This window comes from Macaca mulatta, chromosome 17 (assembly GCF_049350105.2).
Source record: "Macaca mulatta isolate MMU2019108-1 chromosome 17, T2T-MMU8v2.0, whole genome shotgun sequence".
Classification (NCBI taxonomy): domain Eukaryota; kingdom Metazoa; phylum Chordata; class Mammalia; order Primates; family Cercopithecidae; genus Macaca; species Macaca mulatta.
The window spans coordinates 68,999,676-69,071,764 of NC_133422.1; the positions used below are offsets into that span (position 1 = coordinate 68,999,676).

Consider the following 72,089-nt stretch of genomic DNA (forward strand, 5'->3'; position numbering starts at 1 on the left):
AGTAAGTTCTCATGAGATCATGTGGTTTTACAAGGAGATTCCCCCTTCACTTGACTTGCATTCTTCTCCTTCCTGCTGCCACGTGAAGAAGGACATGTTTGCTTCTTCCCCTTCTGCCATGATTGTAAGTTTCCTGAGGCCTCCCCAGCTCTGCAGAACTGTGAGTCAGTTAAACCTCTTTCCTTTATAAACTACCCAACCTTGGGCAGTCCTTTATAGCAGCATGAGAATAGTCCATTCTAATGTGTATTAGTCAATACACATATCTTTAAATTTTCTGTGGTGAAGATTAAGTATGGCAGACACAGAGTATGTACCCAATAAATAATAGGTATAATTGTGCTCATCCCCACTCTCATCAATTACTTGGCAAAAATTCTATTCAAGGGCTAGGACTCTGCTACTCTACTCCAATCCTCTTCAGTTCCACTATGTTTATTTCAGTTCCCTAACCAAATGGGTAACAGCTGGTTTTGCATGAAAGTGAGCAACCATGGAGGCAGAAGATTGTCTCCTCACATACTTGGGATGAATTCTACCCTGAGGCACCACACCCTTGTTGGGCCAACCGCACAGAATTCTGTGCATGCATGACTGTCAAGTGTTTATCTATTGCCCCAGAAGCAAACTTCTCTATACCTGGTGCATGTTTCTCTCCTATTCTTCCATCTCCTGTTGACCTGCCTTCCAATTCTTTCCAATATGCCTCATGGAATTTTCATTCTCTTATGAGTAACCCTCTGTTGATCTCCTAGCTTTCATTAAACTTTGTCTGTGCTGCAAGCACATCGAATATCTTTTTGCTATGTTAAATCCAAAACCTAGTTATCAGTCCTCATCTTAGTTGAATTATCAGTACTTCCACTACTACCACCCGTATACAAGCCACTACATTTTTTTTTTTGCCTGAAATGATACAGTAGTGTATAAACCAAGTATCTCTGCTTGCATCTTCATCTGCCTGTCATGTATGCTCAACATAGTAACCACAGTGATCCTTATAAAACCAAAGTCAGATAATGTCACTTCTTGACTACTTCAGGTCAGGGACCATGTCATTTTATTCCCCCTCTGTATCTCCAGGGCTTATCACTGAAACTTAGCAGGCACTCACTAAATATTTTGCTGAGCAGTTAAAACCAAGAGAAGAAAGAGGAGGGAGGTATATGGCAATCATTTACCACATCCTCTTTTAACCTCTTGAATATCTTACCAATGTCTTCTTTTGTCCTTACCTTCACATCATTTTATTTGACAAACAAACTGTTTTCGAGAAAGGTAAGGCAGACGTGTGAACTGGACCCATAGAAGTTAAGTGATGACCCTGTTTGCAATGTCAAAGAGATTGAGGGCTTGGACTTGAACTCAACCTTCTCCCTCCAAATAGCCTGCTCTTTCTGTTATGTCATGTTTCATATACAAGTTTGGGAGCCTCCAGCCCTGACTATCCCAAGGTATGGTTTTAATGTATATGTTGTCTTTGGAAATGTCTTCTGTGAAGGCCAAACATTTAATATTACAGGAAACTTTGAAGTGGATATGGAAGCTTGGCAGCCAGCTTGGATCTTCCGAAGAGCCTCTTTCCTTCATACTGTCTTCAGAGTACATATCATTCAATAGAGACTCTCTTGCACAGGAATTATTATTATATGCTTGCAAATAGTTTCAACCAAAATCTTTAACTTGGAAATGAAGATGGGCTACTGTCTAGGAAGCCTCTGATTTTGTTATTGGTTTTCATTATCACATTAGGTTTGCATTACAGAGAAAAATTGGCAGAAAGCATCTAACCTATTAAAATTAGATATTCAAAGAAATTTAATTTTGGGGGGTCTGAATTGATAATATAACAAATGGAAGTTAAAATTCTAGAAGCTATGTTTATTATATGAATTCATGGTGTAACAAGATCTGGGAGTAACATAAACTAATTTACCTTCCCTTGTAAACAATCATCTTCCTTCTGAGTCTTGCTGGAGGAGGAAGAGGTTATGGGACAGTGTGGGAAGAAGGAGGGAGTCAGAGTTAATTTCATTATGTGCTTCCTAGAGAATGGGTTATTCAACAAAAACACTAGTTACAACAGCAACAATGAAACTCCACCTCTCCAAAGTGTATGGAAGATTAATATGATGTATAAGTACATTTTAAATAGATTTTCTGTTTCCAAATTGATAACTATGATCATGTAGACTTTTGTGATCCTTTGTGGCTGACTCTCTTATATATTCATTTGGCAGTCTCAGTTTCTGCTACATTAAATTGACCTTGATAATTTATTCGTTCATATATGTTTGTACTATTTCTTGAATTAGATTATTATAAGAAAGTGTCTTGTTCATGTCATATCTTTATTCATGCTCTCACACTTCTAAATAATTACCTAAATCTAAAAGAGGATAAGTACTTTTTAGAAATTTACTTTGCATTCAAAGTAAAGTGTCTTGTCTAGGTTTGACAGTTTTTACACTGAGACATGAACCTCTATCAACAAAAGTAATTTTACACACTGTCCCAAGCTTTTAAAAAAGTGATAAATATACACTGTATGTGATATTGAAGTACATTTTGGATAGCTTTTCTATTTCCATGTTGATAATTGTGTGGTCCCATGTACGTCAACAACAACAAAAAAGTGTTGGGCCATCCCATGTAGGTCGACAACAAAAAAGTGATAGTTATACAGTGATCTTCGTACCTGTCATATTTTGTTGATCTTATTTATTTATTATTATTATTTTTTGAGATGGAGTCTCGCTCTGTTGCCCAGACTGGAGTGAAGTGGCATGATCTCAGCTCACTGCAACTTCTGCCTCCCGGGTTCAAGTGATTCTCCTGCCCCAGCCTCCCAAGTAGCTGGGACTACAGGCATGGCCACCATGCCTGGCTAATTTTTTGTATTTTTAATAGAGACAGGATTTCACCATGTTAGCCAGGATGGTCTCAATCTCCTTATCTAGTGATCCGCACGCCTCGGCCTCCCAAGGTGTTGGGATTACAGGCGTGAGCCACTGCGCCCAGCCTGATCTTATTTTATAAAGATACACTGTATACCTATCACTTTTTTGTTGTTGTCAACCTACACGGGATGGCACAAGAAGTTTTTACTTTTTCACGACTTGTTCAGGGCCCTTCTGATCATACTGGTCCCATGGTCCAGCAGCCCTGACCTGCTGCATCCACTGTGTGCCCTGAAATGCATTCCTGTGGTGGGAAACCGTCCCAACAGGAGCTTATGTCACATATATGTGGCCAGAAAAACACGAGAGTGCCTCGGGACATATATTTTGTGAGCAATGGAAAAAAGCATTTTTGTTACCAGTTCTTCCAGAAGCATATTCACCCATGCAGATTCATAATCTGTAATACTTAAATACAATTTCTTTGTTTCTAATTACACACTGTAGTTTGGAAAAGCATAATAATGTTCAATTAAAAGTAACTTATGAATTCTTCATAGATATCCCCCAGATGACTAAATATTCTATATGAAGACAGATGAATGAAATAATTTTAATCTCAAATCTAGAATACACTTTTTAGAATTAAAGAGCAGAGGGTCTTTTATAATAAGGCAACTTGTCACCTTATGGGCATTTTGAGATCATCATATAAGAATGTTTAATAATATTAAAAAGTGGCATTCCAATAAATAACATGGTGATATTGCAGGATACAAGCTTAATATACAAAAATCATTTGCTTTCTATATACCAGAAATGAACATTGGAATTTGAACTAAAAAACACAATGCCATTTACATTACCAACAACAACAAAATGACATACTTTGATATAAATCTAACAAAATATCTACAAGTTCTATATGAAGAAAACCACAAAACTTTGATGAAAGTATCAGTATTGGCTCATTAATTGTAACCAATATACCACAGTAATGCAAGATGTTGATGATAGGAGGATAACAGGTAGGGAGGGGATAGATGGGAACTCTCAGTACTTCCTGTTCAATTTTTTGGTAAACATAAAACAGCTTAAAAAATAAAGCCTATTAAAAATAAGTGCCATCCATGGAATACATATGGAAAAATGCTGCTACATTAAATATTACCTATAGATAAAAATGCATCCCAAGACACAGTACAGCATATTCAGATGAATCTCTGTGAAGCAGTGTAACACAATGGGTAGAATTCAAATTTTAGAATCAGAAAGACCTGGATTCAAATCTGAACTCTAACTGTGTGAATCTAAGCAAGTGGCTTAATTTTTTTCTGAACCATATTTTCATCATCTGTAAAGCTTGAAAAAGAAGGACTACCTTACTTAAATGAGATTGTGTTTGCAAATCACATAAAACATTGTATGGCACACCATACCTGTCCAACAACTGATAATATCCAATCTTTAATGTATAAAGCTACACTTAAAAGCTGTCCACATTTTTCAAACCAACAGAATGAAGTCAGAAATAAGAAAGGTATTGGAGCAAAAGAAAAGTCATTATGCAAGGAAGGACAAGTTATTCATTCCTTTGGCTATACATACATTTGGAGACCATTCAGTAGATTTACTTACCTACATTTTGTAGGTTTTGACACTCTTACCTCTAATTCTGGAGAAAAAAAAAAAAGGCTTCAGAAACCTCTTTCCAAATCTCTTTTGCCTGCTGAAGACCATTATATGTCATATTTTGGAATTTATGGAAAGATCTTTTTCTTTTATTTAAAATTTGTAAAATGGTATACATTTACTCTACATAATGATAGAATCTTAGAGACAGTTCTAAAGTCTTCTTCTGAGTACTCACTCTATCTATCTATCTGTCTGTCTTTCTGTCTATTCTGTCTATCTATCTATCTATCTATCTATCTATCTATCTATCTATCTATCATCTATCTATCTATCTATCATGTATCTATGTACATATATTTTTATCTTAAAATGTGACATAACACAGTCTGGATGCAAGGAACCAACATGGACTCAATGGTCACTTGCTTTCTGTTTTTTGATGAGACAGTTTCTGGGAGTGTTGGTCAACTCATGAAGGCAGATATATCTCAGAGGTTTGAGGGTCATAGATGATGTTTGTAACCTCGTTGATGTAAGCAAAAATCGGGCTTTGACTCCCCTTGTTTTGATACTTGATATAAATTGCCAAGGCATTAAATTCACATTAACAAGTACATGCAGGTGCTATTTGTATTAGGTGCCAGTAAGAAAAACCAGAAAATATTTTAAATATTAAATCAGATAGCATGTGTCAATAGTTTATCTCAGTTATTCTGTATAGCAAGGATTCAATAAATGCTATAATTTATTTTCCACACTTCCCTATGTTTATTTTAAAAGTTTAGTTTTTATGACTCAGCTTTATGCCATGAAGTGATTCAATATCTCAACTTCCTCATTATAATAGACAGGGGAGAAATCAAAGAAGAAGATAGTTACAGAATATCTTTGACTAACGTATGTACATCTGCTATTGTGGATGACCTCCCCTTCACTCTAAATATAAAAATAAAATACTACAGGAAGATGAGATAAGGTCTTTATATGTTAATAGCAATTTATTTCTATTTACATTTGCTTTTTATAATTATCAAAAACTATCCTTTTATGAGAAGTATTTCTCTCCTTTGAAGTATGTAAGGCATATCCAGAAAGTAGATTTAAAAAGCCATGCAGACTTATCTTCATCTCCTTAAATATTATTACCCTGGCATTTTGTTTTAAATTAAAATTCATAATAACATATATAACAGCATCTTAATAGAGGATCAGCAGTGGAATCTGGATATCCACACATTCACTTTCATTCTCAGCTACCAAATTTTTAAAGTAGGAATATTAAAAGCTCTTCTGCCCACTCTATGGAGTGTTATTGGAGAGTCAAATTTTAAAGCTTGTGTATTTGCATGATCATTACTTAATTCCCCTCAAACATAAGATGTTTGTTAATGATGTTACTACTTACAGGAAGTATAGATCAGTTGAATAGTCAAATTTTATAGAAGGTAGATTTAATCTTGTAAGATGGACTTTTATTTTTGAAATGAGTTTACATGTCCCTGAATTTTTTTTGACATGTGTATTAGTCTGTCTTCATGCTGCTGATAAAGACATACCTGTGACTGGGTAATTCATAAAGAAAAAGAGGTTTAATGGACTCACAGTTCCATGGGCTGGGGAGGCCTCACAATCACGGTGGAAGGCAAAAGGCATGTCTTACATGGCGGCAGGAGAGAGAGAATGAGAACCAAGTGAAAGAGAAACCCCTTATAAAACCATCAGATCTCATTAGACTAACTCACTACCACAAGAACAGTATGTGGGAAACTGCTCCCATGATTCAATTATCTCCCACCGGGTCCCTCCTACAACACATGGGAATTATAGGAGCTACAATTCAAGATGAGATTTGGGTGGGGACACAGCCAAATCATATCAACACATGTGTGTGTATATGAGATGTAGCAAAGTCATGAGGCTAGTTTCTTTGTGAGTTTTAATTCTTTAATATGCTCATCCAATAAACTCTCAATTGTTTAGTAGGTATAGGGCTTGAGCATCCTGCCCAAGGATACTGGGGATAAAAGGGGACAGAAGGCATGGGCCTATTTTTAAGAAGCTCACAGTCTAAAGTGAGCTGAACATGCAGAAACATAATTATATTACAGCAAGGTGAGGCTATCAGAGCCACGTGTACACAGAACTTCTCGGGGAAGTTGCCTCTCACTGCCACCCACTGCAGAGCCCTGATACAACTTCATTTGGTGGCAGTGAGAGGACATTTCTTTTCTTTTACTTTAAGTTCTGGGATACATATGCAGAACGTGCAGGTTTGTTACATCGGTATACATGTGCCATGTTGGGTTGCTGCACTATCAACCTATCATCTAGGTTTTAAGCCCTGTAGTCATTAGATATTTGTCCTAATGCTCTCCCTCCCCTTGTCCCCACCCCTGACAGGCCCCAGTGTGTGATATTCCCCTCCCTGTGTCCACGTGTTCTCATTGTTCAACTCCCACTTATGAGTGAGAACATACGGTGTTTGGTTTTCTGTTCCTTTGTTAGTTTGCTGAGAATGATGGCTTCCAGCTTTATCCACGTCCCTGCAAAGGACATGAACTCATTCTTTTTTATGGCTGCATAGTATTCCATGGTGTATATATACCACATTTTCTTTATCCAGTCGATCATTGATGGGCATTTGAGTTGGTTCCAAGTCTTTGCTATTGTGAATAGTGCTACAGTAAACATATGTGTGCATGTGTCTTTATAGTAGAATGATTTATAATCCTTTGGGTATATACCCAGTAGTGGAATTGCTGGGTCAAATGGTGTTTCTGGTTCTAGATCCTTGAGGAATTGCCACACTGTCTTCCACAATGGTTGAACTAATTTACACTCCCACCAACAATGTAAAAGCATTTCTATTTCTCCACATCCTCGCCAGCATCTGTTGTTTCCTGACTGTTTAATGATCGCCACTTTAACTGGCGTGAGATGGTGTCTCATTGTGGTTTTGATTTGCATTTCTCTAATGACCAATGATGATGAACATTTTTTTCATACGTTTGTTGGCCATGAGAGGACATTCTTTAAGGAGGTATCATTTGTCCTGGGTTTTGAAATGCGGTTAAGGGTTCCACAATTGGAATAGGGTCCGTACTAAGAAGGGCATTCTAAGCAATGGGAACAGAGTGTACAGGCAATGTGGAGGAGACCTGACACTAGCACACAATTTTGAAATTGTGGACTCGATATGTGCAAAAGACAATTGTGATCTGTCTCTCTGGTTTTAATGAACATATGTTGGGGTTAGAAAAGCTGAATTTGCTTGCTTTTACTAATATGAGTATCGGAAACATCTACTACAGGATGTTTACCAAATGAATCATTATCACAGTTCCTGCTGTGGTTGAATTTTTTGTTTTTAACCTCAAGCCTTTAGAGTGAAAAGTGTCACTTATATTCCCACGGTCAACTCTTCAGTAATTGTTAAGAATATCATCTTTGGTAATTGTTAAGAACATCATCTTTGGTAATTGTTAAGGATTTCATCTTTGGCAATTGTTAAGAATTTCATCTTTGGCAATTGTTAAGAATTTCATCTTTGGTAATTGTTAAGAATTTCATCTTTGGCAATTGTTAAGAATATCATCTCTGGTAATTGTTAAGAATTTCATCTTTGGCAATTGTTAAGAATCTCATCTTTGGCAACTGTTAAGAATCTCATCTTTGGTAATTGTTAAGAATATCATCTCTGGTAATTGTTAAGAATTTCATCTTTGGCAATTGTTAAGAATTTCATCTTTGGTAATTGTTAAGAATATCATCTTTGGTAATTGTTAAGAATGTCATCTTTGGTAATTGTTAAGAATGTCATCTTTGGTAATTGTTAAGAATTTCATTTTTCACCTGGACTTCACTCTAGTCTTTGATCCATATGTCACTTTATTACCAGAGGTATCATGATGTAGCTTAGTCTTTTATTTATAAAATACAGATGATCCTGCCATTCCACTACCTAAAACATTCAGTGGCTCCCCATTGTCTACTGAAGTAAGTCTTATTGTGGCATGAAGAACATGAGCTGGCTCCAATCATTCCTTTGAACTTCCTCCCAAACTTCTCACTTTCTACTTTCAAGCAGGTCCACCAAGCTTACACACCATCACAAGTTACTCATTGCCCACCATGCTCCATGGTCCCTCCCCACCTCATATTCTATACTTTCTTCAAACTCATGCCTTTGTACATGAAATAACACAGCATGTTGAGATGTAGGCACCTCGTGATGGTTGGAGTCCTGGGTGGGACAGGGGCAGAGGGAAGAGGATGAGACAGTTGAGGCAATTAGGTATGAATCAGATGATAGAGAAATGCAAATGTTGTACTAAGAAGTCTTGGTTTTATTCTGCATTCGTGATACTTCTCAAACATTTCATCTAAAGTATTCCAAAGGGGTAAGAAGAATATCTGCCCTCCACTGTGGGTTTTGGGGGCATAGCCTGAAGTGGGCCATCACAAGTGAAAAATGTATTTATGATATCCCTTCATGTTTTTTGGATTCTAACGTGTCTTCTCCTACTCGTTTTAATGTTAGGACAATTTTTCAACTTACTGCTACCAAGTAAAATTGAATTTCAAAACCAAGATGTTATCCTGGGTTTTAAATTCCCCCAGCACATTACCAGGCCTCCTGAGCAATGTGTATTCCAAATTGAGAAGTACATCTTGGTGATAGGGAACCACAGGTGGATTTTAAGATGGTGACAGCAGCAACAAACTTGTGGCTAAATGATTCAAACTTACAAAAAGATAGATTCATATATTTGGGATTTGGAAAAGTCACTCTGATGACTCTGATGATAGCCCAGGAACATGGATTAGAGGTATGAGAATGGAAGAGGAAGAATCAGCAGGTCAGAGAACCAGTTGGATGGCTAGAGAAGCTATCGTGGAAAATTTACAGTTTTTTGTTTTGGTATTTGGGTTGACAGTATTATTATTTACCGAGACAGATACAAGAAAAGAAGAAGGTTTTCAATTTTGAATGTGAACGTTTGTGATCAATTTGGGACATACAGGTGAGAAATTTGATAGGAAGCTGTATATCAGGTTTGAAGAGTGAGACATAAGTCTATCTATCTATCTATCTATCTATCTATCTATCTATCTATCATCTACAACATTTTGGGATTAAAAGTCTGAAAGTGGAAACTAAAGCTATGGGAGTAGATGAAATTGCTAGGAAAGTAATATAGGATCAGAGAGAGAAATTGTTGCATGGAAAAATAAGAGAGGTTTTAAAACAAAGCTGATCTAGTAGGAGGAAAATAAAGACCCATGAAGGAATGTTAACATTGTAAAGGAATTTAGAAACCTCCTAACACATTTTCTCATTTGATAGATTAAAAAGTTAAGGCTTAAAAACAGGAAATGATTGCTCTGAGAACCTTGTTTTATTTTCTCATTTCTGGCTGAGAGTTCTTACCATATTTTATTGATCTTATTTTATAAATAAAATTTGTTGTTTTATGAACCTTGTATCCACTGTGGCACATAGCAAAGTGTTTCACTAAGAATAGTCACCTAATACAGTTTTTCAAAGAAAGACCTGAATTACTTACCCACTTACCTCTTGTAAGTAAGAGGGGACAACTTAGTTTTGAACAGATGAAGTTAACATGGAAGACTAATAGTAGAATTTTAAAAAAATCTTTGTAACTATATGTTTAATTATCAATGAAAAACTAAATGGATCACATGGCAAAGCTGAGTTTCAGTAATTTTTCCCCAGACACTAGTATAAGGGTTATTGTCAGTAATCAAAACTTCTTTCCTTGCACCTAAAGGTCTTTTTCTCAAGCTGTCTTCAATGTCAGTGTTCCAATTCTCTGGCTTTGACACGACACCCAAGTCTGCCTTCCCCAAATACCTATGCTTCAACATCATTCCTAGAACTCTAGTTATATATATCAGAAGAGACAGTCAACAATTTTAGATCAGCTTCTGTTATAAGTGGATACATGCTGTTTTAAATGGATGACGCACTCATGACAGGGCCACCTGGTACTAGGGTTTGATCAAATTCTGTTTGGGAGTTCCAGGACGAACTAGGAATAGCACATTCTGGTACTCAGAGTGTCAGAAGGTGGGCGGCTCCCCTTGAAGACAGCCCATTTTCTACACTACTTTTCTGTCTTTTAGGAAGGAAAAGCTGAAGTATTTAGAATGCTGCCTTGGCTTACTCCTCAGGCAGTGAGGTTCAGTTCTTAAAATGCAGTGGGTTCAGTTCTTTACTCTCATTTTTTAAGGAATGATTAGGTTGAACAAGGCAGCATTTGCCTTTTTAAAATACAGGGGAACCACTCTGTGCTTCTGAGAAAATAGAAAGTGGCCCCCTGCCAGCTTACTGGCTTGGTGGGTGGAAAAAATAACACAGATCAACGTTAGGAGCACATAAACTCTCTCTCCTCCAACATGCGCCCATGATGCCTCCCCAGAAACACTGGACAGATGGCAAAGATCACCTCAGTGGCGTTTCCATCAGAAATCCAAGTCTTTGTGCAGGAAGCCTCCAAGGAGAGAGGATCTCAGCACACTTATGCATGTGTGCATTTAGAAGTCAGAGGGCTGTGGCTGTGACTTGCCTCTGTGTGCGGCAAGGATGAGAAAGCACATCTGACTCGATGCTAATGACACTGGTTCATGGTGTTAAAAAAGATGAGGGAGGGTCAGAGGAGTTAATTACTTACACTAAAAAATCTGAATGCTCAGAGGAATTAACTGGTATTCTGTAATTAATTTAAAAAGAGACTTTTAGTTGAAAAATATGATCATAATATAGATGTCGGTAGTTTGAATTCCATCCATAGTTATTACATTCTGTGAAAACTACCTTATTGTACTAATAATGAGTTTTGAAGCAGTAAGCTTCTTTTTTTTTTCTGACCAGATTTCAAAGAAAATAAATTTAAGGTGCAGAAAAGACAAAACAGAGAAAACAAACTCTTGGATATCTTGCTTCTTACATTGCAGTTAAATGAATACCTGCATCACAGACTCTCTTGATGATGAAGATGGGTTTAGATTGTTTTCAGCCAAAAAGATAATACAAGATGAAATAATTTCCTTGTTTTTACAGATTTGATGGTGTGCAGGGGTGACATGGACTAAACAGCAGCGTTTTGCTGTAATAACTCTTTGAAAAAAATACCAGCCACACATGGGCAATTTGGGGGAATCTTTGCTACTGCTAATTGAATTTTCCTCTTGAATCAGTTTTCTGGCACATATCCAGATGTACCAGCCCTGTGCATAGGTGAAAAAGAAAGATGAAGTGCCCTAAGTATCCTACCTGATTTTCTTATCTCCCACAGTGTACCTCATAGCACTTTCTCCTGTAATTCAACTCTGATAATTTACCTATGAAACCAAGGTATAAGAAATTAGAGTTATGTCAAGTTATCTTGTTTTTAGTTATTTGTTATTATTATTATTTTGTAGAGGCTGGGGTCTCGCTATTTTGCGTGGACTGGTCTTGAATTCCTGGCTTCAAGCTATCCTCCCACCTTGACCTCCCAAAGTGCTGGAATTACAGGCATGAGCCACTGCTTCCAGCCAGTCAAATTACCATAAACAGATAGAGTGGTTTTCATGTCTGTGAGATGTAATAGTGACCAAACTGAATGAATTAATGTTGCTAAAGAAAGATATTTTGAATATTATGGAGGGAAGGGGAGAGGATCACAGAAGCTAATAAGTGATCTCTCAAGCACTGTGCAAAGGAATGGGGGCCAAGGGACTATCAGAATTCCAGTCCCATTGTGGCACTGGATGCCTTAAGCTATCTTAGACTAATTCTATTATGAACTTAATTGAGGTAACTTCTTTTCCTCTCATGCCAAGCTCCTCAATCAACTTGCTTTTGATGCGGCTTTTTATATTGGGGAGGAGAGCTGGTTATGCTGCTTCAAATATTGGGGACTTTGCAACAGGCCTTATATGTAGTTGCATTCTGGTTTTGTACATCCATTTATCAGTTTGATTCTTGTGAGTTTACACTGAGAGCTTGTGTTCACTCTCAGTACTCTGGAAACATTCAGCTTTTGAGCCTGAAATGGTGAGGGAGAAGATGCTATTGCTATGAGGAAACATGCAGGCGGCCAGCCAGTCTTTTTCTGCTGATGCTTGGATGCATTGCTGTTGGCCAAGCTAAAGACTATTTGCACTTTTATTATAGCGACTTAGGTTTCTCTGTTGTTTGGCAAAGGTGGAGATGTTGGTTCTAAAAGTAAGCTTCATATGCTTCTAGGAAGAATAAGGAGAGCTTAAAGAAATTAGGAGAAATAGCCTCCATCAACTAACACAATTTCAGCCAATGCTTAATCGTATGTGTATATGCTAGATTTCACCTTGGGACACATTTGGGGAGTTATAGAACTTATCCAGTTTTGCATAGTCAGCTGTTTAAACATGTGGTACAACAATCATAAAAGTGCCCACCATTAAGGGCTAATCTGATGTTTGTGGTTCACCCGAGACCAGTCCTGCTGGCTGGATGTTTCTCTTCAGCTCTGAGCCATGGGAAGGAAGCAGACACAAGGAAGTGGAGTATTGGGTTTAACTGGGATTGGAGTTTTACCAAATGAGCATGCAAAGAGAGCAAACCACCGCAGAACCAAAGGTGTGAGCCAAGGAGCGCTTCTGAAGATCAACCATGGATTTGAAGTGGGGAACGAGGGAAGGAGGGACATGAGAAGGGTGGGGTACGGTGAAAATGTGTAGAAACAATGGACAGTCAATCTTGGGAGGCTGAAGGATTGATAGAGGCGTGGTGATAGAGGAGTGAATTGGAAAGATGAGAAGTAAGGGTGGGAAAGTAGGTTGGTTGAAATTGAGAAAATTGATGGACCCTGGAGCCAGACACACGTGAGTCCAAAACCACCCTCTGACACTTGCTGTGTGATGATGCTAGTTGCTTCTTTTTCTCTGCCTCAAGATTTTTTTTTAAATTTCTAAAATGGCAATAGTAATATCTACTTTATAAAAAAAAAGCTACAAAGATCAAGTGTTGTGATGGATGTAAAGAACCTAGCATAGTGAATGGCAAATATTTGATACTTTTAGTAAATGCCAACTCTTGCATTTCTACTACACAGTAAAGGCCTTGAAAGCAGGAGCATCACACCCACACCCACACCCATAACCACACACACACCCCCTCACTCAATGCCATAAATGTCTGCTGAAAAAGAATACAGAGTCGGGCCCTGGTGCTTTGGGGGTATGCAAGTCCAGATCATGAGTTTGGATCACAAGCTTCTCAGGGATTCTCACAAACATCTTGGGTTAAGGATGGATTGAGATAAGGGTGGGTGGGTAGGAGGAGCATCAACACAGTATGTGAGAGTTGGGGAAAAACGACAAGGTTTCTTACTTTTAAAATTTGGCTTTCATCAACCATAATTCTGTTTGAGGGAAACTTATGGAACCAGAAAGTTCTGATAGTGGTGTTTTAAAAAAATATGTAAGTAATGCTTTTGAAACAATGTGTTCCCTGCTGTTGTTTTGAGGAGTCCTTAACTGAGGAATGCTCTGTGGGGTCCTTGGAGAATTTTTAAATATATGAATATCATGAGGAGTCATTTCTTCAGTTAGTACCTGATGAGGTAAACAGAGTCAGTGGACACTTTCTGGAAGTTCCTGAGACTGGGGGACAGGGCAGCAGGTGGGAACTCTGCCCTTGTGCTTTGATTTCCAGTTCTCTCTTTAGTAATCAGGTCACTCAACAGTCTCCAAACTTTGTAACCAAAATAGTCTTGCTGGAGATGCTCAATCTTAGGCTCAGTAATAAGACACATTGAGATATATTTATGACATACATCTGAGGTACTCATTTTGGGAAGAGGAGTGAAGGGTCATTATGACAAGACAAAACAAAAGAGACAAATGAATAGAAAACCAATCAATAAATGGATGGATATGTGGAAGGAGTCATACTTTGAGAGGGAATATTGAGGAATTCAGGGTGAGAGTAGTTGTCAGGGAATGAAGACGATGAGGACAAGAGTTCTACACACACACAGCTATGTGCTTGAAGAAAAGGAGTAGATCCATCTCCTTCATGCTTTAGTTGGTAAAAAATGTTGATGGCAGGACTGTCAAATTATTCCACAGAGATTTTGAAATCATGCAAAACGTAGTCTTTGAGGTCATCAGCAGGTAGGATGAGGACGAGAATTAACACCAGGTGAAAGGAGAAAGGTGTGGAGAAAGGAACCCTGGAGAACTTAGGAGGAAAAAGAGGCTGAAGAAGAAGGGTATCAAAAAGGAAAAGGTTAGAACCATGAGACTATTGGAGGGAATGTTGGAGGAAGCCTTAGGGAATGGGTAGGGGCAGAGAAGGCCAGAGCTAGGCTTCTTGGTGAGGAAGCTTAACCTTGTTTTTGGTAAGAGATTCCAGCAATTCTGTGCTACATCTGTCAGGCACTCATTATGTCTAACACACCAATGACTGATGGTCTTATTACATCAAACTTCAAAAAAAGATCAAGACTGTTATAAGAAGATACCTAAGAAAAAAAAAAAAAGATCAAGGTGCAATAAAAATGAACTCAGCATTGCATAGTTTTATATTTTTTTCTAACCATTACGTGCATTAATCATTACCTCAAAAAAGCAGCAAAAAGATAGAAGTGCCAAAAGTGGTAGAGAAAACGTGCCAACATTCAAAGAATAATTAACGAAAAGTGTTGCAGTTTTAACACCATAAATTAAAGTCAGTCCCAGTCTTTCCCAGTTCTTCTCAAGGGAGCCCAGGATCTCCATCCCCTGGATACGACCATGCCTGCTGCCTGTCCTGACATTGCCCCAGGCTACAAGTTTAATGAAAGCTTCATTACCATGGTTCTGAGTCTGGTGTCTGTCATATCCGAGTAAATCACCCAGCTATGAATCTCATGAACTCATTGTACTGAGTAATTTTCATGGTAATCTTTTTTTTTTTTTTTTTTTTGAGACGGAGTCTAGTTCTATCACCCAGGCTGGAGTGCCGTGGAGCTATCTGAGCTCACTGCAACCTCCACCTCCTGGGTTCAAGCTATTCTCCTGCCTCAGCCTCCCAAGTAGCTGGGATTACAGGCATGCATCACTGTTAATTCTTTTTTTTTTTTTTTTTTTTTTTTGTAGATACAAGGTTTTACCATGTTGGGAAGGCTAGTCTTGAACTCCTGACCTCAAATATTCCGCCCACCTTGGCCTCCCAAAGTGCTGGAATTACAGGCATGAGTCACCACCCCCAGCCGATCTTCTGTGATTTTCTAATTTTCACTTTATATAGAATGGGTTTTTACTTTTCAGAACTTCATTGTGGCTGGACCCCTGCATTCTGCTGAGGTCTGATGTGCTAAGTTCCTGATGCACTTCCTGCTCCTTGCCACCTTCCTCTCCTCTGGGATTAACATTCTCCCATCCATCCTCATCTTCCTACCCTCCCACACCAGGTGAGAAAGATTCAGCTCCCCAGTTGGCTGACTGGCATTCAGAGATAGGTTCCTGATTCCCTACCATGGAGAAGTTGCTTGCAAGAGAAACCCAGCATTATAAACTTGAACTTTCGAAAGGGTCAGTTAGACAAGCTGGCTGTGACATGAGGGTTAGTTTGGAAACTTGAAATGTAATATTCTTTCTGGCACACAGGATTCAGTTGACCTCCAGGCTGTATGACTTAAGACAGCAATGGACAGTTTCCAGACCCCACTTGCAAGTGGGCAGGGTCAAAGCTTCTAATTCTGCTAGGCTGAGTCAGTTATTGGTGCCCAGATGGGTGTGGCTGAGAACACAGATGGCAGGTAATCATTAGGGGATGTTGGGATCGGCCTGGGACAGGCTGAACTTGACAGCTGTGGTTCTGATTCACACGGGCAGGCACCACTTCCCCCAAGGACTGTGCAAGCCTCACCATCTTATACCATGTTGTTTTGTTGTGTGTGTTTATTTTTCTTTAGTTATCCCTTAGTTGTTAAGAAACTAGACATATAGATTATTGACCTAAACCTTCTTTACCCTAGAACAGTTTTGGTTGCTGTGCTTCACCTTGCAAGAACCTTTAGGTGGGGCTGCCAGCCAAGTCAGCTGACTTTACCTGCTCCTCACACATTATGACTTAGGCTGTTGTCCGGCTGCAGGGCCTGCCACAGAAATGTGGTTAACTCTTGACCCCAGGCTTTGTTACAGGTATACCTCTTTCCCACTGTTCTTAGATGCAGGCTCATGTGCAGCTTTTGGCTAGGACCCAACAGTCAACATAAAAGACTGACCCTATCACTGTCACTAACTGCCTCTACAACCTTCAGCATATCACAGCACCTAGATTCCATGTTCCTTATTTGGAAGAGCAGGTGGAGAGGGGTTGGCCACTAAAGATAATGAAACGAAAGCTGCCATAATTCTAAGAGATTTAACCATTACTTTCTATAGGCATTGAACTCAGTGGCTCTAAATCAAACTATTTATTATACTTAATTATGATTATATAAGACAAATTCTTCCCTTTAAACTACCTTAATGAAATAGAAATATTTAAAGACAACTACCAACTGTTCTCTTCCTCCTTCCCATCCTCCCTTCTCTTCCCCATTCTTCCTTTTCTTCCTTCCCTTCGTCCTTTCTTTATTTCTCAGTTTGAAATAAATAAGTTAGAAGTTCGAGTCACCTCTTTGCAGGGACAAATTATTCCAGCAAAAAAAAAAAAAAAAACCTAGAAATATCTGGTCTAGATTATCCCTATTTATAACTTATGTATTTAAAACCCTTGGAATCCATCTATTATCTATCTATCTATCTATCTATCTATCTATCTATCTATCCATCCATCTATCTATCATCTTTAAACTCTTGGAATCCATCTATTATCTATGGGTCATCTATCCATCCATTTGTCATCTGTATTTCTAGAGAAATATCTATGCTTTTAGAGTTTAATAAGATAGAGTTTTGATTAGCTATTATTTTAAAATAATGTTAATCTAAAGCAACATTTAAAAACAGTATAGTCTTAACATTACCTGCATAGAGGAACCTGAGATGTTTGCTAAAAGTCCAGGAATCTGACTGCAGGCTGAGAACCAACAAGATTGCACACCCCTCCCTGCAACATTCTTAAGCACATCATATTCTGAGAATCCTGCATGTGAAGACTTTGAAACTACAATATACCATGCAATGTAAAGGACTATTTTGAAGTGGTAGCTAAGTGGTTGTGAGGGGTAAATATACCTCTGGGAGCCACCTCAAATCCCTTGTGGATATTAAAAGTATGAGTGAAATGAAAAGGGAATGTTATAAATAAATGAATATGTAAAAATATCTCTAGCTATGTATCAATTTATTAATTCTGATGTTGAATGCTCTGTCCTACCCGTTCTTCAAAGAGATTAAAACCTCTTTCCCATTAAAACTTGCCAGCCTGTTAGAACCCATAGAGCTATCTATCTGCTAGAATAATAATACTTTTTCAAATTTACCAGTATTTTTCAAAATATATTCCAAAGAACTGTAGTTCATGAACTATCTCTACTACCACCAAACAAACAAGCAAACAAGCAAAGAGTGAGACACATTTGCAAAAGTCCAGCCTACATAAATTATGAAAACACTACAAATTATGTACCCACTATGTGAGCTCCATAATGCACATTAGCTTATTAGAGATTATGAGAAGCCTTAAAAGAGGAAAATTTTAATGTTTTTAAACCAGAATTTCTAAAACTTATGTGACCAAGGAGTCTTTTAAAAAATCATGTTTGTCGATTTCTCTCTTTTCCTCTTTTCCTCTCTCTTAAAGCTGGTTGTATATTTGATTGCTATTTAATTATGTGAAGCCTTAAATTATCTTTTAATTATTGTTTAACCCTTCATGCAAAATTATATGCACTCCATATATGTATATGTCATGCAGGATTGTGTATTTTTATTTATTGAGTGGATTATTCTGTTTTTGCCTGTTAGTAGTGCTGCTGCTAAATGTCCACATAATCTTTACTGATTGGAGTAGACTTTCTTGGTACCAATTAACTAGGATAAAATAGGCCCTGAGACAGAAAATGAAAATATTGATGGCAGGCTCTAGGTAAGCAAGAGATAACTCCATTCACCTTGGGTCTTGCTATCTCTTATGCTTTTACATGATCATTGTTATAATGATGATAACATTAATACCACTTATCGTGCAGTTATGGTCTGTGATGTGGCAAGTACTTGTTATTTCTTTAAATGCTGAAAACAACCCAATAAAGCAAGCATTATTAATGCAATTTTCAGAGGATTATAGATACTTACAGTTGAAATCGACACAGAAATATAGCAAAGCTGGGTTTTGAACTCATTTCTAACTGACCTCAAAGCCCAGGATCACAACCATTCTGTCCATTGCCTGCTGAATCTAGAAATTCTCAACTGTGCTTCTAAGGTGGTAAAGTTTATAGGTAGCCTCTTCCATGTGATGTGAGGCTCGGAGCTAGACAAGGAAGTGACTCCCCAAGCTGAGGATAAACACATATATGCTCTAAATCACACCATCGCATGCCATGGTTTGCATGTATGTGTGTTTGTGTTTGTATTTGTGTTTGTGTGTGTGTGTGTTTATTTCTCTTTTGTTATTCCTTAGCTATTAATCAACCTCGCTGAAATATGCAGGCTCTACCTCAGTTGTGCTCTGAATAAGTAAAGAAAAGGTGAGGTGACTGTAAATGGACATAGAGCTCAAGAGGGAACAGTTCTTCTCACTCTGAATGGCCGCCGCTGTGATCATCAGCTAAGATCGACAGGAATTAGAAGAAAGTTGGAGAAAAGACTGGTGCCTCAAAGGTTGGCTGCCTGAGCCTTGATCAATACTCCCGTCTAATGTCTAGTATTTATTTTTAGAAATTTAGCATTAAAAAAAATCTTCTGTAACAGATAGCTAGTAAACTAATACTTTAAGGAAGGGACCATTTTTATTATTCATTTTAAGACCCCATAATGGTTAGCATGGCAACTTGTCCCAAGTAAGTGCTCCATAAATACTGGTTAATAAGAGAGACTGAGCCTCTCTTCAAGTTAAAGAAGGAAGGTGTTGGGTACAAAGACAAACTTCACTCAGCACATTGCATGTGCCAGAGTGCAATTTTAAGATAAATGAAGAAATATAACATCATTGCTTTTGATGTATACTCATTTGCTTAGGGTATATAGCCTAGTTAAGTTTTTAGTTGCTTATCAATTAAATGACATTTTGCCTTTTATGTGGTATCATTTAACAGCAGGCTACTAATCAGAATTTCACTGAGCTTTCAATTGCATGATGTAGTGAGACCTAAAATGGATATAATTTCAGGAAGTTGTTTTACCAAATTATTTTTGACCTGAGAAGGATATTCACAAAACAGTTATTTGCAGCTTCTATTATATTGAATGGTTTCTACTTAATTAAAATTGTGTCTCTGGCCTAGAAATTATTTTCTAAGAAATGCTTTCTTGCTAAATAAGATTGTTATATATAGGAGAACTAACTCTATCTACTGACTGCTGCTGCTTACTGAGGAGACAAATATATTTCCATAAAATTCAAATAAAATGTTTTTAGGTTCCAATCAAATGCCATCATCTACTGAGATGACTGAGATGACGCCTACTACCCTAAAGAAGTCAGGAATGAACTGCTTCAAGGCTAAGACATATTTGGCTCACATCTCTTGATATCGGCTAACACTGGAATCAGCATGGCCCAGTGGATAAAAACAATAAACAACACAAACAGAACAAAATAGAACAAAATACATAACTGAAAATAAAGACAACTGAATTCCAGTCCCAGCCCAGCCACTGTTGTGCTTTGTGGGTCTTGTTCTTGTACATTTCAAATCAAGGAGATGGAACTCGTTTATCTCATTGTTGTGAAGATGAAAAGTTGAGTAACTTGTGGATCTGGGTTGGACTGTATTAGGGATTGGTAGAGTAAAACAATTGAAATGAAATGATCAATAGGAGACACTTCCATCAATAGGTAAGTTACAGTGGGTGGGATAATGAGCCCTTCAACCCACTGGCAAATCAGTAGGGTAAAGCTAGCACTTCAACACATCGGTGGTGGTGGTGGTGAGGGGGTGAGTTTATCAGCATTAAGCTTTTCTTTCATTAGTGGAAAACTCTGAGTAGAGTTTGTTTTTAAGATTTTCCTCTCTGTTGCCATGTTGTTTTGGAAATGGCCTACTGTTTGCGGAGACTCACTGTCATTCACTAGTCCCAATTTTAATCACTGTTTGATCGTATATTACACATGAAATGGTAGAAGAAGAATTAAATTTTGTGTCACTGTCCCTGAAGACATATTTTCATATATTAATTGCTGATTAATCTTCTACTTTTTTTGTTGTTGCAGTTGTTATTCTGTGACATCTTCTCTACTTAAGCAGCTCACCCACGAGGCATCCAAAACAGAGAGAAAAAACAGAGTGAACATTTTGCCTTATGGAATTGTCAAAAGTTGCAGTCAAAACACAGGCAAGATTTGGAAGAATCTGTAATGAGTCAGGGCAAGTTTTCCTAGCTATAGAGGCTGGGGAAGGAGAGGGAATTAGAGATTGGCTGTTCCTGGAAACTCTCTGCCTGTACTCCATGACCTGAGTCCCAGGACCTGGAAGCGGCTGGACATCTGAGCTATAGGAGAGACTGGTGCTGCCTTTCTGAGGAGGGCTTTGGAAAACAGCAAGTTTCCTGAATTTTTCCATGGCACAGGAGCAGATGAAATGTCATGAATGGTGTCCAGGCCAGTGGACTGAGTTAGCTCCTGAGAGTCCCTGTACTCTCCAGCACGGCACGAGGAGAAGCAGACCATTCTCCCATGCAGCCATAGGAAAATGGTACAAACATGACACCGAAATTCAGCTGACCGCAAGAGCTTGATGGTCAGTGTGAGCCAGATGGAGCAGGAACATGTACGGATGGAAAACCTAGATCCAAAGTTCATTCCCCTCTCCTGCTGATGTTCCAGCACATTGCAAGCTTTCCCAGAAACTTAGAGGCAACCTTGGCACAAGGACATGATTTGTTGGAAATTAAGTTTTGTCACCTGGGGGACTGTGAGCTTGATATGGAAATTAATTCAGTTATATAATTATAAAAATGATGTGCTTCCTACACGTCTGATTTTGTGAACCCAAATTAGTTTCCACAACACAACTGTATTAACATTTGCCAACCTCTGGTGCAACATTTGTTGTCTTTGTTGCATTTTTCTAGAAGTTTTCAGCTCTAACACATCTTTCCCTGTTTTATTTTCATTTCTAAATTCTGGTGAGTGGTGTTTTGGTAAGTAGCTATCAGTTATTTTTCTGTCTTACTTGAAAAGTCTTCTCTGTATTAAATAACACAGGTCACTTAGATAAATATCTTATTATTACCAGAAGGTAGGGAACTGCTTCTCCTGTACATTACTTCTATTATCTTTCAATCCAGAAAAAAAAAAAACATGGCAAGAGGACAAGTTTTTGAATGTTATGAATCATGATTTCTGTGTCTAAAATCTGCTCTTTTGTTAACACTAAGAGCAACTTCCTTCAAAGTGGTTCATCTTGGTTTCTTACCGTGTGTGTGTGTGTGTGTGTGTGTGTGTGTGTGTGTGGTAAAACCAAAGTTTCCTATTATTTTCGAAGGTGTTTGACCCTGCTGGAAGACAGCTATGTATAAGGTGAAATTGGCAGAGAGAAAGGGAAACCGGATCTTATTCCCAGGCCTCCTGTCACCAGCTGTGTGACTTTGCTGAAGTCATTTCTTTCCCCTAAGTCTCGGTTCCCATACCTATAAAGTGAGTGTTCTGCCTGGGTGTCTTTTAGGTCTTTATTAATGTTGAAATATCCTGACTTTATGGGTTCTCATTCACTGTGATGTGGTAACCAAAACAAGCAGAGATTAATAACCCAGGACTCAATAATGTAAAACACAAAAATTGTATTTTTGCAAATTTTTGTAAATGCGGGATCATGTGACAGTATTGGTGTGATCCATAACTCTACATTTAGTGGATAAACAGAATGTAACTTAGAAGCGTTATCTTTGTTATCAGGGGAACATGGAGTTGGATGTATATGATGGGGATGGGCAGTTAATTCATAGGTTGAACACCCAATGAGGGAATATCTCTTCATCACTATCTCCAAACACTCCCCACTCTTCCTCAATTTTCTTAGTAACTCACTGCTCAGACTGGGTTTCCCCAGAAGCAGACTATGAGACCAGGATTTGATGCAAGCAGTTTTTTTGGAATCGATCCCAGAAAGACTGATAAGAGAGTAGAGAAGTAACACAGAGAAGTGAAGAAAGCTAATAGAAGGTCCCGGTGCTCTCTCCTGAAAGAGACTGCTGGAGGACTGAGTAGAACATGCCCTAGAGTTGTCCCCCTCTGCTGGGGCAAGAGAACTAGGGTACCGATCAGCTAATTTCCATCCTTCACTGGTTAAGGGCATTAACCTCCCCAAACCTCTGGCGTGTGCCCCAGATAGACCAGGCATGCTTCTGTGGCCAGAGAAAGCCCAAGGGTGGAGAGTCACAGATGCTTGTGGTAGGTAGCAGGTGGTGTGTATGGAAATGGGAATGGGATGCCAAGGGGATTTGGGCAGGGCACCAAGCATCTGCCGCATTACCCTAATCCAGGCAATAACACTCGCAATATCCCAGGGATTCCCCTTGTAGCCTCGAATTCCTCTTATTCTCGTTTATTTTGCATTTACCTTCTAGAACAGAGTTTCTTAGATAGTAAAGGTCCTACTGACTTTCCTCATTTCTGTGCAACCTCCTTTCCTGCTTAGCTTCTCTTCTGTGGTCAAGCCAATATACACAGAATTTTGCCTTCCATTCTTTGCTAAGGTGTTTCTTCTACTTGGAATCTGTGCCTCAGTCATTTTCACTAATCCATGTCCCTCCCAGTACACAGAATTTTTCACAGAAAACATAGTTAATCCTTTAAAAATATATTTTTAGATTGAATTGCATGCCCCTCTTAGGGTTTCTTTCTTTCCAAATGCCTTTTTTTAATCCCAATTTAAGAATTTCTTTAGCCAGTACTACAACCATGCAGTCCTTGTTCTCCACTTCTTTCCTTTTATCTACTCAATGTTATTAATCTTTTTAGTGTAAACATCAGTGACTCAAGCAAGCCTTTTCTAATCCCCATGATTAGGATGAGTTTTTGTGTTACCTGCTCCAAAAGGTTTGTCCTTTGTAATGCTCGCCACATTTCAGGTTTCTGTTCACTATTAGCTATCCAGACACACTTCAAAGGCCATGAGGCCTGATACCATGATTTTGCTGCACTCCTAGACCTGGCCTACTGGTACATAGTAGGCATTGATAAAAATCTGCTGGAGCATTGCATAAATAAACTATGCCATTTGGGACTGATTAACATTTTAAAGAATAATTGATTTTACTTCTTCCAAGCATTTTTCTAGTGAATTTATAAATACATTAAAGGTGGAGGCTGTTTCTCTTGCATCCCCTCTGGAGTGCTATATGCAATGTACCTCATACAGTAGGAGCTTCAAAATGTTAGTAAAGTGAATACACACACACACACACACACACACGGAGGTAACTGCACGGAGGTATACGCTTTGGTAAGAGTTTACTTGGACCATTGGAGCATGCTGTTCTCTCTCACGTGACACATAGCAACAATTCAAATAGAGTAAATCAGGCAGGATACAATGGCTCATACCTCTAATCCCAGTACTTTGGGAGGCTGAGGCAGGAGAATCATTTGAGGCCAGGAGTTAGAGACCAGCCTGGACAACCTAATGAGACACCATTTCTTCAAAAAGCAGAAACATTAGCTGGGTATGGTGGTTCACCTGTAGTTCTAGCTACTTGGGAGACTGAGGTGGGAGGATTGCCTGAGTCCAGGAGTTCGAGGTTATAGTGAGCTATGATTGCCCCACTGCACTCCAACCTGGGTGACAGAGTGAACCACTGTTTCTAAAACAAAATAAAAAAAAAATAAAATGAGTGAATTAATTGCTGGAGAGGTACTAAGTAATAAAATTGGACTTCAAATGGAAAAGCAATAAAAAAAAATAGGTCCTGTGATTTGGAAGAGTAATGAAGGTGCTGAAAATAGACACTAATCGTAAATGTGTAGGATGCTAGGAAAAAAAAAATTTTGGGGATATGTGTGCTAATTGGTGTTAATAACAAACACACCAAGAAAAACAAATTGGTTTAAAGAATAAAAAGAAACACAGGATTTGCAGTCATTAATTTTGTAGAAAAATGTAGGTGAGAGAAAAAGGAAAAAAGCAAACTAAATTTTTTGAAAACAAGTTCATCAGCATAAGAATGATACAATGGACTTTGGGAACTTAGGGGCAAGAGTGTGAGAGGGTGAGGGAAAAAAGACTAAACACTGGGTACAGTGCTCAGGTGATGGGTGCACCAAAATCTCAGAAATCACCACTAAAGAACTTACCTGTGTAACCAAGCACCACCGGTTCTCCAAAAACTATTGAAATTTAAAAAAAATTAAAAAGAGATCAATATGTATTAAAATATCAGTGACACTTTTGAGAAGACCTAGTGTTTAACAGAATAATATCAATAATCACCGAAGAAAACTATTCTGAAATGTGTTGTGCTTCACTGGTATAACTATAATTAGAGAATAAGCAGAATAGAAGAAAATTATCTTCACATCTATCTATTTTATCTGTTTATGGATGCAATTTCCAAAATACATACGCAGAATTTTTTCTAAACAGAAGCATGAAAATAAAAAAGTATTTCAAAATAAAAGTGCTTTGGCTGAAGCACCTGATAGAGTATGATAGGAAATTTCATTCGCCCATTCTATTCAAACCAAATCGGGTAGAAGCCTGCTGGCTTTTCTTCAATGTTATCTCAAAAACAGAAAAGAAAAAAAAGTATGTGATAAAGTTACAGGCTACATAGGCCATCTTTGAACAACATATAAAGACTGTATATGAACAAACACATACACAACAGATATACATGATTTAGATTTCAGTGTCTTTTAACATTTTCTGCAGACATTTCAAATATATATATATACACACACAAGTATTAACAAGGATACAGAAATCTAGATGTGCCTGATTTTATGTTTTTTTGTGCAGCATTGATTTGCTTTGAAGCCATTTGTCTCTAACATCGTTCTGAAAAAATGTGCACATGCCGACACAAACGTGTGTGTAGTAGTACCCTGGTAAACTCTGTACTTGCTGAATGTTCTTGTACGCTCTTAGCCATCCAGGGCTTCATGACCAAATGAATGTGCCGACCCATTGAGCAAGAACCTACCATGCTGCAAATTCTCACCTTCAGAGAGAGCTGCACTGTGCTGTCTCAAGCTGAGTGTGCTCTGCAGTGTGTGTGGGTCACTGCACTGGGGCCTCTCTTTTTGTCATGTGTTTTGTGGTCTTGTCTACAATTTTGAAAGACTGTGGCTTCCGGAAGGGGTGTAAATAATCAGCTTGCAAGAAAACACAGGTAGAGTATCATGGTTGATGGTAAAATGCATCTTTAATAGTGACTTGAGGTATTTTCAGAGAAATTGTCAAGTAGAATTGAACAAATGAGAGGCGATTAGAGGTATTGTTGATCTTCAACATTGTGAAAGGCACCACGCATAATTGTAGCTGTAGGAGGTTGGATCAATATTTTGTGAATAACGGCTGGAAGAACCGATGGCCTGAGACGTCATAACTTCATGAAATTTGAAGGAAGCACAAAAGCAATTGTCAGTTTTAAATGCTAAGAAAGAATAGCTGTCCCTTAGTATCCATGAGCAACTGGTTCAAGGACCTTCTCTGGATACCAAAATCTGAGGATGCTCAAGTCCTTAATATAAAATGGAGTGGTACTTGCATATAATCTATGCTCATCCTCCTGTGTACTTTAAATCATCTGTAGATTACTTGTAATACCTAATACAATGTAAATGCTATGTAAACAGCTGTTATGCTGTATTGTTTAGGGAGTAACGACAAGAAAGAAAGACTGTACATGTCCAGTACAAACACAATTTTTTCTTGAGTGTTTTTTTTTGATCCACAGTTGGTTCAATCCCTGAATGTGGAACCCACCGATGTAGAGGGTCAAATGTATTTCCATAGAAGACTTGCATGATCCTGACTCAGGACCTCAGGAAGGCAACCTCTTGGAATAATAGTATATATATATCACAGAGTCCCAAATGTTATTGACAAATATGCATTCATAATTTTTTTTTACCTGGTTCTCAGTCAGTGTGCATAATTCATAGTATTTTAAAAGGTTGAAAATACAGTTGAAAATAAGATAAAATTCAGTAAAAATACCAAATGTCAGCCTCAGAGCTAAATACTTTCTAACAGCTCCAAGACATAAAAGGAAAGGAATGTTCAAATTGATGAACATTATTAAAGACAAGGACATTTTCATTTATAAAAGAGATAAAGTATTTAAAGTAAGTTCTTTATACTTCTAACTAAAATGCTTTTCATTTTTAACTCATATAGCTATGTAAAAAATAATGTAATGCTCCTTGTACACATCTTTTTACTTATAGTAGCCTTGAGAAAAATTACACATAGGTAGTTTAACTTGCTCAAACCCATCAAAAATTAAGGGAAATTGAAGAAAACAGTATTAAGGATTTTATTCACATTTAAGTTGCTATTGCATGCAGCAAGAGATTAAAGGAACCATAAGATAGAGACTCTGACTTCTGTGAGTATATGCCCCAGTAGAAGAGCATATAGAATTGGGTTTGAAATCATTGCTTTTTAAAGTATTTGTCAGCTTACTTGTGACACTCAACCTGTTACTCTCATCCAATAATATGGTACTAATATTTATCTGTCTATAGCCTCCTCCACACTTCTTGTAAGACACTGAGTTTAATTTTCTCTTCTCATTCAGAGCAAGCTAATGGGAGTCAAGGATGAACAGAAATTCCCTCTGCAGCTGAGGCAGGAGAATTGCTTAGACCCAGGAGACGGAGTTTGCAATGAGCCAAGATCTTGCCACTGCATTCCAGCCTGGCGACAGAGCAAGACTCCGTCTCAAAAAAAAGTTTCCTCTGTCTATCGCATCACCTCAAGTCTGGTTATGACGCTATACTAAGCTAGTACAATACTCCATGGATTCTTGACCACTTAAAAATCTCGTCCTTCAGGCCTTTTATTGATTTTGGAGTATATAATAAATATCCTTCAATTATTTTGGGTGCTTTATAGCCAGGTTTGTTTTTTTTCTAGGCAGCCACAATCTTGACTAGTATGAAAGTTGGTTCCAGGAGCAGATTATATACCAGATCTCAGGGAAAAGGAGGAAGTCTGGGATTGTACTTGGCATAATTAGGGTTAAAAGCAGTGAAAATGCAGTTGTGTCAGTGATTGAAGGATGACAGACTGTGGTAAGCAACGACAAAACGGTTAACTTTCCTGTCATCATTTGGAATCCAGTGCAGATTGAAGATCAGGCTTTGGGTATAAATTTGCTGATGTTGAAAAAACAACAGCTGAAAAAAATTAACTGGGCATGTGAGGGGCTGCTTTTAGACATAATAAGTGGCTTGGATTAAAAAAAGAATGACAATTTCAAATATTAAATTCTTGGGTCACAAACTGAAGCTTAGAGAACTTTACCTGATGATGCTAGCAGAATATTTGGACTCTTAAAGCTGTAGAGATGAGGTATCCAAAAAATCAATACAAAGGTTAGTCTTGGGTTTCCAAGTTAACACATTATTTATCCCCTCTTCAGCTTCTTTGGTGAGAGTTAAAATATTAAATGGGACAGAGTGACATTCTGAATATTAAAATAGGGATATATGGGAGGATTTGAAGGACTTGAAATAGCCACAAAACCCAATTTTTTTAAGCTTCCCTTGCCAGTTGATGCATTCAAAATAGCTCAGGTAAAAACCCTTTTCTTTGTTGTAAGAGGCAGTCCTTCCCATTCTTAAGCCAGTTCTCTTCAGATCCTAACCCTCTTCCCCCCATTTTCATTTCAAATTGGTAACTGAAGTTGGATTTCAGCATACTAATTTATGTTGTCAAACTTTGTAATAGTTTAATACAAAAAAATACAAAATAAATATACTTAACAATTTGTATAATAAAATACCTAGGGGAAAATATGTCTTATTAAATTCCAAACATGCTTAACCAAAAAGTGAATAAATGTAGTTTTAGGTTAGTCTATTTTTTTTTTCGTATAGTGCAATTATCTGGATTCACTGAGAGGGCAAGGTATTTTTAATACAGGAAGCTGTATAGATTATTGATCACGCTAAAGAAAATTAAGATGCCATAAATTATTTACAATAGTACCTAGAAAGAAATAAAATGACTGAATTTAAAACATGAATCTCATCTACTTCCTATGTTGCCTAAGTAGACATAGATGACCATCTTTTTGCTAAGACCTTGAGAAACACTTCAGTGAGGGAACTACTAGTACCTACAAAAATGTGATTGTGGCTTCTCTTGTCAGTTGGGGATATTGATGGGAGGGACTGATATTGAAATAGTCTGTCTGATTACAATGGAGATTGGAAAGATCCTGTGATTGAGAAGGGCAGGTGCAGAAGCCAGGCACTTAACCTCCAGAGGCTAGTTATTTGTGCTTTCCCTAATAGAGACACATAGATATTTAACACTGATTTATTGATCATGGAGTCTATAGATCTGAGATATATAGGCAACTCACAAAGTTCCTAATAAATTTGCATAAAATCACCATGTCTCAGGATAAAGCTTACCAAAAGAAAGAGTCATTACCTTATTTCTAGACCTGTGGTCATTTTCTGGTGTAAGTATATTCTGAAGAAAAGAATATAAGTAGACCTTTCAGTTGTTTTAAGATAATGGCTCTCAAATTACACATTTCTAATATAGAAAAATGGCACTGTGGTTCAATGGTCAGACTAGAAATGTATTATGTTCAGGTAATAAATAGAGTCTTGACCCAAGCCCATCTCACTGTAGGCATACAGGGACCTACAGACACATCCTCTTCTCTTTCCCTTCATTTCCTGTGTGTTCTTGGAAAAGATATTTTAGGCAATCGGCTAAATACTCACATTTACTTCTTAACTCAGGAATAAGAGTTGTTATGAAAGGAAAGAACAAGGATGGAAGTCCTGGATCTTACCTTCCTTACTAAAAGAAAAAAACAAGAGCAGTAGGATATTCCCATAGAATCTGAGAGATTAGTGCTACCATCAATGACTGAAATGGTAGGTTGTGGTCATTTCTATCGCAGCTCCATTTAACTCTCCAATTAGGTTGATGGGGAAGACAGATGGGTCTTGGAGAATGAGTGTGGATTATTGTAAGCTTAATTAGGTGGTGCCTCCAAGTGCAGCTGCTGTTCCAGATGTTGTCTCCTCACTAACTCATATCAACAGAGCTCCCGGCAATCAGTCCAGGCTGCAGTGCAATCAACTCTACCTGGCAGCCCATATGATCCAGCAGATCCAATGAAGCTTGAAGAGTTTGTAGCAGATTGGGATGCTTTATGGAGCTGCAGTAGTAAATTCACAGTCAAGACCTCTAATGTCATTAAAAAAAATAAAAGTTATGACCTCTCCAGCAAGTAACTAGTCCTATTTTGAGAAACAACTCTTGAAATGCTACTGGACCTTGGTAGAGACTAAATGCCTGGCATTATGATCTGAATTTCCCATTATGAACCGATCATAAGCTCATTCGCTAAAAAGTAAAGTGAGGAATCCACAGCAGTACTCCATCAAGTGAAATCCACACATTCCCATGCGCCTGCACACACACACACACACACACACACACACACACACACACAGAGGAATGGTTCCAAGCCAATCTTAAATGCATATGTTAAATCGTACAAGGAGGATTGTCATCTTCCTGGGTATCATCCTGCTACCCCGCTGCTCTCTCTCAACCCCAATGGCCTCATGGAGGGATTCCTGTGACTAGTTAGTAGCCTGAGATGCCAGATAAATCAATAAATGGATAGATATGTAGATAGATAGATAACTCTTGGTTTACAGATGCTTCTTCCCAATTTCCTGGGGCCAGCATTGGTGGACTTATAGTAAGGGATTGTACTTCTTAATTCAATGCTGGTCCTAAAGGGAAGTAAACCTGTTGTCTAATTTGCCTGGAAGAAGTCATAGATTGAGTTAAGTAATAACAAAAACCAGTGGGTAATGATTAATAATTTGAGCAGGTAGTCAGAAACTTAGAAGTAACAAGACTATTTTGGTAGAGGGTAGTGGATATCTTTTTCCATCTGAATGCTCTCAGAGTGGAAAAATATTAATGTAGTATTTGAATGCTTATTAAGAGTCTCTTCAGGTTCGGGATATGATAACCCATTCTCTAGATGTCAGTCAGTCTCCTTGCCCATTCTCCTCATGCTTGCATAAAGATCTCATGAATTACATAGCAATGGTGATAGTGAAACCCATTGTGTTGGACTGAATGATGGTGCCCAAAAGATATGCCCACATCCTAATCCCCAGAATCTGTGAATATGACCTTATTTGAGAAACAGCCTTTACAGGTCTAATAAAGTTAAGGAATTTGAGACAAGGTCACCTGGATTTCCTGAGTAGCTACTAAATCCATCGAAAAGTACCCTTATAAGAGATGGAACAATAGCCAAGATGTGGAAGCAAACTAAGTGTCCATCAACGGATGAATAGTGGTATATATACAGGATGGAATATTATTCAGCCACAGAAAAGAAAACCCTGTCATTCATGGAAACATGGATAAGCCTGGAGCTCATTATGTGAAGTGCAAAAAGCTAGGTACAGAAAGACAAATATTATATGTTCTCACTCATATGTGGGACCTTTGAAAGTTGATCTCATGGAGGTAGAGAGTACAATCATGGTTACTGCAGGCTGGAAAGCATAGTGGGAAGGAGGGATGAAGAGAAGTTGGTTAATGGGTGCAAAATTATGGTTATAGAGAAGAAATATGTTCTAGTGTTAGCACAGTCATGTGACTATGGTTAGCAATAATTTATTGTATGGTTAAAAATATCTAGAAGAGAAGATTTGGGCTCTAAATATGAATAAATGATAAATGTTTTAGGTGGTGGATACCCCAATTACCCTGATTTGATTACTACATAGTATATGCATATATTAAAATATCACATGTACATCCAAATGTGTACAATTATTATGTATTAATTTTCTTAAAAAGAGGCAGTGGAGGAGAAGAGAGACACAGAGAAGGCCATGTGAAAAGATGGAGGCAGGATTGGAGTTATGTAGTCAAAAACTGCAGGATACCTGGGGTCACTAGAAGCTGAAAGAAGCAAGAAAGGAGATTCCCCTAGAGTCTTCAGGAGGAACAAGGTCCTACTGATGTCTTGATTCTGACTTCTGGACCCCAGAACTGTGAGAGAATGGATTTTTGTTGTTTTAAGATACTGAGTTTACAGCAATTTGTTACAACAGCCAAATGGACAAATATACTAAGGAGAGACTTCTCTATATTATTTTGCTATCACTTATGCTGAGGGCTCAATTTTTCCAGTAGAATCATTAGTCCACTTTTAGCTAAGGAGCTAGAACCTGGGTGGGACTTTGGGCAAGGTGATTACTTTTTTTAGTGGGACATCAAGTATTTGTGCCAACTGAAAAACACCTTAAGGATATGGACTGGATTTATTTTTTCTGCCTATTGTATTTCTAGAAGCACTGTTAATTATGAACTTAACAGATACCTTTTAGCTCATCAGAATATGTCGTCCAACATTTCTCTGGCCATGAAATTGTTATTTTGTGAGTGAAATCAGGTAATGTGCTGCTGGTCATGGGATAATTGGTTTTATCATGTACCCTGTTATCCCAGAGCAGCTAACTTACAGCATTGGAGGATCTCTTACAGTTTCGTTTAGGAGATCTCCTTATGAGATTGGAAAGCCTGTTCAGGAGAGCAGCATATGGAATGATTTCTCTCAGAGATAGACAATATGTGAGTCTGGAGAAGAAGGATGATAGAAAATTTGATGCTTTTCAGGTTACAGCTCATAATGTGCCCTAGAAATTGTGCTAACTCCAAACACTTCTGGCTTAGAGGATTTAGTAAGCAAGAGATGAATGCATCCACCAGGCATTGTAACAAGGGTTCTTTTGAGTTAGAAGCTGAGACAGCTATTTGGTCTTTTTAGGTTCTTCACCATGAGTTGAATATACTAAAAAGAGGGATTATAGTGCTGTCTGGGGTGATTAATCCTGACACTGAAGAAAAATAGAGTTGCGAGTTCACAGTGGAGGCAGAAAGGAGAATGGACAGAATCAACTGAGACAGAAGTGGGGTTGGGGAAGATCTTTGCATTGCCAAGTACAGCAATAAATTAAAAATGGCTTAAAGGTGACTTTAGTTGTATACAGTAGGATCATCTAAGACTTAGAATTCTCAGGAATAAAGGTTTGGATTATCCCAGAGCTAATGTTATTCAACCAGTTTTTGTGCTGGCTGATGGCAAAGGGGACACAAAATGAAGGAGTGAGGAAGGTATATTTGTCTTCATGATTTTTCATAAGCAAGAAGTGTAGTCACTTCTATATTATTTTACTTGCTCTGTCTCTATCTCTCTTTGTATATAGTTACATATTTAACTAATCTACCTTTTATTTCCTGCTCAATTATACCACTATTTCATATAGAGCATATTGAGTTCACAGGCTGAACAATATTTATGTGTGATGGAGGCAAAATTAGAGAAGAATAGGTCGTAACTAAAGAGCCAACACGTGTATTTAGATTTGTATATAATGGGACTCTGGATGGTCTCCTTGTTGCAGGAGTAAAAAAATGTGTTTCAATTATGTAAGAGACGATATCATTATATTTGGCAGAAACAGATTTTTGAGAGAAGGATATATACAGATTTTAATTAGTGAAAGAGTTATAGTTTAGGGGTATTTGTCATATTTTTGCTGCCCAGGAACTCAAGTTCCTATGTGATAGGAATTCTATTATTTCAAGCAAGATCCTTACTTCCACCTTAGAAGTCCACATGGCATAAATGTTTGTCTTTCTCATGAGCTAGTGTGTGTGTGTGTGGTCTAAATTTGGATAATGAGCCACTCATGCAAGGGATTCTGAATGTGGGAGAAGTGACACAAAGAATCTAGACAATATCTGGTCATTTTGAGGTGACATTAGTGTTGTTGGTACTCAGTGTACACAGTGCTATCTGCTGTTTGTGGTAATCTCAGTGGAGAGTTCCAGGGAAGTCTTTGGAGGTGGCAGTCATGTCCTAAGATAACCATTCCAGTGGAGAGGTCTTGACTGTAACTCTGGTTCCTACTAATTTCCTGAGCCTAGTTCTTCAGTACTGTATAACATAAAACTTGGTTGGCCTTTGTCCTGTTTACTAGGGGGAGCCTCTAAACCCTTGGAATTCTCTGAGTAATAGGAGTGTCTTTTTTTTCATGATGAGCCATTCAGATCATACCTGATAGTGTATGCTAACAAGGTGATTCATGGCAGACTCCTAGGTCATTTATACTAATGAGATGACTCAGGATTGGGCTGGCCGTGTCAAAAAGACGAATCAGATGAATAGAGGGTTAGGGCTTTGCTTGATATGGTATCATACCAACCTCCTAACATCCAATGAGGTAAAAGGAGCTGGAGATTTAGTTCTGTCATATGACTGATGATTCAACCCATGATGCTACATAGAGAAAACTCAATAAAAGCTGTGGACACTGAAAGCCTAAGTGAACTTTCCTGATTGGCAATCACACATCATTGTGCTGCAAGTGTGAAGCATCCTGAGGACACGGAAGCTTTGTGTTTGGAAAACTTTGTGTTTGGGACCTCCCAAACCTTGACCATCAATATACATCTCTTCATTTAGCTGTACAGCTTTGTAATCTTTGTAACAAAAAAATGATCGTAACACTTTCCTGAGTTCTGTGAGTTGTTCTGTGAGCAAATTATTGAGGGTGTAGTGGGAATCTCCAAAATTGTAGCTGGTTGAGTAGATGTGTAGGTAGACTGGGAACCCTGGAGCTTGGGGTTGGTATCTGAAGTCAGGGGAGTGTCATGGACTATGCACTTAATCTGTGAGATTTGACCTCACTCTGGGTAGTTAGGATTAGAATTGCATTGGGTCTGGCTTTCCCGTCAATTCTGTGAGCCATTTGATATTCCAGTAAATTCCCTTTTTGCTTAGGTTAGTTAGAGCAGCAGTCCTCAATCCGCAGGCTGGGTACCGGTTCATGGCCTGTTAGAAACTGGGCAGCACAGAAGAAGGTGAGTGGTGGTTGAGTGTGCATTACTGCCTGAGCTCTGCCTCCTGTCAGATCAGCAGCGGCACTAGATTCTCATAAGAGCACAAACCCTATTGTGAACTGCGCATGTGAAAAATCTAGGTTGAGCATTCCTTATGAGACTCTAACTAATGCCTGGTGGTCTGTGGTGAAACAGTTTCATCCCAAAACCATCCCTCCCACCCTGTCCATGGAAAAATTGTCTTCCACAAAACCAGTCCCTGGTGCCAAAAAGATTGGGGACTGCTAAATTAGAGTAACTTTCTGTTGTCTGCAATCAACATAAAGCTTAAGGAGGAAAAGGGCAATTATGCTTAAGCATTAGTAGAAACTAAGAATAAGCCTTGGATATTAATATGAGCTCTCTAATTCCCTAATTTTCTCTTCTTCCTTAAGCAAACTTATGACCAATAGACAGTAAAAAAGTAAAAAAATGGAAGGACCTTTTTTATATCATAGTGGAAGACATTTGTAAGGCAGAAGAGCCTCTTAAAAAAAGAATGACTCTGTTGCATCTATACTTTAATTTTTACTCCAAAGAAAAGTCACTTTCTCAATGGTAAACACATCTTCCTAAAATATATTTGTTTGTTTATTAAAAATTTCATATCCAGCTTTTGCCAACTATATCTATCAGTTAAAGATATATTGGACTACTAGCCACAGGAAACACTAAATACAGTGGCATAAAAAGGGATCAGTTTTTCTCTCACATAACAAAAGTGTGAGGGTAGGCAAGCCAGGTATGGTATACACAGTGTCATCAGAGATCCAGGCTTCTCTTTCCCCTCAAATGTTTGTTGTCGTCCTCATGATTTCAGGATGGCTCTTTGCCCCATGGGTATGGAGACCAGACTCTAGCTAGCAAGAAGGGTGAAGGGCAAGGGGCAAAGAGCTCATGCCAGTGGAGTCAGCTCTTTATTAAAAAATTTTTGAAAACTCCTTCAGTGACCTGTATTTGCAATCTATTGGCAAGAATTGTGTTTCTTGACCAGCCCTAGCTGCAAGGGAGTCTGACAAAATAGCTTATTATTTATTTATTTATTTATTGCTGTACATATTGCCATCATAAATAAAAATCAGGGTTGTAAAGAAAACTGGAACATTTTTTTCTTTAACTTCTAATGTGCTACTTATAATTACTCTTGTCTTATAAATTGCTCTCTAGTCTGGGACTTATACTTCTACCAATTTAACAGTTGATTTCAAGATTAATAGTCAATTTAGTAAGTATTTATATGTGTAAAGGCTAAACATACATGTGGAATAAAGTTAAGACTTCCCTGATGTTCCTTTCTTGGAAATTCCTGCGATAGTCACTTTCTTGGTTTGTCATTGAAGAGGAAAGTTAAAATATCTGGGAGGTTGGTGTAGCAAAGCTTAAAAATAATTGTATAGATTGAGAAGCCACAGCGTTACTGAGTCAAACGTAAATGTTACAAGTTGTATGATAGTTGTCATATTAAAGTCTTTGAGAAGAGAATATGTCTACACAAGAGGGCCTGAGATAAGATTTCGGACATTAGGTTTGAAGCTATGGAAAGAAGGATCAGTGTCAGGTGGTAACACATACCTAGGAGGGGACTAGGCAGAATGCCATAGAACATTTATAGAACATGAGAACAAAGCGCTGAAAGAAACAAGAATAAATTCTTCATCCACTTGGGAGGGAAAAATAAAGGAAATTTTGAAAAGTAAAATCTTAAATATTTAGAAGTAGGCTATACATCTGGAAGGGAGAGTGAGTGATCTAAAGAATATTTTCAGGGTGGAGTTTAGGAAACTCAAGAAATATCATTTTCCTGAAGCCAAGGAGGGGTCTGATTTGTAGACAGAAAAGACCTTGGTATGCTAGGTACCTGGTATTCTGAATGAGATAAACCAGGTTGTGTCCAAGGAATAAAAGTAAAAGCTTAAAAAGAATAGACCAGCTGTAAAGGCAAGGACCTAAGGAGAAACTACATTGCTTTAAAATAAATTAAGCGAACTGGGTCAAATGGGCTGTGGAAACCACAAACACTGTCTTCTTTTCCTTTTGGTAGGGGTGTGCTCTACTAGCATCCTTTCAAATAGCGCTCATTTTAGTTTTTCCTTTTACTGCTTGGAAAAATCTAAACATAGAAATAATCGCTAAGAAGTCATTACAGAATTCCTTATTTTGTGACATATAGTTATGATGCAACTAGAGAAACAATGCCAGATTTTGTTTGTTTGAAAAATGAGGATATTTGAAGTTTATTGAATATGAAAATGTGATTCTTTAAGCTGTAAATAATACAGTAATATCCCTTCTAATTTCCATATAAGCAATTTATATTCTTTTCTCCTTAGGCTCATTTGTTCCTTTGGTAAGTGTATCTGTGCTGCCTTGAAAAATGATTAGAATTGACTTAATGTTAATCTATTCCTGTAATAGTCTTTACATCTAGCTTTTTTTTTTTTTGAGCATGTACAAATCTTTTTTCCATATTTGTGAAGTTTTCTCTTTATATTAGAACTTTGCAATGGTTGTGTGCAATTCTGTTATACTCTAATAGAATTGTGCTTAATATTTGCTGTAATCTTAGTCTGCAATAGTCAGTAAAAATATCATAATAAAATTAATAATCATAATAAACCCGAAAGAGTTATGCAAACTAGAAAGCTTGTTTCTACTGTAATTGAGAAGTGCACTTGGAATATTTTTTACTTTTTAGAGGGTTGATAAATTGGTTTCAGACTCACAGCTTTCTGGGAAAAGCCAAGATCACCCAAAGGAGTTCAAATAGTACAAGGATTATGTAATGCATGGCAGCTGGTGGGTTGAAGACAGTCTTCCACCCTGATTCTTACTGAGAAACCTATTTCATTTGGGTAATAAAGAATAATTCTAAGTATTATTTTAATGAGATGAAGGGACAGTTACTCTAATATGAACCCATGCCACACAATGCACAAATTCAGTGATCAAACATCATAGTGTAATTAAAAATAGAAGACTGGCACATGAACTTAAGACACCAAACTCTGCTTCTTGAGGCATGCACCGAAAATCATCTTAATTTGATAAAAATCTATTCTCCAGGAAAGTCCTCCAGGGAATGTGATTATACCACCTCCTTCTTCACCCAATACCAATGTTTACAAATCTTCTTGTAAGGAAATATTTTTCTTATATTTAACCTAAATCCCTATGTGGAAGCTTAAGCCCACTACTTCCTCTCCTAGCCTTAGTGAAGATGCAATACAGCTGCCACTTCCAGATGGCACTTAAAAAAAAAAGACCTAAGGCTTATTTACATATAATCAGCTCATAAGTCTCCTTTCTCTATCCTCATCAACAAGAGAAAAATATTGCAGTGCTTCTTCTTACATTACTTATTACCACTAAGATCGCACATTACCATTTTATTATATTTTGTAGTTAAATCTTTCCACCTGTTCCTAATTATTTCCTTATGACCAATTTTCAGAAGTGAAATTCCTGGGTCAAAAGGTAAGCATATTTTAAATATTTTTACTCATATTGCCAACTTACTCTTGACCAAAATTGTACTTATTTATGAATCTAGTGACTGTGTGGGGAAAAAGAAAGAAGTCTTTCTTCTCACTCATGCCAATGTTGTATATTACCATTCTTTTTGTGTTTGCTAGTTTGGTGGCTCATTACTTTGTTTTTCACTTCTCTTTTTTTTTAAATTGAAGTTGAATATTTTTCATGCATGTTGGCGATCTGTCTTTATGCATGCGTAAACATTTTCTTTGCCATTCCTTTACCCATTGTTACGTTGTTATTTCTCTTACATGTCATAGTTTTTCATAGGAAATAAATCATACCTTGGCACATGTTGCCAATATATTTCTTCCACTTCGTCAATTTTTTAAATTCCATTTGCCATATTTGGATGTTTTTAATTTTTATGTGGTAAAATTTATTAATCAGTGATTTGTGAGTCTTGATTAAGGAGCCTGTTTACACCCCAAGATTACAGACGCAGTTGTATTTTCTTTCTTAGTATTTCCATACTTTTAGTGAAGCAAGGCACTGAGAAGGTGACATTTGAGCAAAGATCTGAAGGAGATACGGAGAAAGCCATGTGCAGATTTTGGGGGAAATTGTTCAAAGCAAAGCTAACCACAAATATGAAAGCCTTGTAATTTGAACTTTTGTGTGTTGTTTGCAGACCAGTAAGGAGGCCAGTGTGGGTGAGGTGGAGTGATTGGCGGAGCAGAGCAGTACAAAATGAAGTCAGGTAGGAAATATATGTCACGTTATTTAGGCTTTTCAACGTCACTATGAATCCTTTACTCTGAGAGATACGGGAAACCATTGGGAGGTTTTAAGCAAAGAAGTCATGTGACCTGAATATAATTATAATTCTAATTATAATTCTATATTCTGTTATAGTCTAACTAGTTGCTTTCAAATTACATGTTGAATAATCGAATTTTTCCTAGAGATAGAAGCTTGCTTTTAAAAATGCAACTTGCATAAATTATTAAATTCTTATGTAGAGTTAATATATGTGTTGAATTTTCACCTTGCTTGCTTTAGTCTCCAGAATTTTTCTTGCGTAAATACAGTGCGGTTTAATTATTGTATCTTAAAGTATATTTAAAATGTAATTGGACAGATTCCTTGTTACTACTTCTTTATCAAGACTTTCCTACCTCTTTTTGGATATTTTTGTTTGTATATAACCTTTTTTTTTTCTAGACACAGGGTCTCACTCTGTTGCCTGCAATCAGACTATAGGTGCACACCATTATGTCTGTCTGTCTTTCCCTTTCTTTCTTTCTTTCTTTCTTTCTTTCTTTCTTTCTTTCTTTCTTTCTTTCTTTCTTTCTTTCTTTCTTTCTCTCTCTCTCTCTCTTTCTTTCTCTCTCTTTCTTTCTTTCTTCGTTTGCTCTATTACTTTTATTTATTTCTTATTTTTACTTTACTTTAAGTTCTGGGATATATATATACAGAACATGCAGGTTTGTTACATAGATAGACATGCGCCATGGTGGTTTGCTGCACCCATCAACCTGTCATCTAGGTTTTAAGCCCTGCATGGATTAAGTATTTGTCCTAATGCTCTCCCTCCCCTTGCCCCCTACTCTCCAACAGGCCCCAGTGTGTGATGTTCCCCTGCCTGTGTCCATGTGTTCTCATTGTTCAACTCCCACTTACGAGTGAGAATATGTGGTGCTCGGTTTTTTGTTCCTGTATTAGCTTGCTGAGAATGATATACCTGGCTAATTTCTATTTTTTTTTTTTTTTTTTTTGTACAGATGGGTCTCGCTATGCTGCACAAGCTGATCTTCAACCCCTGGCTTCAAGCAATCCTTCTACCTTGGCCTCCCAAAGTCATATAAATTGTAATATGATCAAATTTGAAAAAATTCCATTCACTTTGGGGGCTTGGATAAATTATGCATATTATTTTGAACAGGAATTGAAATACATACCATAACATCTTCCAGTAATGAAGCCTTATTTATTTAGTAAAGTTTTATAATTTACCACATCTAAATTTTGCACATTTCTTCTTATTTTATAAGTTTATTCTGTGGTTTGAAGATACCTCAGTATTTACCTTAACCTGATTTCAGCTTATAAAAAGTAAGTTGTCTTCCTAATAAGCCTTCCTACAAATGACTTGTGTTTTTCTATATAGGATACAGGACAGGCAAATCTTCATCTTGTTTAACCCAGTTGGTTTGACTCAGCCAAACCCATCTATCAGGCTATTCCATTTTAATTCTCTTTCAGTTCTCTTCATACTTGAACCTAGTCTTTTGTTCTTATGGCTTTACCTTTAACTCCTGCTTTCAGAGTTAGCTGATTATCTTTTGCTTGCAAAAGATGATTGGAGAAGCAAAGTTCTTTCATGTCTGAAAAATAAAGTGACTCTATAAGTTTCAGGTACCCACTGCTGTCCGCTGATTTGGCAGGATCTTCTGGAAGATGTCCATGGCAGTGCCCTTGATGGGCCTCTGGTATGTTTCTCGGTCTACTCTCCTTGAATCAGGTTCATCTGTTTCTGTCTTGGGATCTGCCAATAGCCTGATGGCCTTGGCCTTTCAAATCTCATTCAATCTCATTCTTGTTCTCCTCTTGCTCTCTATTCTCTTTCACTATCAAAGGATTATATTATACATTTCTTCACATTGCCATCCACACTGTAGTTATTGCTTTCATTTTGGGAGGCTACTGGATCACCTCATCTCTGCACTTTCTCTTCTGCCACTACATTTTTCTTGAGTTTGTTGGTCTAAATAGGTACCTGGTGGAATGCACATGGTCCATATCACGTTTGACCACATTTGTGAAGTATTCTTGACCTGCCCAACAGGATGTGGCTCCTCCCTCATTCAGACTCTTGTAAATCTCTTTTTGTTTTCCCTGGTAGTCATGGTATTCCCTTCTGTATTATTCAGTAAGTGTTTAATGTCATGTGCCAGTTACTAGACTAGATACTGAGAATACAAAAATGAATAAGAGAGAGCTGCCATCAGGGATACCAGAGTGGGCAGAGAGGCATGTGAAAATAACTTAGTATTATATGGAAATAAACATGGCTCAGGGGCAGTAATCATAAAGCAATTATAGATTATTTCCCAGAGCCCCTTACAATGAACTCTTTAGGGCTATCCCTTCCCCTTTCCCTGGATGAAAATTTAGGCAGGAACTGCGACTTTTAAAATTTGTTCTTAGGGCACAAAACTCTCTCTCTCAATTTAGTAATTAGAATGTCTTGTCTCATGGGATGTCACAAGGTCAGTCTTGCTGTCCAGTTGAGGCATCTCCCATAGGTGCTCAGACACATTTCAGGTTGGAAGCCTGAGCCCAAAGGATGGAGAGTAGATGGCTTTTTCCTCTCTGCCAAGCACATCTACCCTTCCACATGCTCCTATTAGTGAAATTTTCTTTTCCCTTCATGGTCAGAGCTGATGGGAGAAGGGTAGTAGGAGAGATAGATTAGGGCAACCTACACCTTACATGCCTGGTACTAGTGTGGGTTGGGTGGTGCTGTTCTCTGGTCCTGATGTGTGTTTAATCTGGATGTGTTCTCTTACAGGTGCTCTCACAGGTTCTTTGAGACCTCCACCAACCTCTGGCTTCCCAACTTTCCCAGCATCCCCTCCCTTGCCCCAACCAATTTCTGATGATTTCTATTTCTATTTGGGTTGATTATTTCCTGCTCCCTCAGCCCTAGGAATCTAGTGACAGCTGCCAGTTTATCTCTGATGAGGTCTATTCCTACTTCAGGTAGCTTTCTGGATCAGGATCTAAGATGACCAGAAACAACAGTTTTTTCATTTATTAGGCCATATCTGGCCAGTGGAAACTTTCATACATTCATTGCCAACATGCCCCTCTCCTTATCTACATCTAAATTCTTGGTCTACATACTGATTCCAATTCAGCAACAACTCTCTTTCCTTCTTCCATAAGGGAACCTGTCAGCCCAGGTTTTACATTTTAGGTTTTCCAAGCAAGATCAAGGCACCAGTCCACAGTGCCCTCCAAACAGGCAAGGACACATATTAAATCCTTGTGGTTGTTCCTTAAAAACACTCTCTTTTAACTTGAGACAGAGGGTGAGGACCACATTGCACTCCGATAGCTGTCTCCAAAAATCCTCCTCAATCTCTACCCACCCTTTTCTCACCTCTTCCTAACTTTTTAAAGGACGGCTATTATCTCAGAAGCTGCAAAATTAATTTTCTGCCATGGGATATTTTTCAAATCTCACTTTGAAATGTAGCATCTATTATTTTCATGCCTCAGCCAAAACAGAGAGAGGATCTCATTTCAATATACAGTTATATAATTAGTGTCACTGTTAAGAACACTAATTAAGGAACTGTTAAGGAATGTTGATTCTCTGGCTCCTCGTATTCAGTAAGAAGGTACCCCACCTCTTTCCATGGTGGGGAGATGACTTTGGCTACTTTTGCCAGGAAGAGGTAATACATCTTTTCCTATAGTTACCCAGGAAGCTCTGGCAGTATCAACTCTAGTGAAACTGGAGACAGCCCATATCCTTTGGCTACATCCATGTACTAGTGGGTCATATTACTCTGCCCAAACCGGTTCTAGACTCATTCTTTTCCTCTTGGACATATCTGTCCTTAAAATCCCATGGGGCAGAGTCTCTTCCATCATAGCACTGGGATATTAAACCATAATGGGAGATTGGAAACCCCACTGTGCACTTTAATTTAGTTGATGATAGACAGCTCTGTCTAAAGGTAATGCATTTGGCTCTGATCCTTGTGTTGAGACGCTTTGCCTTCTATCCTGAATGTAAAGCATTTTACATTCTGACTTCTATGACTTCCACCCTAAATGGAAGAAATGTTATGTAACCCCCAAAACTAACCATGCACATTGGTAAAGTGTGGTTTAACTTTTGGTGGGTAAGAAATTTTTTTTTTTTTTTCTGCACAACAGTTTAGTATCTCTCACAGTGGTTTGAAATAAATTCTGTTGCCTTTTTTTTAGTCATAAGTGCTCTTTGAGGAATATATTAAGGGCTAAACTTAATCCAGCACAGTAAAGTGTTGAACTTAATCAGCACATTAAGCACAGTGATGGGAACATCAGTTCTGTAACCAATGAACAAAATAGTAAAAGACACGTCAGTTTGGGAGTTTAGCCTGAACAAAAACCATGTGGTACAGGAAAACACATCAGGAGGTTGTCCCACAGTGGACTCAATAGAGAAAGAGCATGGAGTACATAATGAACATTGTCAAGTGTTGCTAAACTGGTTTGATTTGAGATTTTAAGGACCCTCAAGCTCCATGTTAAAAAGCTTTCACTTATTCTCACAGGCACAGAGGATCTAAGTCTTGGGCAAATATATGAGAGAAGGTGAAGTCTCTAAGAGCGGAGGAATGCACAAGAATGTTATCTTAAGCACAGAGGACCAGAAGTGTTGAATATCTTTGGTCTGGACAATGGGGCAAGGAATAGATTTGAGTAATGTTTCTTGTTAGCAGCTTCTGTAGGATATCCTTAGGGTTGCAAATGGGCTTACAAACCTTCCTTTTAAAATTTATCCTGAGTGGTTGGTGAGCATATTAATAATTGCTATCATCTATTAAATTCTATTGTCATATAAATAATTACCAATCCTCACAACAATGCTGCAAGCCAGTCTTGTATCTCCTTTAAAGATTAGGACACAGTTGCTCAGAGAAGTTAAGAAACATGTCCAGGCCGGGCACGGTGGCTCCAGCCTGTAATCCCAGCACTTTGGGAGGCCGAGACGGGCGGATCACGAGGTCAGGAGATCGAGACCATCCTGGCGAACACGGTGAAACCCCGTCTCTACTAAAAAATACAAAAAAACTAGCCGGGCGAGGTGGCGGGCGCCTGTAGTCCCAGCTACTCGGGAGGCTGAGGCAGGAGAATGGCGTGAACCCGAGAAGCGGAGCTTGCAGTGAGCTGAGATCCAGCCACTGCACTCCAGCCCGGGCGGCAGAGAGAGACTCCGTCTCAAAAAAAAAAAAAAAAAAAAAAAAAGAAACATGTCCAAGTTTCCAAAAGTATAACTGCAACCTGATATGGTCTAATGTTCTTTTGACCAGTTTTGTCCCTGCTACGCCGAATACAGAAGTCCCTGAAACCACTGGAAACAGGTTAAACTTAAATCTGTTCCTTAGACTTCTGGTTAAAGGTGTGGTCAGGGAAGTGACCTTACCTGAGTTACCCTTAAACAATATAAAAATATACACTGGAAATGCACACATCTATACACAGATTGTTTCTCATGGTGGTGAAAACTGTTCAACTTTGGGGGTAGTCAGGGAGGCTAATGAAAGAGACGCAATGGGGAAAGACATCTTAGGATCAAAACATGATCTCTGGTCACATTCCCTGGTTTTCTGCAAGTTGGTGGTAGAAAGTACCCTCGTGGATGGAGTCAGACCTAATAGTGAAAGAACCTTTGGTTTTCAGCCACCCTGTGAAAATCACAGCAAAGATTGTTTTGTGAACTCTCCTATCTACCCTTTTCCCTAACAGATGAAGTGTATGTAGAAACCACACCACACTCACCCATTTTTTTTTTTTTTTTTTTTTTTTTTGCCAAGGCCTGCGCCATAAAAACTGAGAAAAAAGGAGGAAAACCAAAATAAATATTAACCTTATCTGGAGCCACAATCAGCCACTACTTTTGATATGTCTGATACTCTCTCCCACAACTACTTTACAGTGGGGTGAAAACTATTTGTAATCCATTACTAATGGGTTCTTATGCTTCTCCTAGACTTCTGTCTCTCATGGTCTTGTATATAATATCTATACTTTGTTGTATTTTATTTTTCTGCACATTTTTCTTTCCATCTTCCCCCCTTTAGATCTCATTTTGAAAAGAATAATTTTTAAAACTCTTCTCTACTTTTTTAAAAAATATTATCGTCAGGCACCCACACACTATTTCTTACCACGCTTCCTGAGTTGTTCTGGTAGAAATTACACTTGCAGGGAATGTATTGGCCCTCCCTGCTGGGATGATGAAGTAGTTTTGCACTGACTGTCATCAGAGACAAAAGTGAAAGGTTATTCCTGTCCCTCTTTCCCGCAAAACCTTGAGAAGACAAGAATTAAGACTTGAAGAATGTTAAAGTATTTTGGTGTGATAAGTGTGGATGCAAGGTATTTAAAAAATTAGATATGGCATAGTTATTAATCAAAGAAAACCAGTTCTTAGAGAAATAGGAATAAAGTAAGTACTAGGGTATATATTTTATTGTAAGGTACATTAATTGCTTTTAACTATATCAAAACTATAAACACATTTTAAAAATCAGTTAGAATCTAAGTTTAGAAACAGATAAATATTTTCTTCTGTCAAGGTAATGGAATAAGACTATAGAATGAATAGCATCAAAATATGTACAAATTCAGTGGCTCACATAAATCATATTTTGATCTATGTGCTTGGTTACAAGGCATTCTCCAGTTTGGAAGATTGTTGCAATCTTCTCTGTGGGTGTGGGGTGGGCATTTTTCTTGCACAGTAATTCAATATCTCTCACAACAGTTTGAAACAAATGGAAACTTTGTTGACATTTTCTTCAGGTAGATGTAAAATTGTTTCTACTAACCATTGCTAGCTTCTGTAAGGGAGATTTCCTTGGAAATTCTTATCGGAGAGGGCTCCCTTCTGCATTCACAAATAATATCCTTTTCCTCAGGAGCACCTTCAGAAGCACAGCTCAGCCCCCAAACACCAGGGATCATCGGAAAGTTCAGCTCAGTCAACCTTAGTAAGGTCAGTCAATTACCGGAGGAGGTTAGGGGACGGTGGGAGTGGGACTTGCAATTTAACCATAGCCCTAGCAAGTATGACTCAGTTTCTAGTGGCAACGAGCTCCATTCTCCTCTGTGGGGCAGCTTCATAATTAAATGTTAAAATAAAAGTGCTTTTCTATGAAGGAAAGCATGTTTTCCTTCCCAAATTCTAATTTAATATTCGTCTTCAGAGCTCACAGCTTAGTAGAAAATTCAGTCTTAAGATTCTGCACACTTAAGCAGGTAGTATGTGATTAAGATGATGACTTGGTTCCAAGACTTTTAAATCCAGTCCTCTTCCTTGCCACATACATGGTTTATGAATCTTAGCGATTGGATCTATGTATTTCCTCCATGTTAATACCACACACTATTTTCAGTGTTTTCTGTGGATTCACCCTGCAGGGGTGGGAACTGAGAGGATGAAGCCTGTTAATGGTCTGAAGTTCCCTAGGGCTACAGGGTGATGATGTTAAGATCTTTTCACACCAGCATGGTCTCAGTGTGATGGGGACGCCTCTCCTGAGAGGCTGTGTGATGGAAATTCAGATATATGGGTGACTGCACAACAGCATGTGCAGAAAAGGAAATATGGAAATAATAACTTCAGGGAAGAAGAAAGAGCAAACCAAGGAATAGAAATGAACCAAAGAATCAAAACTGAATAGAAAGGGTAATGAAATAGGGATGGGTATCAGAGGTTGGGGACCTCCATTATGGTTTCAGTTCTATTAATGAATGCTGTGTGACTCAGGGCAAGACACTTAACTTCTCTGAGTCTCAGATTCCCCCCTGGTTATATACTGGCTATATGATTCATGAAGTATTTTGTGATTCTAACCTCCAAGTATTCTATTTTCTCTGTGCTCATATTTTGATTTTCAATATGTTGATAGATTTTATTGTAGCAAAACACAAATGTGTCTCAATTCTTTATGACATATTGTAAGGATTGAGCAAGAATGTTAGTTAAAAAGTGTCCAAAAAAGACATAAAATTCACAATATTCTCTACCTTAAAAACGAACAATATGCACATTAGTTTCCAACCCACCAAATTGGAGAAACCAGAGGAAATGTAGACGGCAAACTGCACCGAAGAATCTTTTCTGAGCAAATCATCTAAGCCAGTTTGAAAATGTCTTCCAAAAATTCAGACTATATTGTTTTAATACTTGCTATATATTTTCAACAGTTACTTCATGAATATTCTGATGCAAATAAGATGCTTTCCTTTGATTACTAAAACTACTAGGAAGACATTATTAGCATAATCCAAAATTTCTGCAAAAATCCCATTTCTATACATGCTGAGCCATAATTTGGAAAATAGTAAAACACATAAAAATGTGAATAAGTCCAATGGAATAACCCAAGAGTTTCATGTTAATAAAACAGAAAAATCAATTCATCTAGACAGAGTATAAACTAAAGATACATACTACATTCCATGCAGATACTCCTTTACAGGTATTCTGAGCTTTTCCTAATTAATAAAAGAGTAGGCACAAGTCGGCAGACCAAGCATTACATTGGAAGTCAGGGGAATTGGGGCTGTATTTAGCATTTTGCATTCCTTACTCCATAACTTTCAGTACTCTCAGCCCTGGTGTCTCAGTTTTCTTCTGTTAAAATGAGGATAATGATACTCACCTGACCAATGTGAGATTAAATTGTGAACTCTTAAAGAGGTAAACCCTATGCATTTCTAGAAAAAAGATATGATTTTTACTACTTCACTGAGACTGAAGCTTTTGGCAAAAGTATCATCCATAAGTGTATATAAATCTTGTAAGTTCCTTGGTGCCCTTGAAATTTCCAGGTATATCTATGATTTTTAGTGAGTGGACCCACTCTTAATGCCCTCAGTTCATTCAGCTGACCCAGGCCTTTTAATCTTAGAGCAAGGCTGAATGCCAGGTGAAAAATCAGGGGTTGTCAATTCCTTAAAACAGACTCAGAAACAGAAAGTCTTGAAAGGGGATGTGAGAGTGTTATTCAGAATGCGATCCTCAGCTACTGTGGAATAAGCCCCCTTCTCAAAGAACAAATGGAAAACAGTGTGATGATTTTTGTGCAACACAGGACTCCTCAGGATGGTGAGTCTATTGGCCCACTCCGCTAAGGTGATCCCTCTGTTACAGTGTAGAACCGCATCCTCACCTTGAAGGCAGTGGGACCCCAGTCCAGTCTTCCCTTATGGAGTAGTAGAGTCAGAAGCCAAGGCCCAGTTCCTTCTGGCTGTGCCCGACTTGCTTCTAATTCATGGCTCCCTGACAAAGTGACAGAAGGATCCAATGGCTTTAAGCCTGATGGGCAATGGTGGCCTTGGAGGTGAGAGGAGAGCCTTTCAATGGGAATGTCAATCAAGGGAGGACATTCGAGAGGGGTTTCTGTGCATGTTCTCAGCTTTCATATATACTATGAAGTCCATGAGAATTATGGACATTGTAGTATATTTACACTATGGTATAGAATTACGACAATATCCCATATCCTATTTGAAAGTGTAAATGTGTTTTTTCTTCACCCATTATAAGTAGGGCCTTTTGGGTAAGCATGAGCTCCCTGAACCGTGAGCTAATAATTTCCACTGTCATGGCCTTGAGATTGGAGGTTTGTGAAAGTTTCTTTTAACTCATCAAATTTCTCTTATATGGAGGAGGACAAGTAACTGCATACATTGATCTTCATACGGCACATGGTTTTCCTTTGGGCACGTGAAATTCACTTACAACCCCTTAGAACACTTAAGTAAGATCAAATGCATATAGCCAGCCCTACCTGATTTTTTTTTTTTTTTTTACACCATGGAGAATTTGGCTTCTTGTTAATTGCATCGGCAGTCTCAAAGCTCTTTATAGAATCTTTTGTAAGTGATATTAATAGTAATGGTGGTCTTTTATTAATAATGCATAATAACAATAGGTGGCGTGAAAACAATATTAGTTAAGCGATTAGAGAAATGGCTAGAGTTGCGGTTAGAAAATGGGCCTGTAGACATCAATACTACTAAAGTCATTTATTCTTTCTCTCACAAAACAGAAAGAAATATAATGGCCGATTAAGCTCTTAATAAAATTCTGCCACAATGCATAACTGCAGGCTGATGTTTTCATTTGTGGGAGCATCCTTGTTGGTATTGCGTGATGGGGTGTCCCCAGGAGAAATAATAGAAAACAGAGGATTATTGGCATAATTTCCCTATACTCCCTGTGATATTCTTTCATTCTTCCCCATCTGTAGTTACCATCCTTAGCAGACATGCAAGCAGAGGGCCTGGTTTCTAGTCCTGGTTCTGTTACACAATGGCAGGCAATTACATGACTACATCCCTGAGGCTCAGTTTCTTTCATCTGTGAAATGGGAAGGATTACATCTATTCGACAAACATTTTATTGAGATTGCAAGGTACAAGTGCACCTAATCATGCTTTGTAACATGCTCTAAAAGAACTATAAGCATTTTCCTAATAATTCTCAGCCAAGCCCTGAAGCCAATGCACTTCTTTCCCAGGCTCATACCTCTGTTCCCAGCTTCTACTCTCCTACCTCTTCCTATAGTAGTTCACAGGCCCAGAGTGCTTACGTTGTCTTCTTAGGCACAAGAAATCCTCCCATGCACATACAAAATTAGGACTACCCCTCTCCCCAACCACTACTCTTAGCTCACTCTTTCTATCTTCCAAAGGATAACTGAAGACAAACATGATAAACAAATTCATCATAAAATGCTGAATGTTGATAACAGGGTCATTTTACCTCTTCCTTTTTTTTTCTCTGTCTTTCTCTTCTCCCTCTCCTTTCTTCTCTTCTTTCGAAGAGGGTGTGCCACACTGAAATGGATGTGAGGTAATATATACAACGAAAACTACAGATAAAAGTACAAATGTGTTAAAACTATAATATGATTAAAACAAGGTAGGATGTCACTGTTCAAATACCACAGAATGGATGGAGAAAATCTAAGCTAGGGAAGCTACTGAAATTCATGACATTTCAAAATATTGAGCTTCCAGGAAGACAAGATGAAAAGGGAAACAGTAAAAAGCATATTCAGGAGAGACAAATTTTCTCTAACATAATTCTTAGAAAAAATTATCATATGCATATTCTTGGTGCATAAATTAGAAGGCAGGTAATACCATCCATGCAGTCTTTTTTAAAAAGTAGGGATAGCCTTCATATGGGTTTGTTAAAAAATTGTTATCACTGATAAAATACAAGCTGACATCACTTTTACAGGGACTCCTGGGGAATTTGCATTTTTAAAGTGAACTCTGATCTTAATCCTGAGATTACTTACAAAATCAGCATCTGTGGTGTTAGGACATGGAGGCTGATTTTGTAAGCAGAGATCTTCACCATAATAATAATTTTATGCACTTGCTTTGGTTTTGCACATGTATTTTTCCATTGTGGTTGGATTCAGTGTGCCTTCCATGAGTTTTATGTCTCTGTCTGGTTTTTGGAATGCGGACTCAGTAAATGGAGGTAGAGCCTTGGAGAAAATAGTCCAGAAATCATTTAAACCAAGCTGTAGCTATCATTTTAATGTCCCTTTGAAGGAGGAAGCCTCAGAATTATTTCAGATATAGCCTCTCAAAAATATTTTAAAGTAAGCTTTATAAATCATTACATGGCTCTTTCCTAGCCCTGGTCCCAAAGGTCTGGTAAGCTTTAAATCCCTAGTGACACCTGCTGGGCAGACCTCGGCTCACTGCTGCAGGCTTTCCATCAGCCTACCTCTTCTTTAGCATGCAAAGCTGCAGGCCACTAGGTGAGGGGCTGGCTGCCGCTTGCACAGCTTGCAGCCAGTCTGCTCATTGCTCATGCAGGTGACCTCTGTCGGCAGAATCGTGTGCCAGAGTCTCCCCAGTGCTCTCTCGGGGAAATGATTTCCAACCTGTCCAGACCCCAAGAAACAAACAGGGATCTATCAAAGTTGAGAGAGAGAGAGAATCCACCACTATCCACCCCCAACCCCAGCCCCAAGTTACTAAGCTGCTTCTTTGTCTGAAAACTCGGAGGTGAAAGATGCTACTTGAGCCGTATGTTTTGTTCAAGCACAAACCAAATTATGCTATACTTGCTTATATCTGAACATATTGGTTTATCTTACATAGAGTTTAATTGATGCAAACTTGAACTTCAGTATGTTAGATTTTCAGGAAAACACCATCCCTGTGATTTAGATTGCTATGTTTTTCTTCGAACAAAGCAAAGAGGAGCAAGGCAATTACACCCCTGCTTTGGTTTATTTCCTCCATATTCACCAACCATTACAAAAATAGTGTTTAACCTCTTGTAGTATGACCTCTTGTGTCCTCTACTGTCCAATTGCACTATTTCTTTCTGAGCCAACATCTGCATCCTTGGACAGAGCAACTTGTGTGCAAAGTCCATGTTAGCTGATCAAGCATGGCTTTGTTTGCACTTATTCACTGCTCATCCAGCACTGCATAAGTGGTTTTGCATATTAACTAAGTGCACAGTAACCTTCCTTTACCTCCTTAGAGCTCCACCCCCTCCCACCCGGCCCAGGGAAATCAACACTGTTACTCGCGGAGGAAGCTGCCAAGGGGTTGCCATGGCAACTGTTCTGCTTTCAGCAGCTACTTTTCTGGTTTGAAGGGGGGAAGAAAAAAAAACCTGGGGAGAACTAGGCGGCTTTCTGATCAGAGTTCAGATAAAGAGGGTCACAGTAATTTGTGGGCACTGACTAAAATAACCCAATGGATTTGAGAGTTACCGCAAAAGAAGCAAACAGACAAACTAAAGAGGTAAGTCTAGTGAAAGGCAAATAATTAAATTATTTGGTAGTGGTCTTAAGCTGAAGCATTTCAAGTTTATATCAGTCCAGCTCATCTAAGATGCTATTTTATGAGTCTTTTCATTTTTGTCCAGAGCCAAACACAGACGATGAGTTTTATGGGATTATAAACGGCAGAGAAGCGAGGTAAAGGGGTAAAACAGCAGCAGAGTGGGACTCTGTAACATCTGAAAGTCATTTTCCAAAACTTCATTCAGCACAGGAACAATGCGGCATTCAGGCATAATGAGCTGAAAATGTGTGGTGCTCCAGGTCAAATCAGCAACCTCTGCACTCCTCTCAACAGAGCGGGGAGTGGTTTGCCAAGGTAGGGCAGGAGACAGTCTGATTTCAAAGGAAGGGCTAGGATTAGGCAGAGAACTGTGCAGAGTCAAGAAATGGAAGCCTGGGAAGCCTAGACTGGTGGGTTTCAGCAGCATACAGAGAGCTGTGCTAAAAGCCGCTCTAGACACCTTGTTGGTGGGATTTTGGCAGCTATCCAGCAAAGAGCTGAACAGCTCACAGTGATCCTTGGCTGAAAACTGGCAGGGTGGCGGCAGGGCCGGTCATGCAGCACTAGCGGAGTAGAGCCTCACCCTTCCTGCCTCTGTTCTGCCAGTCTCCCCAGTCAACACCTGCTCCCCACTGGTCAACAAGCTTCCTGGCGCTCCTCTGCATTCAAACTTCTCTTGCATTATTTATTCACTTTAAGGAATAGTAGTGATGAAAACGTAGTACACGAACCATCCTCATCTAAGCTACTATTTTCCGAATATTTATAGCTTTATAGCTTTATTTAGAACCTCACAACAGCTACAATACCCAGATAAAGGAATTTTTATATATTTTTTCTATTTTTTTTTTAAGACTAGTCAAGTGCAGTAGTGAGGAAGGGGGAAAGGGTAGAACAAAGAGTTCGATCTGTAACTGACTGCGAACAATCAATTGCGACAACTCACTACCTTGGGTCCAGCCAGTTAAAATGAATTTTAAGTTAAAGAAGCCATACAAGTACAGAGAGATGGAACGGGATGGTAACTAAATGAGAATGTCATGTCGTTTTGGTGACATTGTCATTAATGTGTGGTGACATGGTTATTAATACTCTCAGTGGAGTAGTAAGGGAAGCTCTAAGCTCTCAGAGGTTAACACCTCTTTAAGGATATGCAAGAGTGGAACAAGGAATCTTGAGTTTGGAGCAGAGAGAGCTTAGCTACACGCAGGCAGTAACTTATTTCTGACCTGAAATACAGCCATTTTGGCCCAACTTCATATTATGGCAGAGGTGACAGGTGTATAGTCAACATTCTGTATTCTTTTGTCATTTCCATCATTTTGTCTTTGACAAGTAGAGAAATTTTGAGGTAGAAAGTAACAGGTAATAAGGGAAGGGAAAAAATGTAAATAAATTCCCCAAACAGGAAATGACCAAGGCAAATATATGCTACAGCAGGATTCAAAATTTTACATGGCTTCTGTATAGAGTGATTTTCGTAGATGACAACAGACAGTAAAAGAGAAGCTTAAAGAGAGAAAATAAAATAAGGCCAAAGACCTAAAGCATTTTATTTAGGCAAAGTTGTGTGAAGTCCCAGAAACTAAACTGGGAAAGGAAGAGATAGATCATTAAAGGACAGCCACCTTACATTGGAGCCCTCATAAATTAAAACAAAATACTAAGAGTTAAAAACTTGAGTGGGCTCTCTCGTGTATCATTGATGTAGCTGGAGGCCCTATATTATATAACAGTAACAGGATACAGGATGACAGTTCCTCACAGACTACAGTAAATGTGATTAAATTATCTCATCAGCTTCATACTCCTGAGTATTTCTACAATGCCAGAAAACCATCCATTAATCTGACCTGTCTGCTAGACCCCCAGACAGCACGGGCTAGAGGTATTAATATTCAAAGAAATTTCCCTCTCAAATGGCCGATTGGAGCGATACCAAGTTTAGTCTCTGCAGCCGTTGAGACCACGAATGAGACACAGAGAAATAATAAGGGGGAAAGAATAAAAGCAAGAATAAAATTCAGAAATTTGTTTTAACTCAGCCACAGATTCTTTTTCATTCCTTTCCACTGACCTGATCTAATTCCAGCAGCCACTATCCCTGTGAAACACTGCCACAGCTGAATTTATTTTTATTTTGTCTGCTCAAAGGCAATGTAAAGCGAATTTGAGAGCACATCACCTTCAGGGAAAAGACTGCAGCGTATTACTCACTACCTCCCTCCGCCCCTCTGCGTGAAAAGGTTAATTTGAATAAGGCTGCTGCTTCCACAAATAGAGCAGTAACCAGCACACAGAGGAACCGCCAATGAGACTGTATTTCAATGATGTCATACTTATACCTGCCTCTTATTATTTGCTGAGTAGCGACAATGTGTTCCTTGAATCTCACGTATTATTGGTTAAGAGCCCTGTCATTCTGAGTACTTCTGGAGAGTTTTAGGCACTGCAGTTTCTTTACAAGCCCAGAATTTTTTCAGCTTCTGCACTTCAACAAACTGTTGGAGAAGGCAGAGTACGTTAAACATTGTTGTCCTGAAAACAAATATAAAAACCTTTATAATTTATACCTGATTTACATGCCATCTGATGCTAGGTCCGTTTGCACAGCAAACACAACATAGGGAAAGTCTGTTTTTCGTTAAAACAAATGAACAAACAAACACTTGGACAGAACTTTCACTGAAGTGTTTCCAGAAAGAGTATGCTTAACTTAGTATTGTCCCACTGGCCTAACTGAAAACAAACTTATTCCACTTATTCTACAACAATTTGTTGCCCCAGCAAGCAGAACTTTCTTACAAAGAAGTAGATCTAAAATTTACCCGTTTGCAGGATAGACGGCATTGGAGGAAGGAAAACCTACCTAGTTTATTTTTGTCCGAAGTGGGTTTTATTTTTAAACCAATTAGGTTTTTGTGCCATTAAATGTGTGCTTCAGGTCACGCAGATTCCTGGACTTTTCTGAGGAAACTCCTATAAATAGGTTTGAAAACTACACTACCTTATAATGAAGCTGACAGATAAATCAGTTGTGTATGAGTTAGGAATTATTCAACTAACTGAAACATTCAAGTAAATATTCTGGTCAGCATGAGATGCAAGGGTGATTGGGAGTCCAGGAAGAAATGTTGGCAGTGATCTTAAGCTGAAGCTCAAAAGTCTCATCATCTATGGTGCCAAGTGAGGCCCCAAGCATGGCTCTCTGGGCAAAGTCACATCCTCAGAGATACAGACGACAAGGTCAGGCTGTCCATTGTCAGTTGGCGAAGCAAAACATATACAGTGAAGGTTAATCCAGTCCACAGCCATGGCTGTATATTAGATGCTCCAGTGAGAAGGGCAGGCCATTAAAGGAGCAACTTGATTTTAACCGGCAGAGAAAGACTAGAAAGTATTCGTGTGTACGAGAATGAGATGAGAAAGGATGACCATGTATGGAATAGACCTCCCTGACTGGACATACATATATGCATATACATCTTAGTGAGAGAAATCTGGAAAAGCAGGCACACAAATCAGTAAAGATGATGTAAATTAGGAAGAGGTAGAAAGCACCAGATATTTTGGGCATCCATACCTCAAATTCAGTAGCTAATACCAACTATTTTTGAAATGAAAATGTCTTCTCAGCTATGTATCAGAACTTACTGTCTGCAGAGTCTGATCACAGGTTAGCCAGATGTTCTAAAACTTGATTATTTTATACTTTACATGCTTTACAATACTATTGTAGACACTGAACATTCAACGAGATGCTCACTGTGTTAAGAGCATGGGAAATGAGACCAAAGTTAAGTTTAATTGCAGTAAAAAGTGGAGAATAGACTACCATTCTATTAAAGTTAGAAGGAACTAGAGCCGTATCCACTGTACTTGAACTTCCTGGTATTTCCACGAACAAAGTGCATGTGATTTTTTTTTTTTTTTTTTTTTTTCTTGAGACAGAGTCTCGCTCTGTCACCCAGGCTGGAGTGCAGTGGCGCGATCTTGGCTCACTGCAAGCTCCGCCTCCCGGGTTCACGCCATTCTCCTGCCCCAACTTCCTGAGACTACAGGGGCAGGTCGCCATGCCCAGCTAATTTTTTATATTTTTAGTAGAGACGGGGTTTCACTGTGTTAGCCAGGATGGTCTTGATCTCCTGACCTCATGATCTGCCTGCCTCGGCCTCCCAAAGTGCTGGGATTACAGGCATGGCCACCGGGCCCGGCTGTAAATTTTGATTGGAGAGATCTCTCTGTATGGTGTTGAGTACAATGGCGTTTGGTGTCAGACACACCTGAATTCAAATCCCAACTCCAACAATTAGTAGCTTTGCAACCTTGATCATTATAATTAACCTATCTAAGCTTCAGTTCTCTGGAAGGATAATGATGATACCCAGGTGTGGGATGGGAAGATTGTGAGAATTAGACTGAATAAAGTATATATGTTTGATTAACATAATGCCTCTCTCAGTAAATGAAAGGGTTTCTTTTATTTTCTTTGTGTGTGTGTGTGTGTGTGTGTGTTTGTGGTTTTAACTTTGTTATGTCCTTAAGGTCCTTCAAGAATCTACATGACCTGTCTCCTGACTGATCATTTCTTGTCACTCCTTTTCTCCTACACTCTATCCCAGCCATAATGACCTTCTTGCGACTTCCCAAACACGCCTAGTGTGTTTTGGCTGGAGGACTTTACTTTGCAGCTCCCCTTGCCTGGACTGTTTCCCCTCCCAAGTGTACCTTGGTCACTTTCTTCAGGTCTCAGTTCAAATATTAACAAGAGAAATCTGGCTTAACACCCTGCCTGAAATGGCTTCCCTGTGACTCTCTTTCCCATAACACTATGTTATGCTTTTTCATTGCCACTAGACATGATTTTGTTTATTCTTAATTTGTTTATTATCTGTTTTGCTCTCTTGAATGTCAGGTCCACGTGAGTAGCATCTTTGTTTGTTTCTGAGCCCTGAGCCTAGAAAAGTGCTTGGACATAGCAGATTCCTAAAAATCATTGTTAATGAGCATTGATGAAGACAGCAATAGGAACTCTTAAGTTCTTCAGGACAGGGGTACAACAGGCACATAGGTGCAATGGCCAGAAAGGGGATCTGAACACCCCTGTCTCATACCAAAGTTGAGAATTTATATGAGCTTTTCTTATTGAGCCAAGAGGAAATATTTCATTTTACCCATCACATTATAAGAATGAGATGTTAAGACAATGAGAATATACAGTTGTAGTATTCTTTACCCAAAGGGCTCCAGTGCTCGTTAGGATAGATGAGGTGTGGGAAGCTGGGCCAGAAGAGATTCCAGGGAAAATCCTGGGTGAAGATTTTTAGCTGGTGTACCCTTTCTGAGGTCTACTATTTTTTCCCCCTTCAAACTCTCTCAAAACTTGTTCATGTTGGCTGTGATTCTCATGAATTGTTGGGTACGATCGAGGGACTTTGAAACAGTAATGATTGGAGATCAGATTAGTAAATGCAGGAAATAATAGTAAATTCAAGAATTCCAGACATTCTCAACATTACACACACCTACACACATATTAATATGCATATGTGTGAAATGAACTGATGGAAGTGTCACAGAATATTTTAAGATCTTTCTGTTCTCTTTCTCAGTCCATCGTAATGATAAAATAGACTCTCTTCTGGATTTCTATTTTCCCAGTAACTGAAGGACAATATAAGACAGCATCCAGCTGACGTAAGCATTATCCCTGCTGACATTCCAAATGAGCAGTTCAAATGCCACCTAATCATCCAGTTATAGCTTGGATTTTGGCAGTCTTGTATAAAACACTGCATTTGAAGGAGCATCTGCCTTTTATATATTGGCCATGTCAGCACCTGTGGCTGCTGCTTCTTCTAGAAACTTCTGAACATAGTAATATGAAATAAAATTAGTGCTAACCAGAATGCTCTTAAAAATGTATAGAGCCATGACTGAAATTCTGAATGTAGAGCCCATTTTTAAAGAAAATTGACTATCTCCTCTCACCTCTTTCTCCTCCACTACCCTCAATGTTAATTCTCTTAGATTAGTGCTTCTTAAACTTTAAAGTATCTGAGATCGCTCAACCATCAAAGGGACCTTATTAAAATAATACGTATTTTTCCAGAATGCCTGGACTAGGGCATGAGATTTGGCATTGCCAAAAACTTCTAGGTGAAGCCATGTGCTGGTCTGTGAACCACACTTTGAGTAGCAGGAGTTTATTTTTGTTTTTATTTGTACGACTTTACGGGGTACAAGTGCAATTTTGTTACATGCATAGATTGTGTAGTGGGGAAGTCAGGGCTTTTAGGTGCCCATCACCCAAATCATGTACATCGGACACGTTAAGTGAGGCACTGGTTTAGATGACATAATGCCACATGTTTGGTTTTCTAATCCCCCAAATTAATGAGAAAATTTCTCAAGAGGTCATTTACTATTCAGTTTTTTTAGACGGAGTCTTGGTCTGTTGCCAGGCTGGAGTGCAGTGGCGTGATCTCAGCTCACTGCAACCTCTGCCCCCCAGGGTTCAAGTGATTTTCCTGCCTCAGTCTCCCGAGTAGCTGGGATTATAGGCACGTGCCACCATGCCCGGCTAATTTTTGCATTTTTAGTAGAGATGTGGTTTCACCATGTTGGCCAGGATGGTCTCCATCTCCTGACCTCATGATCCACCCACCTCGGCCTCCCAAAGTGGTGGGATTACAAGTGTGAACCACTGTGCCTGGTCTCTTCCACATACATTCTATTGTAACTGTGTTAAGAGATTTTATTCTGAGGTATATTCACATCCAATTGGTAACCAAGCCTTTTTGAGTCTAAGAAATGTTTCTCTCCTCTCCATTCCCACAGGCGCTGCCTCAGCTGAGGCCTTCCTCATTTTTCCCCTGCAAAGCAGTAATAATCTCCGATTTATCTCCCAAGCCCCAGCTGCACCTCTGTCCAATCCATCATCTTGTATTTTATCTCCTTATTTTTCTTTCAAAAATTGTTTTGATGAGCTCCTTTCCCGATTAAAGGCCCCTGCTGGCTCCCCTTGCTTAAAATAGAGGTTGGCATAGGCTCTGTCCCCTGACAAAATTGGGCTGGAATCCAAACTCCTTCAATTTCCTTTTACGTAACGTTGGGCAAATTGCTTAACTTCAGAGAGGCATACTTTCCTCATCTGCAAAATGGAGATACTACTGCTTATCTGGTAGTGTCGTCATGATTTAGATGGAAGAGTGTAGCTAAAAGCATCTAGTGTATGATGGCCATAGTAGATGTTTAGTAGCTTAATTACTCCTCCCTCCTCCTTTCCTTTCCAGCCTGACCAATTTTTGCTTTTCCAACCTCTTTCTTTTGAATCTCTTTCTTCTTGTCCTGCCTCCACTCCCTATAAACCACACAAATGCATTCTCCAGCCCCACTGAACTTCTCATTTCCCAATATATCTGCTGAAAAACTCTTCCTTCTCTCCTCCAACCAAGAAAATCCCCTTGGATTTGCTGTCTTCCCTAAGAAGCCTGAGCCTTTGGACTTGGGCAGAATCTGCCACTCCTTTTTGTCCTCACAAACCACTGTGATTATGCCTCTTTCAAAACATACTTGCTGTGATGTGCTGTTGTGGTGTGTTGTTATGATTTGTGCTCATGGCAGTTGCCCCAACGTGATTGTGACCTCTCAGTGGCATGAACATTCCCTTATTTTTCGATCCTTAATGATTCAAGCATTTGTTTAATAAAATAATAGAATCAATATATGTAGTTTAAAGAAATGGATGCTCAAATATTATATTCTAGAAATGATATACAGAGAAAAATAATTCTGAAGGTTTTCCTAGACTAAAAATAGTGGTTTAGAGTACTTATCTCCATTTTCTTTTCTTTTTAAAATTTTTTTATTTATTTATTTTGAGACAGGGTCTCACTCTGTCACCCAGGCTAGAGTACAGTGGCATGATCTCAGTTCACTGCAACCTCCACCTCCCAGGCTCAAACAATCCTCCCACCTCAGCCTCCTGAGTAGCTGGGACAATAGGCATGCACCTCCCTGACCAACCTAATTTTTTTTTTATTTTTTAGCAGAGACGGGGTTTCGCCATTTTGTCCAGTTCTGGAACTCCTGACCTGAGCTCAGGTGATCCACCCACCTCAGCCTCCCAAAGTGCTGGGATTACAGGCATAAACCACTGTCCCTGACCTAATCCCCATTTTTATAGCACTTTTTTTTTTTTTTTAAATTTTCAGGGCTGGTTGGTTTTAAATGCTTTGTGTCCACAATCTTTCCAGATTCCTTGATTATTCTTTGTTGTAGGTGCTATAATATTTCACAGGTTGAGAAATTGACATTCAGAAAAGTTAAGTAGCCTTGCATAGTTACATAATTTTAACTGTTAGAGTGGGGATTTGAACCTATGTTTGCTGACTCCAAAGTTTATCTTCTGTATGGTACTATCTCATGCAATCTACTGCCATAGCCTAGTTTCATCTTAAACGTCGATGAAAAGTGTGGATTAGTATCTGTATTAGAGAAAAATTTGTGAAGCAGATAAGAGAACTGTCTGCAATAGTCATATCTTTGAGTGGTCGGAGATAGTTATTAGGTAGATAAAACATAACTAATGAACTGTAAACTTCTAATATCTGGACACCTCATAAATCCTTTCATTTTCACTCATTATTTGTTTTGAAAAAGTCATGAAGCAATTTTGTTCCTGAAAGAAAACTATTATAATGATGCCTTTTTGACTTTCAAAGGTATTTTTCGTTTTCACCATACAATACTTCAAAAGGAGATCCTTACACAGATAATTTTCTTGACCAAATCACGTAAGAGAGCTTATTCCTCTAGTCTCAAAGAAATCAAACTAAACCCCAAGCAAATCATGTAAATTGCTGTGTGTTATCCTGTCCTGGGAACTGCTATTTGTAACAAACTGTCCAGGTATTTTCAGTAGGGAGCTCTTGTCTACAAGAGCCTACAGATCTGGAGAGTGATTGTATAGCTAATTGCATCTGCAATTAATGACAAATTTGTAGCTTGATAAGCAATTGTGATCCCAAATATGTTTGAAACCTCTTGGTAACATAGCAACTATAAACTGTCAGAAAAGTTCTCATGGGGGGACTCTTGGAATACACAGTGAAAGTCATTCATTCATTCATTAAGTCAGTCATTCATTCATCTTCTCAACCTCTTGAAAACCTCTCAAACTTAGACATAGACAGTCAGTTGGGCCTATAGGATTTCTGTATTTATTGAACCTATTGAGATCTGGAGTATGCCAGACTATTCAGAAACAGGAAATTGATCCCTGGAATAGCTTAATGCCTAGACAGGATTTCTGAAAGTCTATTCTCTGGAGCACTAGTTGCAGGGCTTATTAAAAGATGGCAGGTGAGAAAATAGTGTTTTAAGGCCAAATATATAGAGAAACACTGGGTTTTTAAAAATTCCAACAGATTTCTTTGCTAGTGGACTTCTCAGAACCTTTAATATGTCACTGTGTGTTCTGACTCTCCTGGAATAGTAGTTACTGTTTGTTCGATTTGCTTTGTTCAGGAAGTATCTCAAAAACAGTAATCTGCAAAATAGGAAGCACAAGTCTGAAGTGTCTTTATAGGTACTGTGGAACTGTGGGTGGCTGTATTTTGTCCCCCCGGAGATTTTGATAGATTTTGTCTAGCTGGGAGCTGAAATCTTACTCACTGGTGTAGCACCATTGTAGCAACTTTGAGAAGATACAATGTCAAGAGAGTAATAAACAAAATCCTACCTAAAAATACAAAGAGGCAAAGATAAATAAAACGTTAGTATGGCCCATGTTATACAGAGATTTCTGTAATTATAAAGAAAGAACAATTTAAAATCAAATACATTCTATATAGCATTTTAAACATATGTTGAGTGAATTCCTTTGGACGAACTTGAATTCTTATATTTTCTCCACAGTATTTCTAAGAACACTGTTAATTTTTATGTAATGTCAAATTATCACAGGTAATAACAATTCATTGAGGAAAATGGGAGAATTTACATTTTATGTAATCAAACATTTGTGATGTTTCAGAAATCAGGTCATGAATGTCTCTATGTCATTGTCTCTTTCTCTTCTGAATCTTGGTCTACAGTCGGCTGTATAGTGTGGTCAAGAGAAATGAAATATATTCTACTATTCTCGTAGCAGAGTCAATGTAGGAGGTTCTAAACCCGAAGTTAATGTGAAGTCCTAGTTTTATTATATTGTTGATAAACATATATACTCTGTCACTACAGATGCCTGAGAGTTGGCTGTCAAAATAGTTTTATGACATTTAAATACTTTTCAGAGAAAATTGCCTGAAAGACATTGGGTAAATAATAAATTGTGTGTCAAGGAGAAGAAAGGAACATGGGGTTGCAGATGGATCTAGAAGTAGATTGTGAAATTGGGCAGGTGTCATCCGCTGTTCCCATGTTAAGTAGGTGAACTTTACCTTCATTAAAGATGCCCTTCTAGAAATTAAAAATGTGTTTCTCAGTTGTTCTAGCCGAGTTTCAAATGCTCCATAGCCACATGTGGCTAGTGGTTTCTGTATTGAACAGGGCAGATTCAGAATGCCTCCATCATTGCAGAAGGTTCTATTGAGCAGTAGTGTTTATGTTAATGTACAGACTTCAGACTCATATGTGAGTTAGGAGTAGGAAAAAAGAAGAGAGGCTAAAATGGCAGGGTTTTATCAGCAAGTGGTATATTTTGAAGTTATAGAGACTGGAGAAGTATAATGTCTTAAATTCTTTAGAAATTTAGAGCACTATAAAAAGAGTTTCATGCCTAAGAATAAAGAAGCATTGAAAATATGGAAACATGGGAAAAATAGATTAACATTTAGCTCTGTATTTAGCATATTCCTGCTTCTTAATGTATTACTCTTAAGGAAGGGAAGAAGTTGGCTTGTTTTGAAGCACATCTTTTACATGACTAGTTGAAACTGGGGACTCCTGTGTTCAAACAGCATAGGAGTGAAAATTCAGTTCCATGAGGGACCTCAGTCTACTATATTTGTTCAAAGATTACAGTTGGAGCAACCTCAAAGAGCAGAATTCTCAGCATTTCAGGAAAGAAAAACCAATGCAATGGGTAAGTAGGACCATGGGAGAGAAAAATTCAAGATCTGAAGGAAATGTGGGTACCCACATAGGCCCATCTGCAGGAACACTATTCCAGGCATGGGAATTGGTTTATGCAAAGGCCCTGAGGCTGACACGTGTTTTGGACTGTTCAATAAATAGCAGGATGTTTAGTGTGTCTGGAATTGAGTGAATGAGAAGGATGGGGGAGAAGTGGAGGTCTGACAGGAAGGTGGAGTAGAGTACAGAAAGAAATGCAGACCTTTGCAAGAGCACTGGACATTCTCTGAGAGATGGGAAGCCACTGGAAAATTCTGAGTGGAAGAGCAATGTGACTTGGCTCAGGCTGTGCTGGTGACTTTCTGTCCTTTCACCCTATATATGCTTTCACAATATCTTTTTATTTGCTTACTACATAAATTAGAATGGATATATACAATTTTGTCAGTATTGTGGCAGTATTTTCTATCAAATTTGGGGCAGATTTCATTAATCGTAGATTTTCCACTGTTTTTCAAATGATATCAACCTGACTTAGGTTACACAGCAATGATCAACAGAAGCAAATGGAATTCAGGTTTCTTTACATCTCCTAATACTTCCCCCCTTTTTATAACCTCTCCCAGTGTTAAGGGCTAGTAAGACATATTTTTTGAGGAACTGCCATAGAGAATTTTGATGAAAAAATTGCAGCATGGGCGTGCCAGGGAGTGAATTTAAAGCCGAGAAGCAGAACGAAAAAATTTTCAAGTAGTGTTCCTATTTTCTAATTCTTCTTCTCCTTTTTTAAGGCTCAAGTATTATTTGGGCCAATGGAGGACCCAGGCAGCAACTGCAGCCCCAAGCCTCTAGCTCTGTTTCTTCAGTGCCAGCAGTTCAGGAAAGGCAAAAGGAGGACAAAATAAGAAAGAGGAAGAGGAGAGGCTGCTAGGAGTTCAGAAAGAAGTAGAGAAATGGTGAAAACTTTTCACTTCTCTTTTTCCCAGCCTAGGAAGTAGAGAGCAGACTCCCTACATGTAAAAAGTATCCTTAATGGAAAAAAAAATCACTGTAAAAAGGGGAAATCACCTTTTGTCCCATGAGATCAGCTAATTGGGCATCTTTTAAAAATTTCAGATAATTGAGTAGAGGAAGTTAACGCAGAAAAAATATTTTAAAATTTTCTTTTAGAACGAGGGGAATTTCAAGAGGAGGGCAATAAAAAATGCTATCATCTTTGATAATAAAAAAAAGTGTTTATTTAATCAAATAGTCTATTGGCTTCCTGACTCATACATCTATCTCTCTTTGTTTTACAGATTGTTCTTGATTGCTGGCATATTACTTTCTTTGGTTTTACACAGTAGCCATTGTTTAATTCATAATAACATGAACAAGAATGGGGTTGGTAAAGATGACCTCTAAGGTTTGAAGGTCAAAGGTATTATATAGAAGCAAGAATCAAGGACAAAGCTGTAAAATTCATGTTCAAGGAAGGTGTGGTAGGGATGGGTGGATGGACTTGTCTCTTCATTTCTCTTTAAGCCTTTCTCTGGGCTGGTTTCATTTCAATGAGAAAGACAACCATCACCTTGCCGTGCTTCCTAACTGGATCACTGCAAGTTTGAGGAGTAAACGATGTCATGCCCGTGGCTTAGTCTAGAAGTCATCGCATATAGCTTTTTATATAAAATTCATCCTTGCAGTTTGAGATTAATTTTCTGTTTGCCATCTGATAGTAATATTGAGGAAATTTGAATTGTAAAGATTTTAATAATCACTTGCAATAAAGATAAGTAGTTTTCAGAATTATCTCTGGAAGCTGATTTAAGGGAAGTCAACAGTTAGGCCTGGGTTCCTGGGATGGGATTGAGAAAACCAAATAGGCTTTGAGTCTTGGAGGACTCTCACAGTACTTATTCAAGCAGTTGCTCTTGCAGATGGACACTGGTAAATAGAGAACTTCCTGGGACATCCTTTGGCTTAGGACAATGATTAAGCAAATATTATCTTCATGAGAAAATTTCCATCAGGTTTTGGTATGTTGAAGATTCATTATTATATTTCTAACTGCCTTAGCTTCTTAATCCATGTTCTGAAAATCAGCTAACTCTGCTGTGTTTTAAAAAACTTTCTGACTCACCTACCTTTTATTTTATTTTATTTTTGTAGACATCTGCAATGAGGAACAGTACATCTAGAACAGTATTTCAATATGGCCCTTAGCTGACCATCTTAAATATACCAGATCCCTGATTACTTTTGCAGTTAACAATGTGAACCCAGAAAAATCCCTAAATGGAAATCCTAGTTCTCCTAATCACCAGCACTGAACACTGTACAATAAAGTCCACTCCAAATAGTTCAGGGCCATAATTTCCATGATGACAGTCCCCAATACAGCATCTTGTTATTTTTTCTTTCAAATCACTAGAATTCTTCCCATGTGCTGTCATATCTTCAGATAAGAGCCACATGGAGATTAAATGTGATTTTAAATGAACTTTTACAGGCCTCTGTATTTTCTTCGTGGGTTTTATTATTTTTAGAGGCAAGTGATGAAAGGTTATTCCCTGCAAGATCTAGCCAGTTAAACGTGCAGCATGAAAACCTGAAGCCCTGCAGTCAGACATAGAAAAGCAAAGGGGAAAACGAGAAAATGTTCCACTGGGGCTGCAGCTTTTCAGAGTATGCAGGAATGATGTCATTTGTTTTCACAAAACCCAGTTTAAATTTGTTCCTGCCTTTCAAGAACTGCAGCAGGGAGCATCTGTGGAGACTCCTGCATCCCATATTTCAGGGCGTTAGAGTGTACGCTGCATCGGAATTCAACCAATCGCAATACTCTTGCCCGCCCCAATTTTCATTTGTTCCCCCTACCTGAGCTGCCCGTGTTAAATGACCGCCCAGCACCCTCTCCCGTGTTACAATTGCAGAGGCATAGCTCAGTGCCTTGAAGGGTTTAAAGGAGAATAATACCACAATAAAAACTTACTTCTGATCACCCAGGGACATTCATTTCAATGACAAATAACCTCCAAGAAAAGATCTATCTGTGAAGGATGTTTTTGGTTTGGTTTGGTTTAAATGACATCTTAGCCTTTTGTTTTTGCAGCCCCTGGGTAGCACTGGGACCATCGTAAGAAGCAAGAAAACAGAAATCCTAGGCTGTTTAACTTTCAGGGGCAGAAGCAGGACCTCCAAGTTCTATACCAACAATTATCTTTTCACAAAGCAAACCCCATTTCTATGTATGTAGTCATACGTGATGATTGGAAAATAAATAATGTGGCAGAAACAGCATTTTAAAAACTATATTAAAGTGATAGAGGGAGATGATGGTGTGAACTTCACTTACAAGAATAATGGATAAGATATAGAGTGAAAAAGACAGTGTTGGGTAGCATGTCACCTCACTTGTTCTTATTTTGTCTCCTCCATATATAAATACAGCATATTGACAATTACAGTTATCAGTGTAGGTTCTCTGGTTGTGAGCAGCTGCAACCAAACTAAACTAAAGGAATATTTATTGGAGGGCCATGAGGAAACTTACAGAATAAAAGGAAGACTGAAGAAACTGACTCAGAGATAACAGGGGCTGTGGCATCATGGCATTTTTCCATTGGAGAAACTGCTTGTTGGGATTGTCAGTCACCACTGCTAGACTGAATGATCTCCAAGTTTCCATCCCACCTTTCTCATCATTCTGCTCAAGGGACAAAATTCCAGGAGAGAATGTCCCATTGCTCACATGTCCAATGTGACTGCTTGGCTTGGAGAAAGCAGGGAACCCTCAGCCTTCTGATTCACAGGGACACCTTCTAAAAGGAGAGGAGAAATTCTGCCAGAGGAGGTGGGGATGCTGCTTCTAAAAGAAAAGGGGAAATGAGTGCTGTGTGCTATTCTCTGTCACCATGATCTATGCCTTGGGTCAGGGCCTCCTAATTTTCTTGCCTGAGTTAACAGTCCTCCTCCTTTAGCTCATTTCTTTAAACTCGATTTTTAAACATTTCAGTGGTTCCCTATTTGTAAAGGCCAAGCCAGGACACTTTTGAAAATGAACCCAAGTGGTATTGATTGTTATACCAGGACAAGAGGCATAAACTGGGACCATCTTTGGCAAACTGGATGTATGGTCATTCTTCCTTTAACCATACTTTCTTCCTACACTTGACCAATATCTAGCCTATTCTTCAAGACTTGATTTAAGGAGAACTGAAAGCTCTTTGAATATAGAAATGGTGCCTTTTTCTTCTTGTGTCCTCTGCATCTTATCTCATGCTTGGCTCATGGCAGTTTCCCCAAGAACCTTCACTGTGGAATTATAATCGAGTGTGACTACTGAACTCCTGTCTTTCCTACTCCTATATGCTTTCGCATCCACATTTTCTATGTATCCTGGGAGTACACTATTCCCAGTATTCACCTTGGAAGGCATAGCTAACTTCTGTTTTATTTGGATACCTGTCATTCTTTCTTTCTGATAGTGACCCCAGTGGGCCTTCCTCTCCATCATATAAATGGGTAGGGCAGAGAACTAAATGAGCTCTGACCATTTCTGTTTATAAAAGGTGCTATTGATGAAAATATACTTTTTTTGATGAAATGGAAAGTGAAATATTTAAAAAGAGATTGTCCTTAAAACAGAATGACTTTTACTGAACACCTCTTTTGTGGCCTACAGTAGAGTACTATAATAGATTTTCAACAACCAATAACTTATTCTCTGCGTTACCAGACTTTGTCAATGCACAAATCCTCTAGGTATTCTTTCAGATATGTCCTCCTGGTTTCAGAAATGCTGGAACTGGAGCTCTACCTTGAATTGTGTTTTCCGAGGCCCACTCTGTCATCAGGATTTATCAGAAGGGTGCATTATTTGTCCATGTCAGTGCTCAGATCATGCCCTAAGGACTTCTGCTAAGCAATATGTTCCCTTTAAAACACTGTTTTGAAAAATCCTGACTTGTGCGGCACAGTTGCATCCCAGAGTGAGAATCAAAGAGGTTTCCTAGGTCAAGCAGAACCCCAAGCAGATTCCTCCTAGGCCTTTCCGAGCGCCCACTCTGCAGACTAATGAGGGTGCGCAACTCCATGCTGATCCCTTTCCGCCTCTAGCTGGATGCTGTGGGATTTCGGAACCCAAGCCTAGTGAGTACACTGCCTGCAGCTCTGTGATAAAGGCACAGGCTTTCAGCCTTGACCAAGGGCCCACATTCAACAATTCCGTATCAGAAACCAAATAATTTCACATCATTTGCGCTGTACTCCACCTTATCCATACTGTTTTTCTTTTGTGGAAATGTTTTTTCTTTTCATCAGTCACTCTGAAGCATTGCTCACTCGTTCACTCAATTCTAGAGCAGTACTTTGTGGCCCTTCTTGTAACTGTGTTGTCTCCCTGTTCAGAACTTATGATGCAGAAAGCAAGGCATCGGATGCTATTGAAATGTGGAGTTATCTCTTAAATCTCCATGTCAGTATCAATTACAGCACCAAAGCAATGACATGAAAGTTTGTGGGTAAAAATGGAAAATGAGTTATGTTTATATTATGCTAATATATATATATATATATATATATATATATATTTTTTTTTTTTTTTTTTTTTTTTTTTGAGACGGAGTCTTGCTCTGTCGCCCAGGCTGGAGCGCAGTGACCAGATCTCGGCTCACTGCAAGCTCCGCCTCCCGGGTTCACGCCATTCTCCTGCCTCAGCCTCCCGAGTAGCTGGGACTACAGGCGCCCGCCACCTCGCCCGGCTAGTTTTTTGTATTTTTTAGTAGAGACGGGGTTTCACCGTGTTAGCCAGGATGGTCTCGATCTCCTGACCTCGTGATCCACCCGTCTCGGCCTCCCAAAGTGCTGGGATTACAGGCTTGAGCCACCGCGCCCGGCCATATGCTAATATATTTTTAACTTAAAATTTAAAAAAATAAGCTATTTGGCATTGTAGTTATTAATCTGAGAGAAAAATGAATTAACTGTGGAACAAAGAGAGGATGATAATTTCATGTAAGGGGTGAAGTACCTATTTACTACTTAGATGGTATGGTAGGGAGACGGCCCAGTTCGTTGGAGGGTAAATGAAAGAAGATGTAGGAGAAAGTGAAGTGTAATTGATAAACTCAGCTGAGGGTAGAGAAAAGCAGCTTGCGAGTTAGAGAGTTGTGAAGTTTTTGATAAAATAACACATGCATTAGGACCCATCAGACATCAAGTTCTACAAGACAAGAAAAAGTATTTTTCTTATTAGAAATTCTACAAGACATTTTCTGTCATTCCACATTGCCGAGGATAATTCTTCCACACTCTTATTTAAGATGGCTTTCTCAGAATCTGTGTCTATACAGTCAGAGTTAAGGGGAAAGATGGTAACGTCTGGGTAGTTCAATCAGTGTAGCTGGTAATGCATGGTTAACCTCCTCCCTCCTCCCCACTCATTCTCTTTTCCCCAGTAACAATTTTGAGAGTATTTTCCCCCCTAAATCTTGAATTATCTGGATAATCGTTTTCTGTACTTCATGTTGCTGGAAATCCACAGCTTGACTGATATCAATAACAGTTCTTGAAAACCTCCACATCTGCAGAGGGTACCACAGAGAAAAAGTATGACGCTACATTTCCGTTGCTTTTGCTGGTTACCTAATCCAACATTTGTAAATGCTCTAAATTTTAAAAAGTTGTTTAGGGAAACATCTGTACAGCCAGGCACTGAAACTGGCTTATTTACTGATCTCTAACTTTTCTTCATTTAACTTCATATAATTGTCAGGCCACAGAGGGTCACTACATATTTAGTTGTTGTTGTTGTTGTTGTTTTCCTTTTAAAATTGTTTTTAACTTAAATAAAAATTGGGAAAAAAATTAGTGTGCTATCTTGTTCTCTCTTTTATTTTTTAGGTTTCAAATCTGTGAGGGCAAGAATTACATATTCTCTATTTATAAAAAACATGGAAACTTATTCCACTGCTTACAGTTCAGTGGGGGTCACTTAATAATATCAGTAAAATTCAGTGTCAATCTTTAAAAAGAAATCTTTTTCATCTCCCCGAAAACATCTCCCTAGTAAAACTTGTTTGTCAAATGACTAGAGCTCCCCTAACAAATAAAACATAACACTATTTGCTGCTCTTTTCCTCTGAAGTGATGATAAATTGCTGGGGAGTAAAAGCCTTCACACTAATAACAGAAGAAAATTGACTCTAAGATCCCATCATTTTGTTTACCAGCTGTCTTTACAATTCTATAATAACCCAGCCCACATTAAAAAAATTGTTCAGAGATAGTAAAATAGACTACAAACAAATGATCTCTCTGCTGAAATTAGTTTAAGCAGGGGAACAGGCTGGAAAGAAAGATTTGATCCGAAAACTTACCTAGCTCTCAGGCATGATACCCGGTGACCACATAGTCGGTGCTGAAGCACAACTCAGGAGCATTACATCATCGTGACAAACTTTCATTGGCTGCAGAAACCCCAAGGATAAGACAGGCTTTTAAGGTGCTGTGTGAAAACCCCTGTTGGTTCTTTATCAGGCTATGGCCAAAATATTGAAAGAAAGACTTTTCCTACATTCATGTTGTCATGGCTGAGCTGACAAAACATTTGTTAACCATTTCTTATGCATGTTTATCTCCACTTTAGTCACTAGTTTTGTATTTAACTCTAACCTGTTGGGAAATTATTTTCTTAAAACTATTTGTTTTAAAGGCCTTGTTTTTCGTTTAGCTTGTTTTCCTTGAGGGTGCAGAGTATCACTCTGGGAATGGCTATTTCCCTTCTTACTCTTCAGACCATTTTTCTTATTTTTAAAACTATATTTGAGTCAATACATCTGACTTTCTATTATTTATTTTGTCTTTATTCTCTCTAGGCAAACAGGACTAGCACCCACAGATTTGAGAAAGCACAAGTGGATTTGTTTATTTTGAGCAATTTAATTGGAACTAGTGCACAAAGTCCTCACTTCCTAATTATTCATTGTCATTGTTAGTTTTTTTTTCTATTGAACTCTATGAGTTATTTATGTCGTGCTTATTACCATGGTGATTTACAAACCAAAACCATGTGTGTAATTTGAAAGTGTGAGGAGCTTTAAGTGACTGAGTGAAAGTGATAGGATGGCTACGACCCTGCACCACTGCTGCACCAGTCTCTCCTGCCTGAGGGGGAAGCATTTGATGTAGGGAAAGTGCTCTTGTTATAAAAGTGGAACATTTCAACAATTAGATTCATCATTCAAGAAATGACAACAATATCACATTACTATTGAATGTTAATTTCTCTCTCGCTTGCTCTCTGTGTGACTTTCTTTATCTCTTGTTCTGTCTCTCTCAAATTTAGGAGTACAGAGGAGCAGAATGATGACAAGAGTGACTGAATTAGTGTCTTTTTAAAGTATCTCATGTCCTCTCTCTCCTAAGAACTTGACTCTCTAGTCTCTAAAAGATAAACAAATATACACGCAAATACCCTAAAACATCCTCAAGGCTGGGAACTGAGAACTATGTTTCTAGTGCATGTCTGGGCTACTCAGCTCTGCTGTGAATACTCTCTTATTCCTCTCAGACTCTTCTCAGCCATGGTTCTCAGCCATGTGCCTTGGAGGAGGCCAGTCTACCTATTGCAAGAGGAGTGGCTGCTGAGGCTATTACCTTTCTTCCATTGTTAGGAACATCTTTCTACTATTGTTCCTTAGACCTCTGGTCTGCAAGAATAGCTAGTCATCCTTTTTTTACTGTGTAGAGTAATACTGAGGATTCAAGGGCCTAGATTAGGGTCTTGAGATATTTAGGAGCATTTCTAATAGTCATGAGGAAAAAGAGAGAGAAAAAGAAGAGGGAACTCTTTCTCATTTTTTCTCCACTGAGAGGAAGGAAGGGATAAACCAGTCACAATCTCTCTGTTTTGTAGTTAGAATTTACAGAGTAAAATAAGATCTATCCCTTTCCCTCAAGATGTTTCATACAAGGAGGGAGAAAAATAATAATCCATAATGACTATTAAAGTCTAATAAAAATATGATAGGTATATATACATTGATGGGCCTCTAACTGAGACTGGAAGAGCCAAGAAGAGGGACATTTGAGCTGAATTTTGAAGACATAAGTGTTAAGTAGCCGAAGA

At 38.5% G+C, this 72,089-nt stretch overlaps 1 long non-coding RNA gene across 1 annotated transcript; it reads left to right on the forward strand.

Moving 5' to 3' along the window:
• Positions 1-1,244: 1,244 nt before the first annotated feature.
• On the forward strand, positions 1,245-27,725 carry LOC106994308 (uncharacterized). The gene is made up of 3 exons (XR_013407638.1): positions 1,245-1,454; positions 20,896-21,824; positions 27,426-27,725. It is a non-coding gene; the product is annotated as an uncharacterized LOC106994308 (long non-coding RNA).
• Positions 27,726-72,089: the final 44,364 nt, after the last annotated feature.